The sequence below is a fragment of the Spinacia oleracea genome, chromosome 1, assembly GCF_020520425.1.
Source record: "Spinacia oleracea cultivar Varoflay chromosome 1, BTI_SOV_V1, whole genome shotgun sequence".
Classification (NCBI taxonomy): Eukaryota; Viridiplantae; Streptophyta; class Magnoliopsida; order Caryophyllales; family Amaranthaceae; genus Spinacia; species Spinacia oleracea.
The window spans coordinates 93635518-93707606 of NC_079487.1; the positions used below are offsets into that span (position 1 = coordinate 93635518).

Consider the following 72089-nt stretch of genomic DNA (forward strand, 5'->3'; position numbering starts at 1 on the left):
GGTGATGACAAATGTCACTCATTGGTCACCTCTCCATTAATATAAATAATTAAATTTAACTAAAAATTACAACATCAAATATTTTACCTCCCTATAATCTCACGCAAATAGTACATAGATTCCCGAATATAGGGTTGTGAATCGTAATATCAAATGGTTTATTGCTTTTTACCAAATATTTCTTCTGTTTCAAAAAAATTGCAACACTTTGATTAGTACGTTTGCCAATATAAAAATTTTGACCATAATTATCCCTAATTATCTTTTTCTAAAAAATCTTAAAATTTTAACATTATGAATGTATATAATGAAATCTATTCAACGACATTTTACTTGATAACATTTGCTTTTAATAAATTAGTAAAAAATATAGTTAAAGTTGGTGTATCAATAATAGTAAAATTAAAAGTGTTACATTTTTTATGAAACAGATGAAGTATAATATTCATAACTAACCCTTATTAAAATTTCTACTACATTGGTTATGAATATAAAATAAATTACTAATAACTTACATGTTATAAAGTTTTGTTTATTTAATTTACTTAATTATTCTAATCAGACAAACAAATTATCAAAAACTCTAGAATCTATCTATCTATGTAATCTATCTATCTATATATCTATATAATATACTAAAAGAGAGGAAATCAATGTGGTGATGACAAATGTCACTCATTGATTGGCCTCTCTTTTAATATATATAAAAAAAATTAAAAATATTAGTCAAAATTTGTTTGTTTTATTTAAGGAAAAAGATGCACAAAGAAAATATTATTGATTGCTATTATAAATCTTTAGATTCTGTTGATAATATAAACATCCTAAAAATATAACGTAAAAATGTAACTTATCAAGATTTTCATTTTTAAAGATTCTTATATGTTATATTTCCTCAAACTACGTACAAATCTCATTACATGGTGCTGACAAGTGTCATTCTTTTATTTGATTATCTTATACTATAATTTTTTTTTACTAAAATAGAGGAAATCAATGTGGTGATGACAAATGTCACTCATTTTTAATATATTACACATTTACACGTATAATTTGCATACATTTGCTTCATCTGAAATCAAAGTAGAGTGTCTGGATTTCTCTGTTTCATACTATAGATCTTGGTATGTATTCTACGTATGTAAAACGATATGCCACTCTATATATGTCAGTGGTTCAATTATATAATGGATTGTACAATCAAAGGGGGTGAATTTAAAATATAAGAGGGGATGTGGTATGAGATTTTAGTATGTTGAAATGGATTTAAAAACCCCTTGGCATGATATTCCATACGTAAAAGGCCCAACTAAATATTAGACTTGAATGAACTTTATTCCAACATGTTCAACCAAATAACAAGATTATTTTTCTCGCCACGAGTGATGGGAAATAATATGCATACTTCTCTTATACTCCCTCCAACGAATCTCTATAAACTTGCATCATCCCTTTTGTACACAAGGTATTAGGAACAAATATTATGTATACCTAACTTCTTTGACAAGGGGTTTATAAATCTGTTGTAGTCGTGATAGATATGATTTAATACACAATAATATTTTTCTAATGGTGTACAATATGTCAAGAAAACAAATACATTTTAATAATGAATTCCGTAGTTTAAATTATACGGAACGAGTAAAGTAAATTTATGATGTGAAATTTTGTATTGTGACGACTGATTAGTAGGTCAATACTAAATCATTAAATTTTAAATCAATCACCTCTATTTCATATATTTTTGTAACTATAGATTGAGAAGTTAATATCATCACTCTTAATATTTAGATTAGTATAAGATTAGTATGTGAACTTTATAAACCGTGTATCGCACGGGTATTATACTAGTTTATATTTCTGATACGAACCATATTTCCATTTCCGATAATATTTATAATTCTGATAATGTTTCAGATACGAATCATATTTCCGTTTCTGGCAATATCTTTGTCTCTGGCAATATTATCGATTTTTCCTTTTGATGGTTTGTTTAGCTCCCACTGAAACCAACATTCATTATTTTCGAGTATCCATGTATTAGAGTATTTACTGAATATTATATTCACCTAAATACTTGATCCGTTCATGCACTATTTGTGTGACCCTACGGGTTCAGTCAAGAGTTAGTTGTGGCATTAATAATATTAATTCCACTTGACATGAAGCGGCGTCTAGCTAGGCATTTAGATCACTTGATCTCACTGAATAATTAACTTGTTTAATTAATCTGGACCGCATTTATTAGATTTCGTATTAAATGAATTAAATGTAAACTTGGAGCAAGTACATATTTCCTTCATTATTGGACCTTTGTAAATTAGATATAATTCATTTAAAAAAAGTTAATATCGTATGCATAAAATGATCGGTTTTTTCATGAAATGCCCCTGAGGTTTGCAAAAACGCACCAAATACCCTCGCGTCTTTTGAATCACATAATATACCCCTATTTTTGCCTAAGTTTGCACCAAATACCCCTAAGCCGACCTTCCGTTAGTCCTCCGTTAAGTCATGTTTATAATTCATCAAATGCACCTATTTATAAACGTATTACACAATATACACCTACTTGTAAACTTATTTGCACGAAATACCCAAACTGCTTTTAAACGGCAGAATTTGATTCAAATGGCTAGTCCAGTAAGTTTTATACTATCAAAAGAAAGAAAGTTGCGTAACAACCATGTTTAATACAAGTGGTCTGCAAAGTAGCTTCTACCAGTAACATTTTGAATTCTAAGCAAAGCTACAAACAAAATGAATTCACTAGTAATTCGGCCTGCTGTGCTAGGATAAAGAGTAGCAGGAGATTGTGTATTCCAAGTTGGAAAATCGAACTCACTGCTGCTGCTAGAAGAGTAAATATTTTCATAATTTGATGCAGCATTACTTAATTGGTACTGAGCATATTCCTCTGTCAAAGTATCCCCAGAAATGAAGAGCAAAAGTAACATAGCCAGTGACATATCGGCTCACCATCACCTTATAAAAATTCTAGAACTGCATATTGATTTTAAGGCCAAAATTCTAGAGCTGTATATTGACCACCAATCCACCAGAGCCACCAGCATGTTACAACAAAAACATCAGACCACTCGTTATTGAAGCTTGGGTTCCTGTTATCAAGATTAGATATCAACCAATCTCTAAATGTACCCCCCAACCTCATATCTTTGTCACTCCAATTCAGCTTCCGCCACACTAAGCGTGCAGCAGGACAAAATGAATCTCAGGTTGCACCCTTGCAAACTTTGCAATCAATCTCAATAGTTGCACCCTTGCAGACTTGCAATCAATCTCAGGAGAAAAAACCAAATCCATCCCTAGAACAGATATAGAATTCAAATTCTGGCAATTTTGTAAAGCAAAAGCAAACCCAGTTTGAGTCACGAAATTGCAATTGTTTACTATAATCTCCTCCAAATTTAAGCATTTCTCAGAAATATTAATAAGAGATTTATCAGAAATGAAGTAATTACTAGACAAATTAACTTTTCTGAGATGAGGGAGCTTCGAAGCAATCAAATCAACGCCTTCATCAGTGATCCCTAAAGCAGCACCACCACCACCAGAAACACCAGTAACACAGTAATCATCCTTTGGATTACTTACATCCAACTCCTCCAAATTTGTGATGAACTGGGAAATAACCCCCAAATCGGAATCAGTAACAATTGAAAAATTGTGCAACTTGAGCGATTTAATCGACTTGAGAGATGAATTGGGAAATTGTTGAATCGAATTCGAAGGGAAATCGGTGTGATTAGATAGGCCAAGGAAAGTGAAATGAATTGAAGAATTGAAGTGGGTTCGCCATGGAAATCGGAAAGGGAGATATGTTTGAGGTTAGGGAATCGAAGGAAGAGTTTGGAGAGAAGTTTGAGATTTTTTTTTTTTTTTGATTTTAGGTCGAAAAATATATATTAAGGGCAAAATGGTAAACTGCAGCTAACGGAGGACTAACGTCCGTTAACTCCAAGTGCATCTCATGAACAGTATGAAAAAATAGGGGTATATTATGTGATTCAAAAAACGCGAGGGTATTTGGTGCGTTTTTGCAAACCTCACGAGCATTTCATGAAAAAACCGTAAAATGATTTATTACGGGGGCGTTTGATTTCAAAACCAAACCAAACCAACCAAAAAATACAGTTTGTATTTTTTTTTCCAAACCAAATCGTAAGTTTGAAAACTGTAAAAACCAAACAAAACCACTAAATATGGTTTGGTACGGTTCAGACTTCACACCAAGCTCTCGACATCCTACTCGTAATTTTAGGCAGCAGATACAACGTGGAGCGTGTATATATACATGTACGTTGAAATCATCTCATTTTCATTAGATGTTCAATGAATGTTCATCAGGAATCAGGGTGCACAATGAGCACTGCGCACCCGGGTGTATAATCCAAATTGCGTATTTTGCCCTTATCTTAATATAGTTCGTACTAACTTACATTTTCCTTCAATTTTTTTTTTGTCACATACAACTCAGTAAAGTTGTCACTTTACAAATTACCACCTCAAACTTTTAGTTTGTAAATTACAACCTCAAACTTAATTCCGCACTTTAAATTACAACCCCGTGTCATATTCCGGCGAAAACAATCGGAGTACAATGTCATAAATATATTTAAAACTAATTAAATACGGAGTACTATATACGTTCTTGAAAGTTATTTACTCTTTCCGTTTTAGTATGTTCCCAAATGTTCTTTACACTATATTGTATTCCATTTTTGGCATATAAATTTATACTTACACTCTCATTTTTTCCACAATATAAACTTAATTACAATATTTTATGGCAAATTTGTCAAAAACAACCTTTTATAACCCGGATTTTGCGAGAAACAATCTTTTAAAAGAAATTGCGAAGAATTTTAAACTAAAAGAATTTTGCGAAAAATAACTAAAACCTGTTTTCAGGCGTTGACTGAGAAGTTTCGGCCATTGACTCGCCATGCGCATGGCACATGTTATTATTTTTTCCTATTCACATCCAAGTTCCCTCCAAATTCTCATATATAGGCAAATAAAGTCACTTTCAATTAAAAGAAAATATTTTTTTTAAAAAATAGTTAAAGTTCAACCTCGATGCAAAAGAGATCGTTCATAAACAGCTTTAGGGATCTTAGAATACATATGCCGGAAAACCTTCACCGGACTCGGAGAATACCATCTTTTTCCTTTCGAACCTCTCACATCATTCTTGGCAACTACGACATAAAGGGAAATAAGGGTGTGCTTAGCAAAAATGGCGAGTCAATGGCCGAAATTGTGAAGCCAACGTTAGAAAATAGGTTTGAGTTGTTCTTTGCAAAAGAAATTTAGTTTAAGGTCCTTCGCAAAAAAATAATTTAAAAGGTTGTTTCTCGCAAAATACGGGATATAAATGTTTGTTTTTGACAAATTTTCCATATTTTATTATGGGAGTCTAAACTAACTTTGTCTCTCACAATACCTTAATTTTAACTTTTATCCACTTACATTGTTGGACAATTTATAACCGATTTTTTTCCACTTGTTATCCCCCATCATATGCTCACCAAACTTTCTTAATTACGGCGCAAATAGTGAGCATAAAGATAATTTAGAAACCGATATGGTAAAACCCTTAAAAAACCAATAATACCATTAGGGATGGCAATCACATCCGAATCCGAATCGGGTCCGACTTGATCCGAATTTGATTAAAAAAGTTAGAATCCGAATCCGAACGGTTGGCGGGTCGGATTCGGAGTCTGTGGAGACTCTGACCCGAATCCGACCCGAGTCCGAATCAGAGTTTTATCCGACCCAAAATTGTTTCAATCTGTGTTATTTTTCATATATATCTTCTTTTTTCAGGAAAGTTTCCAATTTAATCTAATATATTTAATTAAAACGGGTATATTTGTAATTTATTAATATATTAGAAACTCATTAGATTTTGGAAAATGAAAAATATGACTTCTAATTTATTTTAGAATTAAAAAAAATACAAGTTTCATGTAAGTGAAGCTAACGCATAAGATCAGAGAGTCATTAAAATACGACCAATAAAAAAAAGAGATTTCAAACTTACTTTACAATTAAAAAATATAGGTGCTATGTAAGTAAAACTAACAAATTAGAACGAATAGTTAAATAAATGAATATTATCTTTTTCTATAGTTGATTTAATATGCGCTACGTACGTGGGATCGTCTAGTCACAAAATAATAAAGAGTTCCGGATAAGATATACCCCGTACTATGATATACTACCTTCGTTCCTTAAAGTTATTTATGTTTACTATTTGCACGAACTCTAATACAATATTTAACTACTAATATATCTAATTCCGTGTATGAAAAAATTATAAAAAGTTGATATTTAGAAAATACATTCTAAGATCTATCTAACAAAATCTTACATGATAACGTTTTGATATATATAATAGTGAGAATTTACGGTTAAATTTTTCATATTTTGGGTACGTATTCCAAGGCATGAAAAACTTTCAGTAACGGATGTAATATTAATGTTTTTTTACTAATTCATTTATACTTCATTTTTTTTTTTTCAAAAGAAATATCATATGCCACGTTTAAGCTCAATCTCTTTTGGTATATTAAAAATCTATCCTCTAACTAAAACTAACGAACGTTCATGTATTATGGAATTTGATCGAGTTTTGTGATCATATAAGGGTTTTTCATTTTGTTCTTCCATATATATATATATATATATATATATATATATATATATATATATATATATATATATATATATATATATATATATATATATATATATATATATATATATATATATATATATATATATATATATATATATATATATATATATATATCAACATTTTATAACCTTTTATTGTTGTTATTAGTACCCATTCAGTGACTTTGGGTACTATCGGGTCGGATGAATTAATTTATTGCATTTCACTAAGCTAATTATGATTATTTTTCTTTGTTGGTACTTCGGTGATCAAACATGATGTAACTATTCGATGTGCCATTGCCATTATGTTGAGCAATATTATATTAAATACTCCCTCCGTCCCTTAATACTCGAAGCGGTTTGATCGGTGCGAAGTTTAAGACACTTGAATTGACTTATTAATTTAATGGGTGTTAATTGATAGTGGGGTATTTTTTTTTAATATAGTTACTGGAAAATGTGTAAGGGATGGGGAGTGGTGAGTGAGGGGTGTGCATTTTTAAATGATCTTTTGTAGGGAATAGAGGTGTAGGTGGGTTAATTAGTAGATAAGTGTGAGAAATAATATAATATTGATAAAAGTTCCATTAATAGAAGCGGTGCAAGTATTAAGGGACGATCCGAAAAGGAAAGCGATGCGAATATTAAGGGACGGAGGGAGTATTTCTGTACTTAAAACTCAATGTGAGTAGCTATTGTAATATAAAACAATGATTGCAATAGCAATCTTCTCATCACTCTATATTTTTTTTTCATTTGTTGCTTATCCACCGGATTGATGAATAAAATAATATAAATTTCATAACCAAAATTATTGGGAAAATGACCAAAAGTAACCAAAAGTAGTTATTTGGTAATACATGATATATAACATGGGGGTGTTACGTAGGTTTCGTTCTATTCGACTTAGGCTCTGTTCTCTAGATTTATTTTGACTTATTTCAGACAAAATATGTTTAGATAAGCTCAATTAAGTTCATATAAGTTCAATTAAGTTCAAATAATATAAGTTCAGAAAAAAAATAAGTTTTTTTTTCAGACATTTTAACACACAAATAAATTTATTTCAGTCAAAATAAGTTTCTTCAGATAAAATAAGTTCAGATAAGTTCAGTTAAGTTCAGATAAGTTCAGATACTATAAGTTCAGACAAAATAAGTCGAATATAAATGAGCCTTATTTTGTCTGAACTTGTTATGTTCGTCTTATTTTCACTTATTTCAGGAAAAAGAAGTTCTGATAAGACAATTTCAAGAAAAATAAGGGTTGACCAAGTGCAATTTATAACTAAAATAAGATTTTATAAGTTATAATAAGTTCAATTAAGTTCAGATAAGATACGTTTAGAAAAAATAAGTGAAAATCAGGTGAGTATAATGCACCCTTACATTATCGTACTTATTTGTGTGTGGAAATGTCTGCAAAAAACTTACTTTTTCCATTTCGTATGTTACGTCTGTCGTTTGACATGTTATTTATGTCATCCAGCGTACGCTTGCGTTCTATGTCGCGCGCTTTTTATTTTGTATTCTGTGTTTCGCCCCGAGAGTACCATTTGCACGGTACTCTCGGATGTATAATTCAGTAATTGATTGTAAGACTATAGATTACATAGATTAGTAGTTTGCACAAATTATATAGATTAGTAGTTTGCACAAATTACACAGATCAGTAGTTCTATTTGAATTTGAAAGACATTTTGTTGGTTATTTTATTATTGCATAAGAACATAGGCTAGTAATTTTAAAGGCAATTTGTGGTCACAAATTAATGTGCTTGTACTTTATTTTATTAATTTACTCCCGTTTCATAAGTTAGGATCATAATAGTTTCATGCCCGCAACGATTTTGGATCCTCTAGAGTTCTAAAATAAATCTACAATGTAGAGTTTGAACATCTCAATCATTGAATGAAAAATCAATGGTTCATATATTATCTTTCCAAAATCCCCCCTACTTTTTCTCATCAATATGAGCCATTGATTATAAAATATATGGTTTAGATACAACTCTACCTTGTAGAGTTTTATTAAAACTCTAGAGGATCCGGACTCGCAAAATAGACGCCCCAGGCTAGTAGGCCACAAGCCACAAGCCACAAGCCACAAGCCAAGTAGCCAACCAAAGCGTGGGGGAAGATAAAATTCATCTTTCTCCCCACTCTGCCGACCAAGTTTGGGGTTTAGGGTTTTTTTGCTCTCTACACCATTTTTTAGGGTTTAACGAAATACACACTTCCTCTCTCTCTTTGTCAGAAAGCTAAGGTAAAGTAATCGGGGAAGATGCGGAAACTAAAATTTCATGAAGGTAAACTGTTGAAGAAAGTAAACATCTTAGAATGGAAAAGAGAAGGAGGTCACCGAGAATCCAGTGTTATGCAGCGTTACCATATCACCGACCGCGATGATTACAAAAAGTATTAATCTTTCTCCTCCCTTTACACTTAATTTCATTTTTGGGTTGTAATTTTTGATGGGTTACTCTCAATTCTTGTTCAATTTGCTGATTTTCTCTCAATTTGCGTGTGTCGAAAAACAGGTATAATAGCTTATGTAGGATGGCGCAAAAATTGGTTAGCATATTGAAGCAGATGGATCACAAAGACCCTGCTCGAATTGAGATGACTGATAATCTGTTGGAAAAGCTGTGAGATTTCCTTTCTTTTTGTTCTCTGAATCATGTTGTCTTCGAATTTGAATATTCTATAATCTGATTTGAATAGTTGTTAAATCATGATACAATTTTTGGTTTGTTCTTTTTTTTGGGGATAAGGATAGGTCATGCCTTTTAATTTTCACTGCACTATTGAATTGGGTAGTTGTTGATTGTGGAATCATACTACATCATTTTCCGGGGGATGTGGGTTGGTGGTGATTGTAGTTCAAAAATTGGGTGGTGTTGTCACAACCGGAGTCTGTTAATGTCCAGTAAATGGGTTTTTCCTTGTTTGGATTAATGTTAATTTTGGGAATTAGAATGACGAGTAAGGAAGTCTTCTTTTGCTCAATATGAGAAACATAATACTGTAATCAACTTCCAAGTGCTTACCTACTTTAGCATATAGTGCGGAGTTGTTTCTAGGTTGAAACTTGAAGTTAATCAAATATGATAGAGGTAATTTGATATCAAAAGGTCTTGCGCGCACAAGGTGTACAATAAATTTATTGTACACCAAGATAACTTTTATGCAGTTTTTCGTAACTTTAACCTATTTTTCTGTAACTTTTATATTATAAAATTAAAAAGTTGATAGATAAACATTTTAAAGGGGTAAATGATTAATTTATACATTATTAGTGATTTTGAAGAAATATTTTTTATTGAAATGAAAAATTTTATCATTAAAAATTAGATAACTTTTACATATATAAACGTAACTTTTAAGTATTTTGAATCAACTTTTACTTCGGTGTACAATATTTATTATACACCCATTGTAAATAAGAATTTGTGATTTGATATTTGTGGAGTTGGGGGATTCTTTTGTTGTTAGAAACTAGTTATGGTATTTGTCACTGATTGGGAGTTTCATGACGATTGAATATTGTCATCATGCCTCTTGATTGGAGTTAGTTTCAAGGATTGAAATGGAGGCGGCTAAGTCTTGTTTTGCTTATTGATTGAGAAAAATAATCCATTAAATTATTGGTGCCACTAGCAGTGTGTTCTATGTTTTTTAGCTGATAACATGTGGGGTCCGAGCCAGGGTACATATGTTAGTCTGTTAGATAGAGCCTCAGTCAGATATCTTCCCTAGGCAACCCTTCTCCCGTCCGCCTATGCTTGGTGAGAGTTGACCAGGGATTATTGTTGGGTAGATGGGTTATTACTCCTCTGTGCTACCCCTCAATTTTCACTAGCAACACATACAATATGGCGTTTGTAGATTGAACATTCTGACATCGTTGTAGTATTCAGATGGCATTACTTAAAAGAGCATCGGTGCTACCATAAGTTATGCTAATAAGCGTGTAGGTTAGTTATTCTTCTGTAGCTTCAGTGTTAATTAGCTTGTTGCATGATCATTTTGACAAAATGTAATGTAAAGATATGGTATTCAATACTCCGTGATAGGGTACAACCGTACAACCCAACTAGACCTGAAGAAATTGACCTAATCCAGAACCATATTTGGATGACTGGATTTTGACCTGAAATGTAATGGACTAAACCTGAAAGTTAATATGACTGAAATTGATCTGCTTTCCGTCATAAACTATTGTACACCAAACTCTAATTGACTCGATCAGACCTGAATTGGATGAATGACTTTCACGATTGTTAGCTACCTGTAAACCCAATTAAACTGGCCTTAGAGGCTAGAAGACAATGGCTACATGAGTACATGGATACCGTGCTAGCATGATTCAAAATCAACTAATTTACTATTCTTTGGCGGTCTTGTATTATTTTTCTACATGGACAGGGGAAGCACTATCCGTCATTCGTGGCTTTTTAGGTATGCAAAATTAATCCTTTAGTGAATAGTGGTTATCACATTTGAATTATGGCCCTTGACACAATGTCTTATTCAGTTAAACTTGATCTAATGAAAGGGAAATCGTACTGATTGTCTGCTGCTTGTGGTGCTGCCATGTAGTGTTTGATGATGTTAATATCGTGTGCAAGGGCTAGTGTGCTACCATGTACCGGGCAGATGCCTGGCATCAAAATATAAATTTTTTCTCATTATGGTTCATATTTGTTCGAGCCTTGTACTGCAAAAGTGGAGGAAGACATATTGGTAGAGTTGTATATACCAAAATTTGAAGTTGATTATCAAGAAATGTCTTCTTCTTATGACGCTGATAATGATGCATTTTGAAGTAAGTAATTGGTCTCACATATCATGGGTGTTTGTTGCAGATATAATATGGGAGTAATACCGAACCGGAAAAGCTTGGCTGTTTGTGAACGGTTGAGTGTGTCATCTTTTTGCAGGTTAGTAACCTTTACTCTGCATACCTGCCAAGGCTGTCACTGGTTCCATGGCTTTCCTTACACTTATCCTTGCTTTATTTTCATGACTATCAGTTTGAATACCCTGCCCCAAGGAAACAAAAATTAACTCTAAGACCATGTTTTGTAAAATAAAAAGTGACGCAACCCTAAAACTGGCAGGAAAGTAAACAAATGTGAGCATGGCAGATGGATATTGGTCTAATGGCATTGCATGTATTGATCCTAAAGTTCCTCTTTTTGTTTGCAGACGGCGGCTTTCGTATATATTGGTGCATTTGAAGTTTGCAGAGTACTTGAAAGAAGCTGTGACATACATTGAACAGGGACACATCCGAGTCGGTACCGAGACTGTGACAGACCCAGCATTCCTTGTAACTAGGAATATGGAAGATTTTGTGACTTGGGAAGATTCATCCAAGATTAAGAAGAAAGTACTACAATATAACGACAAATTGGATGACTATGATCTTATGCAATGAACAAGAGTCACGATTCAAGGCTGTACTTCCTATTCTTCGTGGATTTCTTAATTTTGAGGCTCTTTTTTCACATTAAACTATGTATGAAATTGCTGTACTAGTAGTTAGTACATCCAAACCCGAATTGTTAGACAGAAGCCGGTTTGGATTGGAACTGAATTTTGTAAAACAGTGGACCTTGGTCGGTTTGAAAAAATACTGATCTAGATCAGATATTTCTTGAATATTTTGGCTTGAATGTGTCAGTCGTTTTTCATGCCTCCTTTTCTCCTTGTGTTTTTAACATATTGTTAACTCTAAGTTGGATTGATTTAAATGGACAATGCAGTACAAGATTTAGAAGTCCCCGAGTACAAGAGTTAAGCTAAGGTATTAACAACCTATCTCGGGGTCGAACTACGAGATTTTCTGTTTAAATGCCATTCAATGCTATTTATAGTTGAAAATTGAAGTTCAAATTGCTGTTTGATGCCACCAGGCAAGCTTTCCCTTTGGGAAAATCTGGTCATGGTTATATGCCAGTAACAGCCAGATGAATTGTGCGCCTACTTCCTCCGATGTAGTGGCGGCGAAAGCGAACGTCGTTTGTGTCATTCATGACAGGGTACTATCCTGGATATTCAGTAGTTCATATAAAAGCTTAGTTCATATAAGTGTCGGAAAATGCACTGAAGACAATTAGTTACAGTATTAAGAATAATGCTCAGTTCAATATAAGATTATACGCAAATGAAAAAGATATCCAGTAGTTCATATTAAAGCTTAGTTCAACGTATAAGATATCTTTACTAGCGGGTTGGTTACATCTACAACCAAAATGGAAACCGAGCATTTTGTGGTTCAAAAATGTCGAATCTTGTCTTAACACTGACATATTATGACTCTTTGGAGTAAGTTCCTTGGCTTGGACAATACATTTAGTTCATGTCGCTATTACAATCAAGAACATAATGACGATAATGTATTGGCAAGAATGTCAGACCATAAAGAAGCTATTACATCCCAGTTAAGTTGGGCCAGTCTCTTTTAGGGTTTCATACCTTGGGTCTTTATGTTCATAATGATGTCATGCTTGCTTTTAGTACTCCGGAAAATCAAATTTTGATCGAACCTATATTTTCTCAATGGATACAATATGCTCATGGGTAAACTTCATATGGGTTTGATATATGTACAGAATTTTGAAATTCTCTCTTCGATCCCACTTCATTTCTCCAAATCTCTAATAAGTTCCTTTTCCGTTATCCTCAACATGTGGACCGACATTCAATGCGGGTCAAAGTATATGGTTGTCTGCCTGGTTAAATGCAGTTAATGAGAATAATAGTTCCCTATTCTTAACGACCTGAAGACTTTTTGGTTCATCGTGGTATTGCTCTAGGTTTATATACAACTGCATTGATCCAGTAAAAGATGCTTTAAATGCACGTGGTTCAAAGTTAATACCAGCTAAAAAGGATTCCAGTTATAGTTTGATAGGATGTTGTACACCAGTCAAAAATAAAATCCTAACGAATCATACTAACAATGTAGTAGAGTAAGTATGGTCGAATCCACAGAGAGATGGCTATTTAAATCTAGCTTTCAAGGTATGGTGAAACTAACAATGTCACAAAAATTAGGATTGAAGGTTTGAACTAAAATAAATAGGAAAACAATTTAAAAGATCTAGGGCAGTGGTTCACCATGTTTATAGTTCAAAATCAATCAAAACATAATCAACAATTCAAGTATTCAAATTATCTAAAGCACGAGTTAATCCTATGGTCGGGTCTTAATACTCTCAATTCAACATATGCAGTACGGTCGCTAACATAATCAAAATGGCTAGTTGTAGGTAAGCCTCTAAAAGTCGATCTTTCGATCCTAAACCATATTAGCATGATTTAATCAAACAATTGATCAGATTGCAAAGATTAACAATATAAACCTAATCAACTAGAAATATCAATGAATAATCAAACCATCAACAATAATAATAAACATGGATTTCCAAACCCTAGAAAGCAAACTACTCAATCATGAAATAAACAATGAAAATCAAGTCTAAGAATGAAAACATAATTAAAAGCGATAAATAAAATAAAGAGAAAATTCAATAATACCTCAAATAGTTACATTAATGGAGTATGAAGAAAAACTAGGGTTCATGAAAGGAGAAGAGAGAAAAGAATAAGAATTAACGTCTATTCTGAATTCTAGGAAAATAAAGCATGAGGGAAATAAATTAATTCCCTTAAAGTATTTATATGCTTCATAAATTCTAAAATAAATAAACAAATAAATAAATAAATAATAGAAGTCGTCAGTGATTGGTCGATGGACGATGACGTGGCAATGAAATCCAAGTACGAGCAAGCCATCCAAGAGGCGCACAAGGGAGTAGCGCAACGGGACATCCCTCGCTGGTGGGCTGCTTTGCGCGACGAAGACTGCTGCACGACGAAGCATGGTGGGCGGAAAATCCAGCGCGCAAGGCAGAATCAGCATAATTTGTGGTCAGCCCGCTGGGAGGGCGATGGTTTTCGCGCATTTGATAGTCGAGTCAGCTTTGTTTATGTCATAACTCTCGTTCTACAATTCCCCTAGGGACGTGTGACCTATCGTAGGAAAGCTCTTTAAGCCTACTTTCTAGCCCAATCAAAATCGTCTCATTCCGACATGTAGAACTTGATATATCATCAAAAAAGTGAACGCTTGTCCGTTTTGATGCTTAGAAAAATGACGTTTAGCTTCGTTGTTGACTCAAAATTATTCCCAGAGACATGTAATGATCATCGAATGATCATCCCATCCTTTCATCATCCAAATCAACTCTAAAACACTCTGAAAGCATCCAAATGACCGTAAAATCACCGGAAATATTAAAGAAAACACAAACGAGGCGTAATAGAGTACGATAACGACAACTTATGCAAATGTGACCCTAAATGCAACTAATATGAGACGAATGCCTAGAATGCAACCTAAATGCGCCTAAAATACCCTATACAAATATGATTCATCAGGTCTAGGACGAGACAATACTTATAATATTTCGGCTTGGGACGCATTTTATTTGGCGTTCTAAATGTTAAATACCATTGCGTGGGTTACCTTTTATTGGTATAAGAAGCACATCACCATATGACAGGGTAATGTTTCACAATTTAATAAATCTTCCGCTTATTTGATGGGATGGTTAAGAGATTATCTATAGTTAAACTCTTCACAACTTATCAATGAATATAATCCATTTGGTATGAATAGTTAACGGTTTTAGGCCTTGATATTCTTATTTGGACATCTTGTTTCGGATACGGGATTATGTTATTAATTTCGCGGCGTTGATATTGGCCGGAGTTGAGTTTTAGCACGGGCCCATGATTACACACCTTTGGCTAATTTGATTCAATGGAAAGATAAACCGGTAGCTCTTTCCATTGTACTAGTAAGATCGGTTGGATTAACCCATTTCTTTGTAGGTAATGTATATTCACATATGTGGCTTTCTTGATTGCCTCTACATCGACCTAAATAATTTTTGTGTTGTTTTCACGATAATCTCATTTCTAGTGATGTAGAAGGGAGCCGCTTATACACTTTTACATCTAGGATCCGATTTGAATCATTGATACTAATAGGGACTGAACCATTATGGCAAGAAAAAGTTTGATTCAGCGGGAGAAGAAGAGAAAAAAATTTGGAACAGAAATTTCATTTCATTCGTCGATCCTCATAACAAGAAATACGAAAGTAACTCAGTGATAAATGGAAAATTCACAAAAAGTAACAATCTCCACCACGTAATAGTGCACCTACGCGTCTTCATCGACGTTGTTTATTGAACCGGAAGATCGACATTGTTTATTGAGCTTACTATCAAGAATTTGAGTTATCTGAACATACTTCGTGAACATGTTTGTTGCTTTGATAAAGTTGGTAAAGAAAAAAAGGTTGAAACATGGTTACTTATAATGCCCAAGAAAATTGAGACTTCTTTGATTGCAGGATGAAATATTCAAATGCAGGTTATTCAATTCACCAAAAATCGACATGGACACCTTGTCATAATCATAACAAAGCCCAGAAAAGAAAAATACTCAACACTTGAATTGTACATCAAGATTACAATCTGGCGAAGCATACAATTTACTTCAGGTCTTCCCTGCTACATTTATAGCCGCCTGCACAAACTCTTGACAGCTTTTAAACCCACCAGATAACACATCAGCCAAGGCACCGATAACATCGAATGCTTCCTGCAAGTCCCCAGCAGAAGTCATGTCATCTAACCATGATAAAAGCTCCTTTGAGAAACCGACCATCTCCTTCATATTTAATAGTTTCTCCTTCATTACTACTTCCCAAACCTCCAAGCCGTTCTCATCATCCCCTTCCACTTGTTTTGATGTTCCTTCCCCGTCAGAAGATACTTCAGCAGTGGCCTTTCTGGGTTTGAAGAACTGATGGAGTTGTTCTATTAGACCCGTGTAGACAAGCATAGGTTGGATGATGGGCAGTAGATCATCGCTCGTACTCGTGCTTGATAGTTCAGATTTCGTGGAACCTGATCCCCTGGACAAAGATCTGCTGTGCGCATGTTGCATGTATGCATGGTGAATCCCTCGCTGGATGAAGGCACGGCGGTGCAGGAGCCAAGAATCATATGACTCGGTGAGGAGGGAGCTCACCATCATAAATTGTACAGTCTCTTCTGTTCCACCAGAAGAAGGCTGCAACAGAGGCGAGGGTGAAGGTCGGGAATCCGAGGATGAGGTGAGATATGATGAGATTGCCCTCGCCATTGAACGACGCTGAGAACCACTGCTTTGATCTAGCAGGTGACGAGCCATCTGGATCATATAAGGCAGGAATTTGGAGTTGCTCTCTTTCCCACCACCTTTGCTGTCGGAACTGAAAGATGCTCCTGTGGCAAAACGGGCCAGCATCTGTGTAGACATCAGTAGAATGGTCAACAGGGCTACACTTACAAGAACAGGACAAAAGTATATAATGCTGTGGCCATCAAACTCCAAGTTAGAAATAAAGGTTCTTGTCAAACCCATATACAAGAATATCAAAAAAGTATAGAAGTATAATACGAACTACTTTCTAGTGTGGGTCCTGTCCAGGTACTCTGATCTCAATGATTCTAGGAGGCAAAGACGCATCCATCGTGCAAAAGAAGATTTAATAAGTAAAGCATAGTCCAATTTCTAATCTTAGAGCGCCAGATATATCACATTCAACTATGCATCTCCAAAAGCAAGTAGTGATCCTGAGTTGATAACATGAAATTACGTGCCAAAATTTTAGTCCTATTGGTATAATTTCTTATTCAGTTATTCTCAAGCCAAACTATTGAAAACTGAATCATCACAAAAGTAATCCAGCTATTGGGCAATACGTTACTATTTTGGAAAAGCCACCAGGGCCCACCACAAATAAACCAAGAAGCTAGAGGTTGAAAAAGTGGTCGTACCAGAACAATGTCATACATCAACAACCGAAGGCGACTCCCATCAGCGCGTCCCAGAGCATTGAGATTATCCCAGTACTGGTCAACATAGCGGACGTACTGGCCCAAGGGAACAGCAGGACCTCTAATAGGAAACAAGGCATTACATAGAGTCTCATTGTTCCTGAGAGTAGCCCCTTCCCACTCTTTCTTGGGATTCTTCAGAGCAGCATCTGCTCTTTTAGCCTCCTGATGACACTGAAAATGGATGATATTGAAATGACTCACTGTTGTGTAGACACATTCTCCTCTAGCACTTCCTGAAGTACCAACACCTAGGTTTACCCGCTTACTGTAGGAGTAAACTCCCAGCAGATCATTGGGCCTCAAACTGTAACCCTCTCTGCATACCATGCAAGCTAATCCATCTTCTTCCTCCTCAACATCTTCTAAACCTTCAAGATTTGGCCGTGAAACAACTATACGCTCCCCACCATCAGAAGACAGTTCCTGATGCATTCCCAGTCCCTGCATAAGCAGCAAGTAGTCAAAGTTAGATACATATATAGCTTTGATAAAGAAACAAGCAAATTAAAATGTGTCATAATTCATCTATCAGAACATTACCTGTAGCAGCTCTTCCCTTTTCCTAAGAGCACGACGCCTCATCTCATCCTTTGTGGCATGCCGTAACTTGAGAATTTTCTCCCCTAAGAATCCATCTCCATTCCCCTCCTTGTCAGACAGTGTGTCCAGCAAATTTTCAGCTCTTGCCCCAATCTCGTTCTCTCCTGATACTCCTTCCAATGCATGGAGCAAAGGTAAGATGCCTCCCACATCAATACAATTCTGGGTGGTCAAGTGCCCCATTGATAATCCTCTCAGCATAGATAAGATTAGTGGAACAGATGGAAGTTTCAAACCCAGTAACCACTCAGCCATAGATTTATACCCAGGATGCCCAGCTACAGCAAATATCTCTCTAAGATGCCGAACTGCAACCCCAGTAATCCCCCTCTCCAATACAATGTCCTTCAACCGCTCCCCACAAGAGCTTGTTTTGAGAGACTCGGATACTCTGACAAAGTTTTCCACTGCAAACCTTTGATTTACAGCTTGCTGCGCAATACCCTCATCCTTTGGATTGTCCTCATGATGCTTTTGCAGCCTGTCAAATTCAGTCCAGTTCTGCAGACATGGATCAAAATGCTGGACAAGAGCTTCCATGGCTGCAGGTTCACCATAAGTTAAGTAAGGTAATATTCTAGCCACCATCTCAGTGTTCCTTTGTTGTTTACTTGATTTCTTCAGACCAGAGGTATGAGATAATCGTTCCAAGAACATTAGAACAATCTTCTTGGCCTGTTCACCAGCACCAGTTTCCTCACTAGTGACGGTAAGACCACCCTGGGTAATGCTTATATTATCACTCTCATTAGCTTCCAAGGTCAGTGCCTCAACAATCACAAGAATGCCTTCAGCAGCCTCCATAGCATCAACAGAGAAAGCACGTCTTGCTGTTTCAAGAAGTAGACCTAAAGCCCCCAACTTTAACAAGGCTCGTCTATTCTCCTGTATCTTACAGCAATACATCAGTAGATTGAGCACCACAATCAGCTGCTCGTGGTTGGACTTCAAATCATCTCGTAAGCGCTGTAAATTTAAACAAGTCTAACGCCTTTTAATATGCATGACAGTAAGGAAAAACAAGTTGGTAGAAGAGAAAACACCTGATTTGCTGACAGTTAAATAACAAAAATTAAAGCCACTATGATAGCTGCGTAACCTGAGCAGATGCATAAACCCTAATATTTGTTTGAAGCAACAATGTCTGCTCAAGTCAGTCATCTAGTGACAACAAACTCCAATGTAGGTTCCAGCACACACACAAACTACCATACATAATTACATATGGTGAACAAGAATGTAAATATACAGCGAACTTATAGATTCATAGCTTCCCTAATATTCACAGCACCAATAATCCAACAATTCAGTTAGGGATTTATGGTCAACATATCAGAAGAGTTACATATTTGATTGATAGTAAGTCAAATACCAAGTTCTTTGTAATTAGTTCCCTTATGTTTACTCAATTGTCTTGTTAGGCAATGTATATACAACGCACTTATAGATTTATAGCTTCACTAATATTCACAGCACCAATAATCCAACAATTCAGCTGGGGAGTTATGGTCTACATATCAGAAGAGTTACATATTTGATTGGATAGTAAGTCATATACCAAGTTCTTTGCAATTAGTTTCCTTATGTTTACTCAATCGTCTTGTTAGGTTGTATATCAATCCCATATGAGTCTCAAAGAAACTCTACATAAAGATACTCAATGACAACCCAAAGACAAGAAGAAAAAAAATGAGCTGTCGAAAAATCATTTCAAAAAGAACAAAACCTACCTTAATCATATCCAATATGATTTCTAGCCCACCATACTCCCTAACTGCACCTGCTATTGCAAACTCAACCTCCGGATCTTGAGATTCCTCTCTATCTTCATCCAGCTCTTTAATCATGGGTTCTGTGGCTTCACCATCCAATCCCTACCATTGTTTCAAAAAGAAAAGGGAATTACTTGTTAAGATTTCTTCCATATACAGATACAAATCTCAGAACAGCCAAAAAGTAAAACCACTGTAATTTCGAAGCATACTTCTCGAGTCACTCTAGGTCATCACATGATAAGGTGAGAACAAGGCATTCATAGTGTTCACAGACACAACATGTCAAACAGACAGTTTACCAAGTGTGTCAGAAGAATCTATCAAGTTCTTATGTTCAATACAATAGAAATCATGCTTGATTTTTTTAGTAAAAAGGTGCAAGGACAAGTCCATTAATAGCACATGGAATAAATAAAATAAATAAAGACACACGAGTATAAAAAGCCATATTAGCATACAAGCATAAAGGTTAGCACACCCTTTTGCCAAATCTATATAAAAATTGTCAACGGCGGCATATTATTATAAAGAAAACTCAATTGCAAAATTTCGATTATTTTTTCTTTCTCCTCAGTTTGTGAAATAAAAAATATAATCATTATTGAAAAAACGTAAAATGGCCAAAACCCAATTGATAAGAGTAAAAAAAAGCTCAAACCACATATTTCTAGAGTACCCCAGTTCTTTGTATTTCCCCACCCTTCTCTTTTTTCTTACTCTCCACTTTTAACTTTACTCTTTTTTCATTAAAATAAATAATTTCTCCTCCCACAGAAAGCTTGTCACATAGCCTTCAATTGTCGGGAAAGAAATTGAAGACTGAAGAGATAAAAAGACGATGAAGCTAAGGCCTTCAGAGCCTCGCATAATCTTGTCATAGAGCCATAGACCATAATAGTTCTGAGGATTCCAGGTAACGCGCCGGGATAGGATGAGCCAACAGGAGAAAAGAGAGGGTAAACTCAGTGGGGAAGGCAAAGAGAAAGAATGGTTTAGCAAAAGTCAAACGGTTTTTCTTTCTGCATTTTCTGAGTTAAAAATGTGCGCCTCAACACCATCGCCACTTTCCTCAGAAATATCAACTTACGCTTCCAAAAGCTGATACATATCCAACTGGGGGATGCCGTCTGTGCCAGTAACGATCTGGGAGCAGGATGAGCTAACGGTAGAGAAGAGAGAGGGTAGTTAAGAGGAAAGACAGAGAGGAAGACTGCTTCAGAAAAATCCACGGTTGTTTTTCTTTCCAGCTTTTTGGGTAAAAAAGGAGTGTCTCGACACCACCTCCTTTTTGAAATGCCTCACAAATGCCTTTACACGTTTCAAAAAGCCTGAGATGTTTCTAAACTGTAACTAAGGGATATGCATCTTGGGAACATTTCATTTGTGCTGCCCGGCGCTTCTGGACACTTTGCTATGAATTAACATAAATGGGCAACAGAAATTAAGGAAGATGAAGATGATTTGATTAACGAAATGGAATTTACAGAAAATGCATTGATATTCAAGTTTTCAAGAGGCTCAACAGAACTCTCATCGATAATCAACATGATTCCCTCTACCAAATCTTCTCTATTTATAGATCTTCTCCCTGAACTAATTTCCTAGCTTATTCCTTAAGATACACATACTAACTTATAAGGATCATTCCTAAAGCTCCCCTTCTCTCCTATATCATTTCATTAGACATTTCCAACTGCTGACACCTTAAAGTGTTATATGCTTCCGTGCAGGTGCTTCAAAAAAGCTCACTTCTTTTTTCTGTTTTCTCCTCCATTTTCAAAGCAAAAGTTCAGATTTCTTGACTAAAGTCCAACTCCAGTGATTCACCAATTGTGGTCTGCAAATTATCTCCTTATTTCATTATTTTCTTGTTCACTTGAACAAATCATGCACCCTGCTCCTATTGGTTTTGTTTCACAAGAGACAAAGGAGAATATGAATAACATAGGGTGCATTTTATCACTCTGTGGGCATGAAGAGAGGAGGAGAGGATAAGGAGCGTAGAAGAAATTGAGGATTGTTTATTACAGTAATATTTTATTTTATGAAAACCACAACAATTGGGCTTTAAGGGCAAAAAGTGGATGAAAAGTAAAATAAACAAAAAAAATGATCATTTCATACCAGTATATCGACACTGACAATTTTAATACAATCTGGCAAACCGGTGTTAATTGTCAGAATAAAATTAATTTCTTTAGTAGTTTCACAAAAGACTAGCAGCAGAGCATTAGTCGCACACCCACTTGTTATCTTTCCATGTTTCTCATGAGGATTTTGAATTAGTTTAATCTGTTCAAAAATAGCTGCAAGACACAGTTAAACCAATCTGCATAAATTTAACTGACTAAAGGAGGTGGAGCTAACCTGGAGACGGTATGTCACAATCATTGGAGGACAATCCCTTGTTGAAGCAGTAGCACCAGCGGGTAGCATGGCAGCAGCAGCTACAGTATTTGAAGATTGAATATTCGCCTTCTTCCACACTTGCTCATACACTTGCTCAACACTCAGATCTAGAGATATGATATTCCCAGCGACTAGCAATTCCATTCCATAATCATCTTCTACAAGTCCTACCATATCCAACTGATTGCAGATTTTATTTTTCACATCACGCATTAAAGGACCAACCTCAGCACTGGAATAAGGATTTTTGGTCATGGAACCCCTGATAAATTCTTCCTGAGTGTGAGCCTTGTTAAGAATCAACAAGTACACAGACTCTGGTTTTGATGGACAAATTAAATTGCAAAGCTGCTCCAAGATAAACTGCATACGATACATATCAGGGGAAGACATCATATCAGTAAGTTGATTACATGGGTTACAGAAATAATGCTATGAGGGGTTTTAGGGAGGTGGATATTCCTTACCAAAGAAGTTTGCCCTTTCTTCTCATCTCCGTGAATTTGCAAACCACAGATACAAGCACGTATGAACTGTCGCTTATTCTCACTGCTTTCTTGCAGAAGGCTGTCCAAGAGATCTTTCAACAGACGATTGCAATCACTAATTAGCTTCGTCTTCTGTACTACTAATCCCCGAATAACAATCAGGGCTTCCAGAACTTCGGAGAGCAAGTCGTCTCGCATAAATCTGACATGGAGAAAAAAAAAAAAAACTAAAGGATCAACAAAGCAAGTTATTAGGTGAATTTCAAAAGATCGTAAGGTTTTTTTAGCGACCTTGCTCTGATGTTTGGTATCTCCAAAAATTTTCCAAGAAGCTCTATTAATTTGTGAAGTATAAACCCTTGTGAAATGTCGATATGTAGGCTCCTCTCCAGGGATTCAATATTATTGACTTCTTGGGTAATCAACTTGCATATAGTACTTAAACATCCCCTGGCAGTAAGGAATAAGCGAGCATCTTCCGTCTCTATCATCTTGAAGAGCAAGTCAAAATATTCGACAGCATTTTCAGCAGCAGAGAGAGTCAAGGGCAACCATGCCATTAACAAGTTCAACAAGCGGTAACGTCTGGTTGAACTCTGAGCACAGAGCAGGTTAACCAACATACACATCTCTGATCTTATTGACTGCGAACAAGCACTTAATATAAGTCCTGAGACCCATGACCCCAGTTCAAATGATGACAAATTACTCCGAGAACAAGCACGGCGCTTCCATCTCAGCCCATACTTCAAAGCTAAGAAATCAGCTCTTTGGGGTCTTGACTTGTGGCTGGCACCTCTGGATGCCTGTGAAACTTTGCACTGTCTCCTGACAAAATCAAGATATGATGCTCCCCTTTCCCATTCTGAATAACTCAACAATTGAATGTCCTGAGTCTTTTGCATACCATTCCAGTTTCTCTCCACCAACTCCGATGTAGACTTGCTCCCATTGACAGGAGCACCCAAGGTACCAGGAACATCTGAGCTACTATCATCTTTTGAAGGTTGAAGATGAGAAGATTTTCCAACCGTTTCTTTATCCAGCAAGTCAGGTTTAGGAGGCGTACAAGCCTGAGATACAATCCTCAGGCAAGGAAGAATCACATGCTCTGATATGACTGGGTGATTCGAACCCACTTTTATTGAAGTGAATAGCAACTGGAAAACAACACGTAGCCTCGATTCCCAAAATTCATCACTTGACGAACAAACTTCTGAAAGCAACAGCATTTCTTCTCGGGTGGCCACGGCAATGTCCATTGATCTATGATGTTCAATGCAGTACAAGACTTTCTTCTGGATCAGATTATTCAATTGACTAACAGCATTCATATCACCCTCGGAAAAAGCACAAAGAACAGCTCTTGCTTGCGAGCGAGCTGACTTTGGACCTTGATGAATGTTATTCTCAAACAATTCTGTTAATATGCCCGATGCAACAAGCTGTTTCTTAGAATTGGGATGCTTTGAGAGGAGCTGCAATATCTCAAGACACTGGACAACAAAAGTAGTAGCACAACCATAGCAACTGCTAGGTGACCTGGAAACCACAAATCTCGAAGGTTCTGTAGTGTTAGCATAGTGTTTTTGGTGCAAATAATTCATCAGAACTCGTCGAAGCCCTTGCAGAGTCTGAACACTTTTGCTCACAGAATCAAAGGCTGCCTTGCACTTTTCGCCGTAGAGTACACCAAGAAGTGCGATTTTACGGTTGATCTTACAAGAAGGTCCAGGTAAGGAAACCATCATCTGCTGGACAGAATCCTTTTGCTGTGAGTCTATGTCACTTTCACCAATACTGGACACTATCTTAAGTAATGGTTTTTTGAAGCCCAAAAGTTGTTGATACCTCCTATGAGCATTTTCTGATTCAGATTCTATCGCTGCAAGTCCTCTCTTCATATCTTCATCATCTTCCATGTTATCAAAAGTAAAGCTGGGTTTGGCCATGAAGTGGAACTCAAAACGGCCATATTTGCTGTAGCCACATTCATTACACAGAAATGAGTCTAAATTCTCATAATTGATATTACGACATTGTCTACATTGATATGCATTCTCATGGCAGTTGCTACATATACCGTGCCGATCAGTAACGGGTCGGCTGCATCTTGGGCATTGCAATGGCTCCATTGACGAAGCCTGAAGATTTTCGTAGAAGGAATCAAGTTCAATCATGAAATTGCAAGCAGTAATTGGAATAGGAAAATCTACTTTCAGATCCGTCTGATTAGCTGCAAGGTGGCAGCTTTTGGCACGCTTCCATAAAGACCAATTATTTTTCAACTCCGATAAGTCGGTCACAGGCCTATTATTGTAATACAAGTTCAAAACCTTCACAGATTTGGACTTCCGAGCATCATGCACATTCATTGTAACAGATTGGATGGTGTAGCTGCCCGTACACTTCACTATGATACGGTTGTCTGTGAATTTTGTCTCCGATTTAAGGCTCTCCAGCTTCATCCTGCTGTAGGGCACCTCAGGAGAGCTACAAGAAACACAAGGCTCACTCTCAAGATAATATCCATCAAACTCCACAAGACCACTAAGTGTGTTGTATATACGGGAATTGGGATGATTAGCAAGCAGTTCATTTTGCATATGAAGAGTGTCATAAAAGCACTGGATGACCTCAGAAGTCAAGCATTTATCTAAAAGTTCAGCATTTAACTGCTTTGAGCTGACATCAGGAACCTTGTCAAGCAACCATGTCAGCAATTCTGTATACTCAGCAATGTTTGGTCCATACATCGGCAAACAATTCACTTTCTCCAACAGCACCCTCAACATATTCTCCTTGAACAACTGCTTCCCATGCTGCCAGATGCCATGAAGAACACACTTCGCTTCAGCACGTACAGCACTTGAATTCCACTCCAGGAAGAAGCAATCAATGAACTGCCTCAGGACTTCACCATCTTTGTCAGTGAAGATGTTGACAGCCACTTCCATGTCCAAGCAAGATTTTTCGGCACCGGAATCCAGTCCATCATCTCCTTTCTTTTTCTTCTTCGAATCTTGCGACTGTGCAGAAGATTTATTTAAGCCGACTGCAGCATCCCCAGATTCTGGTTTCTGAGAAGAATTGTTCATATCCTTTCCGGAATAGAAAGCCAAATTCAGGAGTTTAAGCGCCTGAATAACAGACTCCTCTCCGAGATAGAATATCCACTTCAACAAATGAGGCAAAACATCTGCATGCCGCAAACAATACTTTTGCCAGTTTCTAGGACGTGCAGAAGCTACTTCAGCCATGGTGCACAAGCATTTGATTATTTTGACACTTCTCTCATACGGAGCAGGATTCTGAAACCCGCCAGTCTTGTTTACATGTTTGTGCAATCTCTTAAGTTCACTGGAGAACTGCCAGGAGTCACGAACACTGTAATAATGAGACTTGCTTCCACATAAATGCAGAAAGAGTCTTCTAGCATACCTTCTAATAAAAGTTGTCTGAGGATTATTTATATAACTACAAAGAACATCTTGATATCCTTCTAATTTCAAATCTTTGCTGGAAGATATCTTATACACCTTCTCTGTTTTGTCATGCTTTTCAGGACGAACCAGACTGTAGACCAGACGAAAAGTGTTCTCCAGCAGGAGTCTATGGTAGTCAGCAAAAATGTCCACTCGGTGGGCTTTTGCATATGAATCAGAAAAGAACGGGGAAAAATTTCCTGCTGGTAGCTCCCTTCGAACACTTAAAAGAGCCCCGCACCCAGAACCAGGGTGCGAGTTAGATGAACTTTCATGATTACCAGCTGACGACTTGAAAACATGAACCAGCTGCTGCAAAATATCCATGAGATAATTCACAAAAGATTGTTGGCGAAGAATATTACAAGCTCTGAGCAGCTGTGAAGCAAAGTCGTTCTTGTCTTGGTTGCTTGAAGATACTGCAGCAGCAACTGAAGCAGACAATGGATTTGGAGTATAGCTTCTATCAAGTGCATCAGAAGAACCACCAGATTTTGGAACAGAGCCATCGCTCCCAGGCTGGTGCCAATTTCTTAGCATTAAGGTAAAGAACATGAAGACTAGGATTGTAGCTTCACCACATGAAGATCGGCTTCTGGCCACAAACGGTTTCTTAAGATTAATCTCATCAAGGAACCACTTAATCAGTTTCTCCAGATCTAAGCTATCAGGGTTCGAGCTATGTATAAATGGTCCACCAACAGCAGAAGACAGCCGATAGAAAAGTTGCATGACTGGGATAATTCTAACACCAGATGTTGTCTCCATCCAGCCTCTCAACTGTTCTAAGAGCTCAGAAAGAAGCAAGGAATTTACAGCTCGCTTTGATGCAGAGATCGAGACAGGATCCAGAACCGAAGGTGAGAAATCCTCAAGCTCATTTGGTTCTAGGACATGGATAGATGGGGTGGAATTTGGCACATTTGTGCTTAATGAAGTTGGCAAAATTCTTGAATCACTTAAATCATCAGCTGGGAAATGAATTTCGTTGCCTTCTCCTCCTAACGTCTCCGCTTCTATTGGGATTGCCGTCATTGGATGATCTCGGGAATGTGGTGGAGGAAGCCTATCTGAATCTAGCACTTCATAGCATGCTTCACATAAATCAAAATCTGGGCAAATGGTGCAATGCCACCTTCGCCTTAGTATAGGAACAGTGGAGCAACCATCACAACAATATTGTACCGAGGATGTAATAGAATCTTCTTCCATCATGACCTGTGCATTGCCTACAGATGCGGTCACTGCATCAGGATGGGCAGCTGCTGAAGTAGCATTGTCTGCCGCATCATCGGTAGCCAACATTGTTTGCTTTGGGAATGGAACCTGGAGCAATCTTGAAGATATCGCCAGGCTACTCATTGCATGAAGAGAAATATGTGAGTAATTGGAGCTTAAAAATAGAGCCAAGATGACAAAAAGGCAAAAGAAAATCATTTACCTGCTTGCTGTCTGAACAGCCTCATTAGGGGAAAATAATAGTTTCTTTAATAGAAAAACTGCAGCTGAAACAGAATGTCCACGTGGATCCTTCCCGTGTAATGCCAAACATTCCGCGTAACAGTAAATGAGTTCCACAGAAGATATAACAATATTGTTCATGGTTTGTGTGTCTGGCTGCTCTATCTCCAATATTCCCCACAAGACTTGCATAAGCCCATCTACAACTTGAGAACCTGCAATACGAAAATAAATTTCACACTACCAAAGAGCAGGCTGCTACTAAGCTTGAATACAGATAATTTTGTAAGACCATGAAACCCTGAATTCTCAATATCTACAAGCTAAAGTAAAAAAAAGAGATGCACAACTGAAAGTAGTGGTATTGCATGTGTGTAGCATAGTCTGGACCATATATTATAAGAATATTCCATTATTGTTGGCCCTCGCATTATTTGCACAAACATAGTAATACTCCCTCCGGTTTCTTGAAATCTACTCGGTTACTATAGCAACAGGAACCAAGAAAAACTCAAGTGGGAGACCACCCAAGTGGATACTTTTGCTTTAAAGTGGAGAGTTGCAGAGAGTAAGAGAATTATTAAATATTAGTGGATCCCACAAAGTGGGTAAGAAGTGATATAATATGAATAACAGTTTGACATAAATGAAATAAAGTAAAGTGAGTAGAACGTAAGAAAACACCTCAAAACGAAAAGCGAGTAGAATTTCGGAAATAGTTTGGATTATATTATGCCAAAATTCAAAACAAATATCATCAGCTAGACGGAAAACACATGTTGACGGTGTAGAGATTCTTTCTAACAGACTTCAAGGAAAGAATAAACAAAATAAATGACTAAACCTCAATTGAACAAGGATATTGCAGCATACTGTATTACTATAGAACCACCCACATACCATTCATCTCGAGAAAAGCAGCCAAATTTGCCCTCCTATGCAGAGCAATCTTAGATACAGCACGCATCTGAGAAGTGAACTCCTCAATTATCCATGCTGATGTAGAACCACCCACCCCCAACCTTGACAACAGCAAAGCTGCAGATTTAACCACACCAAGAAGTCGCATATTGTCCTTAACCTGAATAAAAATAAATTCAGTAATCAGATCATGCAAGACAAATCTAGTCTGTAAAACCTGCATGTGATGCAACATGAAAACTAAAGACTGGAGCCATGAGAAAGGATAAATACTTGGTAATAGATTTCTCTTTTAGGAAATAGAGACTGCAAGATACGGCATGCAGAAGACTGCAGTAATAGCTCCCGGTCACTTTCAAAAATTGTTTCAAGTAGTTGCTTGCACTTGAGCATGCTTAGTTCTGGTTTCACATCTTCAACTTTAGAGCACCCTAGAGGCTTGCACAGAAAATACAGCCTAGATAGAAGTTTAAGCCCGTCTGCCAGTATTTGTTCCTCAAGAGGTGCAGACTGCAGAGAACGGATCTTTCTTCTAGAACCTGTAGCCCATGAATTACTTCCAAGCACACGGGCTTCCATGTCAAGAACTGCATCCATTTTCTCTTTCCAACCAAACTCATCTTTAGGGCGCCCATAAACCTCCAATGAGTCTATTCTAGGCAGTGCAGAGCCATTGAAAGTTGCCCCAATTGAGACTGTAAACTCTTCATCAGCAAGAAGAGACTCGGCAACAGTAAATGGAATGTCATACCAACACCGCATGCCTTCATCAAATTTTATCATCCTCTGAAAAATGGTCATATCAGAAGGGATGTGATTTGCTGAGGTACTTCCAACATGCATACGGACGCCGACCATTACTATATCAGGGTTCGAATTTGACACTATAATCTGAAATGAGAGGAAAAAGTTGTAATTCATGTACAATAAATTACAAATAACAGGAAGCATGAATAGAAAGAAAAATGAATCTGTAACAAAGATGCTCAAAGGACTACAGCGAAACAAAGTGATATACCTTAAATCCAGAAGGGCTGGGGCTTTCAAGAAACCCGTCCTCGGATGCCAAGCTCTGCTTAGCTCCTTCAGAATCACCATTTCTGACAGCATCACCACCCAGTTTCACATCAGAAGTGATGCACACTGTCTTCTCAAAGAAATCAAGAGGAAATTCAGGATTCACACCGGAGTAGGCTTTATTACTAAGGATGTTTGGACCCAATTTTTTAACTTTCTCAGATGTTGCATTTGACCCATAATCAACTCCAGATAGAACATGTGAAAATATCTGAAGGCTACCATCATCATGTAGGACAAGAGAGTGGAACTTGTCCTTGGATATAGGTTTATAAGCAGTTGCACCAACCACAGGTGAATTTGAACCAACTGCATGTCGTATATTCTGGGCTAAAATCTCCTGAGCCCCCATGGACACTGCAACTGCAGCATTTGATCTCCAACTTGAAAAGCATACAAATAATCCACTACCGGAAACCAATTCTTTCCAATGATGCAACCCAGCAGGTCGTCGCTTGTCGTCTTGCTCATCCTCATACACGGCAGATATATCTGTTAAAGATGTTGCACCAGCGTTTAGCCGACCAATAAATGTACTTCCATCTTGATACGATACAAAGAGTAACTTATAGGTCGATGAAAAGTACAAAGACGACCCTTTGACATGGACATCTTTATCGGGAATCTCAACCTTTTCATTCAGTTGTTTGGTCCCCACATTCACTTCAGTCGACAACTCAACCTTGAACAAACATCCCAGTTCCGATAGCACGATGAGATAGACCTTACCCTGAGATGCCACAGAGAGAACAGCATCTGTGATCATCTGATCCGCCAACGTAAAGTAATGCAAGGGGCTGATATTGTCCTGTGACAGATCATAAATCTTAACAAACCTATTAGTGACCACCATTAGTTGCACTTGAGAACCTGGGACCCAATCAACCCGTCTGATATAAGCGCCCTGAAGAGCCAGTTCAATGGCAAGACGATCGGTCACTTCACCCCGAGGACTGACAGTGAAAACCTGGCAGTCTTCATATCCAGCGACGGCAAGATAATTCTCAACCAAAGGGTTAAAAACAAGATGTACAATTTCAAAGCGAACTACATTCTTGGACAGAGGCTTAACATTAGTTTTGTCTGCCGTAACAGGTGCAACAGTGGCCTGACCAATCAGCTGTCCTACATCAAATATAGCAACTTTGTCACCCTCTCCTACAGCAAGCCTACCACGGCTGCTCACACTAAGTAAGGATTTCATAAGAGAACCACTAGCCAGAAGAGATCGAAGTTCCTTCGCATTGGAGTAATCTGCCTTGATCTTTAGATCTAAGGAACCACTTTTGTAAGCTTTCTTCAACTGCAGAAGGTCAGATCCGAATAACAGTACCTTATCTTCTCCTAAAATCAGATTTTTATCTCTTGAAAGGTTACCATCCCTTTTCCTTGTGATGGAAGGCAGAAGCAAGTTACAAATTTTAAGCACCTGTACCTCGAGGTCAAGTTCTTCATAAAGACAAGGAATCGCACCTTGGATGTCACTGGGGACCGAAAGCCTCACAGAATTATCAGCTTCAATAAAAGCATCTTCATCAGGATCTGAATCACTATCAGGCAATTGATCTCCATCCTCTGTGAAAGGCAGTAATGGTTGGAAATTGCCAGCACCCCTAGCTGGTGCTACATCGCTTCCGGTGAATTTCCTCGGCTTCAAACACTGGCAAGTGCTCCCTCTAACACCTCCAGCTCCACAATCACAGAAGAAACGACTGGAACGCGAGTATACAACACGATGACCACGGTGACACACTTTTGCACAAACAGAGCAACAGCCTTTTGACACCGTTAGATCACAAGTATAACAGAAATACCAATGTTGTTCCATGAAATTGCTGCCACTAGAAGTAAATGTGCAAACTTTGGAAGCAAGGGCTCGTTCACTGCTAGAATCCTCTTCATCATCCTTGTCTATGCTAGCTGCTTCCCCGTCAGATGTTCCATCGTCCTCATCTTCATCTAGAGATGCAGCATCACACTCAAAAGGTATTGAGCTACCATCCTGATTGGCACTAAGAATCAAACTCTCGGAACTTTTTTTGGAACCAGCTGGTCTACTAGCAATAGAACCCAGCACACGACTACTTCCAGAGAAGGATTTCCCAGTGCTTTTAGCTGGCATATCCGGAGAAGATCCAGAATCAGTCAAGATTGTCTCAAAGAAACTCAAAAGATATTTCAGCCCTTGCAGCTGACGTTCATCAACCGCCAGCTTCTCCATCAAAGAGATACTACTCTCAAGCAGTAGTTTCATTGAAGCTTCATCTCTTAAAAGTTGGGTAACAAAACCAAAATAAGATTTTGCAGCATGAATATCATATACTTTAAATGCTGTCTCCAATGAAAGCAGCAAAGCGTTAAACAAATGGCTGTACAATTCTCTAGACAGCGAGTCATCAGGAGATACAAGGCACAGTATGAAGCTCATGGTTGATTCTCTGAGGGTCATTGAGCTTCCTTTAGCACATGTACCTGATGAAAGGCTTCCAGAATCTTCTGCCGGAAAACTTAACAGTCTCTTCTCAAACCACTTGGACAGACAGCTTAAATCTATGCCAACGAATTTCTTTTGTATTCTCTGTTTCACATAAAGGCTCAGGTCCCCCGATAAAACATCATTAAAGAAATTGAGAACCTTTGCATTTACTGATTCGGAGTAACAGCTATCCAGAGAGTCAATCAGAACAAGTAAATCACCTCGCTGTGAACCATAAAGGTCGAGAACATGTTGGGGAACATCTTCAGCACCAAGATAAAATCTGAAAACATCGATCCCCAAAGTATCTCGCCGAAGACTGTCCATGATATCAACAGCTTTGACAACTAGTTGTTCAACCTTAACATGATTGACATTCCCTCTGACATTGATGTCCGAAAGAAATCCTTCGATCTGCTTTATCAGGAACAACAAACTATAATCAGGCCCTTCTGCACCTGTACATCCACGACATACATCTCTACACTTCCCACTCAAGTTCTTTAAAACCCTGTCATATTTAACTGTCATCACCGAGTCAAGAATTTCATGAAGCACGTCAGTCTCCACAGAAATATCTCCCCTTGTGCCTCTGATTTTGAAGATCAGATCAAGAAGGCAGATTATTCCTCTGATACTGAGAATAGAAGAAACCAGAGCCCCACTAGAAGTTCGTGGGTGTGTAGGGAAACCATGGAGCATGCTTTCAGAAGATATAACACCCAGCAAATGTGATCCCCCCTTGTTGATGACATTGTCAATCTTTGGGAGGAGGTCATCAACAGATTCCAGCCCCGCATGAACAAGACCATTCTTCACCAAGATCTCATCCTTCATACACTCGTCAAATTCAGTATGTTTGAGAAGCAAAAGAGGAGAAAAAATCTGCGCATGTGACTGGTTTTCACTAATGGTGAACAAGAAGGCTCTCTGGTATGTTCTGATATATTTTGCCAATAATGAAGACAAGCTTTTCAGTATAACTGGGACTTTATTAGTCTTCAAAATCATGGAGATGGACCCTTCGGCAAGAGAAACAAACTCCGCATCAAACGCATTTTCTGTCCAAACAAAGTTGGCCCCAGGGACAGAATTCTTAACACAGTAGCTCCCAAAACCTGTATGAAGGAAAGAGAGAACCAGGGAAAGCCACTGTCCATTTCTCATCATGTCCCAACCAAACTCATGAATGTCAGCAGGCATCGAAACAGAACATAGGTGTTGAAGAAACTTAATGACAATATCCACAACGTCCACATGGCTTTTCACAAGGTCACAGTGTCCCAGCAACAAATGGCTAAAAAGAATAAATTGTTCAACATTTGATGGATCAAGGTTGCAGTTGGCGCTCCAGGCAGAAGACATATGGTTCGGTGACAACCCAGCAGCAGGTATATCCCAGCAAAGCAGAAACATGTACCTCTCAAGAACCAAATCCTCAATGGTTGCAGCCTTCTTACCCTTCCATAGCTCCAAAATTGGTGAAAAGACAGTGTATATATCATTCCAACTCAAAGACGAATTTACATTGGCTGCATCAGAGCTAAACAGCCTCACAGGCACAGATTCAAAATCAACAAGGTGATTAAGCAGGTTGCCAAGGAGAGGCTCTTCTTTAATAAACAAACTCATAACATTATCGACTACTACTGAGGACCATGATGTCACAGGATCATTGAGGTGGAGATGATGGGATCCAACAAGTCGTGCTGCATTCAGCTTTGATCTGAAATCCCTGAGCAGCGATGTTGGACAAGCACGCATATTCAACATCATATGCCGAAAAATTACAATCAACCGTGAAACTACCAAAGCCCAGCATGACAGCTGTGTACTGCTCGATACCTGTAAACTGGAAGCTAAGGTCTTTATATTAGAGAAGATAAGCTCAGCTAGTGCCACCTTTTCACTTTCAGAAGACAGATGGAATGTCAAAAGAATAATCTCCATGTGAAAGACATTAGGAAGAGAAATAAGAAGCTCACTAAGTATGGAGCAATTAGAACGCACATCTTTTTCTTTCTCAACAATAAAATTCACAAACTGCTGACACACCTTTTTCCTTAAATTGCTGCCAGCTGAACCCACTCTACAGACTAAAGTCTGAGCTAGCAAGACAAGGGTTTGATCATTGTATACATAAGAACCATTTTCAACCTTTAGAATTTGAAGGACAAGGTGCTCCTCCAGAAGATCAGAGAAAGCATGACGCTTGAGCAGACCGTGCAACATCTCGAAGCATATCTCTTGAATATGTTCTATCCTCCTCTGCTCCTGTACAACAGTAGTACCATCAAACCCCTCAGAGTAACAAATTTGACAGCCAAGCATTAACAGAAGAGAATCGATATGATTTCTGTTCAGCTTCTTGCAAGCATCCTCGTAAACAGGAGCACACCATTCTGGAGAAAATATGCAGGACTTGAGGAAGACGGATAGGTCTGCAGCAGCTTCTATTATCGTGTTATAGAACCCAGTGAGAGGATTAACAGAAGGTGCTTGCTCATACCCATCATTTGATCCCACAGAGCGACCACCCTCAGAAAAGAGATCCCCAAAGAGTGCTTCATCGTCATGGCAACCAGTGTTCTCCATATCACAGATGGAACTAGATTTTGCACCAGAACAAGATTTCTCAAGTTTCGGTTGCAATTTCACTCCCTCGGTGTGCAAGAGATAGAGAAGATGCAACAGATTATCTACCCAGTGAATTGATTTAGGAAATATTATTTCCAAAAGTTCCTCGGCTGTGTAACTCTTAACCAATATGATATTTTCAGAACGAACATGACAAACACATCTGGCCTTAGGATCAGCAATATCAAATGAGAGGTCTGCACCCAAATCCTTCTCCACTTGCTTCTCATCTCCTTGATTTTTAATATCTCCAATGAGTTTGACAAAATATAGAACACACCGAGGAAAGTATACCAAAGGGGGCTTCAAATTATTGGCTGACTTGTTATACCTCCATACACTCGAATCCAAAAGATCGAGTATAGAAGCCATTAGACATGCCCTAACATTTTGAAAGACACTCCTACCACAGCTAAGTAGTTGTACCAAATGTAGAAACTCTTGAAGAATATTCAGTACAACACCTTCATAGTAATTCTCAGAAGCTATATTGCTACTTATGAAGTCAAGACTTGGTCTAAACAAGCTAGGAAGCATGTCAGCAAAAACAGAAATACTCTGCAGCAATTCAGAGTTCACTTCGACATAAGGGACGCTCCTTGCAAGATTTCTGAGTAACTTCAGAATATTCAATGAAAGAGATATTTTCCGGCAAAAGCTCAACTCTGCCGTCTTAACATCAAATGCTTCTGGGAGCTGTACAAGTTGTTTACAGAACATAATGAGCCGGTGAATGCATCCTAAGCGAAGAACAGACCAATGCTGTGATGAAGACACTATCTTGTTGAAATCCTGGGAAAATGTAGAATCTGTAGGTGATTGTGTGACATTATCAAGTTGCATATCTGAAGCCAATGTCATAACAAGCTGATCAACAGGTTGTTCTCCTTCATACAGAACAATTGAAACAATAACATTAGGAATGCTTAACACTTATAGGAACTTAGAAATATAGAATCCATGTAGAAATATAGAATGCATATAAAAATATAGAGTGCAACAGCAACATAAAAATCCAAAAGAAGCATACCTTGTAAGTTCCACTGTCTGTGCTTTTCAAGCAGAGAACCTTCCTCTTTAAAGGAGATAAGAGGCAAGCCATCCATAAGGGAACTTGTTAAGCTGGACTGAGACAAATCAGATTCATTATCCATCTGACCCAGTAATCCAATTTCCAGCAGCTTTACGGCGAGATTCTGGGACTCGTGTAGAAAAAAAATATCAGGCAATTGTACACAGAATTTAGAACAGAATCTCAACAGAAAATTAACAACAGAAATCAGCAAATTATAAGAATGGAACATGACTACATGAGAAAGAAATGCTATTGGCGCTTGGCTTTTCAGATTTAGGTTAATAATGACTTGTGTTCAGAGCCCTAGTTTCACCTTGATGATTAATGGTGTGCCGACTGGGTTTCTTCAGTCCAAGTGGGGGCTTAGGCAAAGAGACCCAATGCCTCCCTTGCGTTTTTTTGGTGTGTATGGAGTACCTCAGTAGGATTATGGCTTACATAGGTGCTCAAAAAGAGTTCAAGTACCATTCTAGGTCCAAGACTCTAAATCCGAATCATCTTTTTTTTGCTGACGACCTGGTCCTGTTTTATAAGGGAGATTCTACTTCTATAAATATGATTCTTCGAGGGCATTACCTTTTTCCGACACCTCTGGTCTCTGTGCTAATAAGAATAAGTCAGAAGTTTACACTTGTGACATGAGTCAGAATGAAGTTGCTGGAATTTCCGATATCTCTGGTTTCAATGTGGGTACTCTCCTTTTCAAGTATTTGGGATAGCCTGTTAGTGCAAAGATATTACCTGCAGCTGATTCTGAAAAATTGGTGGAAAAAATGATGGCTGAGATTGAAGTTTGGATCTCTAGGCACCTTCCTTTTGATGGAAGGTTACAACTTATTAAGTCGGTGTTGATGAGTATCAATGTGTACTAGACTCAAACTTTTATTTTGCCTAAGTCACAAGAACACTAATGCTATGTGCAGATCTTCGTATGGTCTGGGAATCATAACACTTCGAAGCCTGGTATGTGACGTGGGATAATCTATTTAAGCCTAAGAAATTTGGTGGTTTAGGTAATCGGAATGTGATGCTTTGGAATAGAGCAGCCTTGGGTAAACAAGTAAGGGACATTGCGAGAATGAATGGCAATTGGCCTGACTCGATCCAAAGAAAAAAATCTGATCTGAAACCGAAAAAATGAAAACTCAATTTGAACCCTGTAGGAGGTAGAGTTTATTTAAGATCCGACAATCCAACCTGAATCCAATTGCTACTGCCATTTCATAAACTAATGGATTAAAACTACTTCCTCCGTTCATAAATACTCGCAACTTTTGTCACTTTCACGCATGCCAATGCACAATTTAGATCGTCAACATCTTAAATTCTCTTCAAATAAAAATTATAAAAAATTGATATTTTGGAAATACGTATTGTGACGAATCTAACGAGATCTCACATGACTATGTTTCTTTTGACATATAAATCACCAATAATAGTCAAAGTGAAATATGTGAATAGTGTAAAAATATCAAACGTTGCGAGTATTTATGAACAGAGGAAGTACATCATATAGTATAATTGTTTTTGTTTTTTTAAAATTCAGATTTTTGTGATACTATCATACCAAGTGATAATATAGTCCGAATCCGAATCAATCCGAGGCAAAATAATCCGATATAGGACCAACAAATAATACCCGAGTTCGTATCAGACTTAAAAAAATCCATGTCCGAACATAGATGGGTCGAATATGAAGTTTGTATAATCCGATTCGAACCGCTGCGATCCCCAATTACAAGGAAAGTTGACAACTTATAGGTGAGATGGGTCAGTGGAATTTACATCTAAGGAAAAGATTGGAAAGACTACCAAGCTCCAACTAGCGTTGGGCTCAGAAGTGTGTTTGTAAGGTAAGCATGATTTGAACTTGGCTTTACCAGGTAACGGGTGGAGATCAGGGCTTAAATACAACAAAAGCAACATAATCTGAACTAATGACCGGGGACAAAGATTGTAAATTTGCAATAGTGTAAAATGGTGTGATGCAGATTTTCTTCACCGAAACAAAGTTTCAGGTTGTGGTTGGCTATGCTTGGGAGGTTGAGGCAAGACAAAGGTTGCACCACCTTCAGGTAGCAACCCTCATCTATGTACTATTTGCGATAAGGAGGTGGAATCTCACAAGCACCTTTTTTTTACAACTGTGAATACAACAAGATAAATAATTCACCAAATAAAAGGTTGGTTGCATATTAGTGTCGAGACAACCAACTTCTATGTTCTTCTTCGATGGATAAACAAGAGAATTAAAAGGTCTCAATTCTGGAAACACGTAGTTACTTCTGTAGTTAGTGCCACTTTGTATGGGATTTGTTGTGCTAGCAATGAAGCCTTATGGGAGTTTAAGGTAGCTAGTTGGAACTCGGTACGAAAAAGGTTCTAAGGAATCGTGAGATCCAGGCTAAGAAGTATAATGAGTAAGAAGGTCCCTCATCTCGATAGGGAATGGTTTGAATCTTTGTAAAATGAGTGTTGATAGGAGGGGACAATTGTGTGGTTGATAAGGATGAGCCTACTGAAACTCCTGTTGCAGTGGACACGAGGAAGAGATCCAAGAAGAGTGTTGAAGGTGAAGCACGGGTATCTTTTGGCTTTGGGTTTGCTACCTTCTCCACTTCCTCTTCTCTCACAATGGAAGGAATGCTGCAAGAACTCAAGCAATCATTTTCAGCAATTTTGGCGGGGCAAGAACAACTGTGCAGGAGTGTCAAAGAACTTGAAGATATTGATGTTCTCCTTCGTGGTGAGATGGAAGCTCACAGGCAGCAGATGACAGAGAGCCACCAGCTGATTCTCAAGCACATTGAGCAAGCAGCATTTGAGGACATTATAGATGGTGAGAGGTGATGAAGAAGTTCCTGATTATCCAACCCCTACTCCCAATCATTTTGCTAAACACTACCCACTAGAACAATCTTTTTTTTTTTTGCTATGGTTGTATAATTTGGGCGAACGATACTTTTTTTGGCTTGCTATATGAGGAACATTAGCTAATGTTTCTTCTTCTACACACTGTCTTGCCTGACTATGCATGGCTAGATAACTCTTTCTTACAGGAACATATTTTGATTGACTATGACTTTGTAAGTATGGTGCTGTGTTTGGATAATCTACTCCTGAGTTTTTATTGATGACAAAAGGGGGAAGAGACAAGGCAAACGGTAACAGAAAGCAAGCTACTCTGTAAGCAAGCTACTCTGTAAGCAAGATGGTATGGACTCAAGTTACCTCTATCGTTCTTTTTATCTTTTTTCACTTGGTTTATCTTTCCATTTTGTTCATGCTTCATACATTTTTTTTTTTGGTTGTTTTTGTTGATGATGTGTCTCCCTAATATGCATAGATTTGTCACCAAAAAGGGGGAATATTGTTGCCCCTTAGGTTTGGATGATGACATACAAACTATACTGATAGTCTACTAAGTTTATGTGCAAAGACGACTAAGAAGTCTGGAGCAGGAGTTGAAGATAGTCAAGCAAAGAAGACTTGAAAGACCCACAAATAATCAAGCTCGACCGAGTTTCTTTGGAGGAACTGTGAAAAGTTCCTATAAAGAGTTCCTATGAAGAGTTCTGTTGAGACAAAGCTTCATGTGGAAAGATCTAAAGACTAAAACTAGAGTTATTTTTAGGATTAATGCAAGTGCTTAGAAAGAAGACTGTTCAGAACTGTTTGGGATGTGATCTCATGGGTATTAAGTTGATGAAAACATATATCTTAAAGTGTTTTTCATATAATCATTTGTTAGAGTAAATGATCAGTTTTGAAGAAATCCAACTTATTAGGATTTTATTAATAATAGGATTGTTTTACAAAATCTGTCTAAATATCCCACTATTTTCTCTTGGTTGCGTTTTTACAAAGCAGAATTATTTTGTGAAAATATCAAACCACGTTCTAATTACTTAGCTGCTAAATCAGTTGAGAAAATCAAGGCTTACTTGGTCTACAGCCCATGAGTTTCTCATACGAACCAGTCATGTGTACGTGCCTTATTTTTAGGCTAAGTGGCTGTGAAAGTGGAGGAGATTAGTTGGGGACAGAGGAAGACTGTGGCCTATAATAAGGAAGGACTTTAAGCATTAGAAAATCACCTGACTGAATTAAGCAATCTTTCTGGGAGAAAACCAAAGTTCTTTATACTCCCAAAAAGTCGGATCCTCTAAGTGATCCTCTAAGTGTTATTGAGAGTTCCTGTTCCTTATCTTTTCTTTCTTAAACTAGTGTTTGAATCAATCCAATATTGTAATCCATTCTTTTGTCTAAGGGTTGAGTGACTGTGAGTGGAGAGAAGACTTCTAAGTTGAAGTCTGCGAGAGCCGAGATCAGTTGTCTTTTTTTTTTTTTTTTGGCAGTAGTTAAAACAAGTACAAGCCTAAGGAAAACGCAGCTCTTATTTCCTTTCTGCAGTTGAAGTCTGCGAGATCAGTTGTTTCGGAAGCAACTGTTAGGAACTCATGTTGTGATAATCTGTAGTGCAGTTGTTGTAACAGAGTTGTTGCATATTCAATGAAAGAGTTTTTAAGTAAATCCCTAGAGGGTCGAGGTTTTATTTTGAAGAGTTTCCTCGCTAAAATTCTCTTGCACTTATCCAAGTTCTTGTAGCTTTAGTTTTAATTCTGCAAAAATTAGCTACAAGTTCCCACTTCCCACACTACAATTCACCCCCCTCTTCTAGTGTTCATCCGAGTAAACATATAAATATGTTCTCCAACCTAAAGCGGGCACTAAGAACTAAGAACCTGTATTGGAAATGATAATAAGAAAGCATACTATTATGCATTGCTAGGAATCATGAAGAACATTCAAATAGCATAAAACCAAATACATGTAGTAGACTTTTGGGCAATGTCTTCAATAATTTAGTTTTTCAATGATTCCCACTCCACATAACAAGCTATATTCTTTGAACAACCTAAAGAAACACCACTCCACATAACAAGCCAAAACACATATTCCCAAAAGCAAACACAGTCCTTAGAACCTCCTTGTACATCTCAAAACCGCCTTACCTTACCAATCGAGTCATCATACATTGTTGATAAGCGCAAAATATTCACATGTTTTGCCAAAAATTCTCAGTTTTAATACTTCCTCCGCTTTAAAATAGTTTCTAACACTTTGCTTTTTACACTATTCACATACCCCCTTAGTTCATTTTTCATGATCTATACTTGAGAAAAAACATGTTAATGTGGGATCTTGTTAGATTGTTTTTAATGTTTATTTTCCGAAAATCAATTTTTTATAATTATCACTTATCGATAATTAAAGATATTAATTGTACAAGTTATGCAATTGCAAACATGAAAAGAAAAGTGTTGCTAGTAAAAGAAACGGAGGAAGTACATTATTGTTACTATCACGCTTCAATGTAAAATACAACACATAATTATGACATACTACAGTAACCTTCTTTTAAGCAAAACAAACTGATTTGTTCATGAAACCCTTTGGATGTTTCTTTAATGGTTGTTATGATACGAACATTCATGAAAAACCACAAATCTTAACCGGCTGTGCACAAGGCAGAAGACATCCGAGTGTTCCTAGATCAATACTGATGTGTTCTTCCTGCTGTTCTAATATTGCTTGCGTGAATAAAAAGAACCGCTATCAACCTCCGAAATTTCAAAAATCTTTAATAAAAGGATTAAAAAATAATTGTTGCCTGCTTCTGTACATAGCTCAGAAACTCTAATCATCAATTAGTATGCACATCTCTATCATAACAGTGCTGTTCTCCACATTTACACCAAAACACAGTATCATCACCAATTGCATAAGCTTAAACGTGACAGAAAATTAAAAATCACAACTAACATTTGAGCTCAAAATTAGCAATACAGCACATTTTACTGACCTGCAAGCTCAAGTCGTCACTGTTAATCTTCGATTTCTCCAAGCAGCACAGAGCGAACTCCATCGATTCATGCAAAGTAGCAACAACCAGAGGCTCGACATGCTCAACTGCTCAAAATTCCACACAAAACAGCAAAAAAATCAAAAAAAAATCCTAAAAAAGAAAAATCAAGTGATCAACTTAATGAAGGAAATACCTGAGAGAGATCGATTGGCGGAAGCAATTAAAACAGCGAGAGAACAAATAGATTGAATCTGAGAATGGCTCCAAGATTGAAGACCTAACTTCTTCGAATTCGCATCAAAATCGTCGTGTTTTTCGTCATCGATCGCTTCGACACCGTAATTAAGGATGGAGTAGAAGTGATGCAACCCTAATTTGAGTGAACCGGAAGTTCGAAGTCTTAACGAGAGATCGCCTTGAGGAGGCGATACAGCTTCAACGAGTTTAGCGAGTTCTTCCGCCATTGTTGCGCCTTCAATCAGCGACCGGATGACAAAGAATTGTCGATCAATTCATTGAAGTAGAGAGAAGTAGGAGAGAGAACGAGAGATTTGTGGTTGTTTGTGGAATGGTGTGAGAAAGAAAATTGAAGGAGAGATAGAGGGGGAAGGGAGGGAGAATTTAGAGGAGGTTTAAGGAGGTGGAAAATTATTTATAGTAGGATGTGGCTTTTTCGGAGGCACTTGGAAATGGAGAAAAGGAGGTGGTAGAAATGGGACTTTTCTTTTTGCCTTGGACAAGTTTTCTGGTTTCAATGGTATATTTGAAGTTCTTGATAACCGACTTAACTTTGATAATGGAAATGTGATTTTATATACTTAGTCTTCTTTCTATTCGGCTTATTTAGTCTGAACTTATAAAAGAACAGATTTGATAAGCTGCAATCTTCCTGAACATATCTAAATTTACTTGAACTATCTGAACTTATTTCATCTGAGAAAAACTTATTTTGACTGAAATAAATTTATTTTTGTGTTAAAATGTCTAAAAAAAACTTTTTTTTTTCTGAACTTGTATTATCTGAACTTAACTGAACTTATCTGAAATAAGTCGAACAGAATAGGGCATTCTTATGTTCCTTAACTATGCCCTGCTTCGTTATTATTATGGATGACAGGTGGTATAATTTTGCGGATTGCGCAACGTACCTGCTCCAATTGGAGCATAAATGAATATGATTTTGGTGGGTAGTAGGATAATGTGGACATTAAAAGTCATATCCGGCATGAGTTGTAGATAGGTGACAGATATGAACCCAAACTCTCTTCATATAAGCCTATTCGCTACATATCTTCATGTCCGCTCGATACTTACTTTATACCAACATTTTTTAACAATTTAATCAAAAAAATACTTTCACGCGGATACATGAGAGTATATGTGGATATTAGGTGCAGATACATGAGAGTATATGTGGATATTAGGTGGATATAAGCGAGTAATGAATATCCACTTGGGTGGTGGAGTGGATGTGGATTGGGCGGGTATGGTTATTGATTTTGTGCCCGACATGGCTGGTGGGTAGGTGGTGTCGTGGTGAATATGATTTTTTTTTGGTGATGGTATGTGTTAGGGATTATCCGCATTCACTAGACATATCAAATATCGACCCGATCCGAAAACCGACTCGAACCCAACTCGAAAATACCGGGTCTTGAACAAGATTTTGTGACCAGTAACCCGATTTTATCCGAACCCGAGCAACCCGAAAAGTAATGGTCGAAACCCGACCTAACCTGTTTTTGACCCGAAAGATTGAAAATCATTGTATTTAACCATTTATAGTAATAAAGGAGATTGTGAGAAATTTTAAGCACAGTAAACACGTTGTTGTTACTATTGTTGGGTGTAATATGATTTTAATTTGAATTATACGCCATTTTATGTTGAATTTGACCAAGTATAAAATTGTGTAGAAAAATGAGTTAATTTGTGCTCATATTTTGTATATTTATAACCTAATTAAACTAATGAAAATATAATACGCGTTTTAAAATCACTAAATCTGTCGGGTCGACCAGAACTCAAAAGTTATGGGTCTTGAACAAGCATTTGTAAACCCGAATCCGAAAGTGACTGACCCGAATTACCCCAAACCCGAAAATAATTTTTTAGAATCCGACCCGACCGACCCGTTTGACAAATCTAGCACCCGCCCTCCCCGTTTTTCATCCCTAGTTCTTTTTTTTAAAGTAAAATCAATTTATTAATAAAAAATCATACGACATCTAAAATATAAATCGAAATTAACAAATACATAACAAATTGAATCAAAAATAGGTATTCCTTCATCAAAACTACCATCGTTGAGAAGATCTTGCACTGTGGGATATCTCTCGCACATATCGTTGGAATATACAACCTTTTCGGAGAGATGATCTAACGATTTGTTGTAGCCGCGAGGATATTTCCATCTGATTCATCTAAGTCAATTTGATAATTTGATAATTGTTTCGAACTCGTATAATTGTTTACAACGAACCAAATTCACTAATATACTCCACCAAAACTATACTAAACCCAAAATACTCAACTAATCTCACCATAGGGAACTTACTACACTCAAACGATGTAGTTTTATTGAATTTGAAGACAAGAACATAAATAACTAAACCAAATTAAAGGTCGGAAAATTTGTGAACCCTAGAGAGAAAAAAGGAGGAGAACGGCTAGGGTTTATTATCTATGAAACGTACTTTTTTCATCCCTAGTTATTATTTCCAATTTCCGTTTTTAGTTTTATTGATATGTTTTCCTATGCCTCTTTCGTTATCATTTGTAGTTTTCATTTGCAAAATCGACAAAAAGCAATTTGCAGTTTTTGTGATATCTTTCTAATCAACATACTCCGTAATTATTATAGGTACGACTAATTTTAACTTATTGAGCTTTCTAAATCACCTGAACTCCAATTTCATAAACAATTAAAATTGACTATGGCACTGAAAGATAAGCGGAATTGGTGTCTTGCTATTGCTGGAGTTGTTTATCAGGTGTGACGAGCTAGAACTTAGCTATTTGGGAACATTATGTCCCATCCATTTCTAGTACTATTAAATGTATTCAGCTTACAGTTAACAATAGATGTCTTTTTGTTTTAGGGAAGAAAGTGAACACCAGAGAGAAAGATTGGTTGACCTCTATCTAATATGTGTTTGTCTGTTTAGCTCGACCTGCTGAGCTTTTGGTTTTGTCAGTTTAAGGTAGATTGTACTTTCTAGAAGGTTGCTTGTGACTTGTTGTTTTGTTATATAAATAAATTCTCTTTTGCTTGGCAAAAGAAAAAAAAATCATGAGTTCAATCACTGATACCAACATTTTTTTTATTGATTTAAAGTTATAGGTTGATGAATTGGAGTGATGGTTAAACCTTTACCATCAACAAAAGCAAGATCATGAGTTCGAGCACTGATACTGTTTTGGACAAATTCTACCTAGGGTCGAATTCGTCGGAGGGAGGGGGTGCTAACAATCCGAATAAGCAAGACAATATGAAGATGATGAGAACAAGGATAGGAAACTCTTACGGAAAGGGGGAGAGGGGTAGTATATTATTATGAAGTGTGAATAGAATACATAAAATGAGCCTACAATTCCTATTTATACACGAATCCTTGTTTGTAATATAAATCAAGCATTAATTCAAGGAGTAATTGAGTGTAACTCCCATATCATTCAATGCTTGTAACCGTCCCTTGATTTCAGCATTGCTTTCATGTTTGTAACCGTTCCTTTACTTTAGCCATTTCCCTTGATCAATTCCCATATCCTTTATTGTCTTAATGGATATCATATGACCTTTTGAATGGTCCACCTTGCCACGTCACGAGGAAGGTATTTTCCCGCCCAAACAATTATCCCCAAACTCATTTTCGAATTCTTCCGAGAAGCTCAAAGGAGAAAATGGGTTTAATCTTCAAAAAGGAAGGAAAATAACTTCCCGACTTCTTACCACTCGGCAAGATGTAATGATGACAATAAAAATGCCAACTGATCTTGAGAAAATGACAACATTAACAGGTAAACGATTAGCGTTATTATAAAAATAAATAAAAGATATGGGGTGACGAGACTGAGTCGTCCATAGTTGGCGTTTTTGTAGGGGACGACAAGTCGTCCCGCTAGAGATTGACGAGATGAAGTCGTCGGTTGATGCTGTAAATCTGACTGATGACATATCTGCTGAAAATGTCGAGTTGAAGGCGTCGTTGGACAAGGTCAAGAAGAAAAATTGGGAGTGTGCCGGTTATTACATGTGGAAGACCAGGACCGACTTGATGAAGGAATTCATGGATGGGAAGCATAATATGGTTGGACCCCTCAAGCTGATATCAACGACTTTCGTCGAGCATTCCCTGATGAGTATGTCCCCCCTAGTTCCGAGGATGACGATGATGATGTTGAGGTAGGCACAACTGCCACAAGTCCCAACACCAACGTCAAGACGGTACCAGGTGATAGTGAACAAACAGAGAATGTCGACTTCTGTTCAGCCTGAGTTGGGTGAAGGATTTTTTTGGATGGAAAGCAGGATGGTTAGGACTCCAAAGGAAGACATTGCCTAATTCAACACTGCATACCCCGAGGAGTATGTCCCCCCTGGTGCCGAGAGTGACGAGGAAGACGTTGAGGAGGGCGCAACCAGTCCCAACGCCGAAGTCGAGTTGGCACCAGGCAATGTCGAGCAAAGGGAGAATGCAAGCCCGGAAGATCCTCTGGAGTAGTCCCCCCACTACTACAAAATTGGTATAAATCAACACTAATATAGAACCGGTTATGTTAGAAATAAGGTTTCTTAGATGAAGAAAGCTCGTATTATAGAAATCCGGTTTCTTAGGTAATTACAAGGAGACCAAATATCGCAGAAAATAGGTCTCTTTGTAAACGGCAAGCAAAGAAACCGAAATTTTGTGAAAAGGTGGTTTCTCCTTTATGGACACGTCTCATCCCACTTCCCTTTTTTACTTTTTTTTTATAAAAATTGATGAAACAAACCTAACTCCTAACCGTATACTACGTATTCTCCCTCTCTCAAGAAATACACTTCAAGAAATGATACCAATAAATGAAGGGTTTGACCATGGTTATTGCAACAGAGAACATATTCATTCTTGAAGAAAGATTTTTGAGATATATGTCACATCGTATTTTAGTGAAAGGTAAGATTCTTTTAAAAAAATTATGTTCTTTTGCTAATTGATTAGGAGAAATGTCATTGATATTTTATTCGATTAGAATTCATGAGAATATTTGAGATGATCTCTAATTTTACTATATCGTCGGCGCAATTTTAATACTATACCTTCTTCTCTGTATTTTATTTTTTGATTTATATTTTACAAAACTTACTGCTTATTCCATTACTTTTTGTTGTTCTGGGAATTGCAGATCTGGAGTGTTGACGAAAAATAAAGGCTTATTCCAGATGCGGAGAATAGAGCTGCATCAAGGCCCACATATTTGATCGGAGGTTTCCGCTTCTTGAACAATTATAAATTTAATCTCAAGTTATTTAGAGAAATCTCCTTTACTCGGTACAACAAGTTATAAAATCTGGTAATGATTCTCTTTATGTTTTGTTTATCTCTTAGAGTTATTGGATTTTCTAGAAGGCATTTTCATTTATAATATTATTTTTGATTCATTAGGTGTTTGGTTCAAAAAGTCTCAAAAAGTCTAATCAAAACAACTGTGAGGAGATCTCGCCATGAACATTTGAAGCATTCATGGTCAAGAAGAATAAATTAATTTATTAGTTTTGTGGGTGATTTTGTAATATTCAACGTTTATACTATTAATATTCAAGTTTTTGTTGTAATTTCTTATGCTACTTTGTATTGATTATCAATGGGCTTACAAGGCGAATGTAGTATCACAATGATATTGTTCTTGAATATTTCGTGTGAGATTCGTTTTTTTTTTAAATTGAAGAATCAAAGAAACCAGATATCATAAATATTAGGTCTCTTAGGGACTGTCAAAGAAACCATTCTTCTAAAAACGTCGGTACGCTAGGCTGTATGTACAATGCATTAGATTCCACCAAAGTGACTGGTGTAGTCTGTTAACTGGTCACCTTTTTCTATCTAAGAAACCGCGGCGAAAATTCGGTTTCTTATGCTAAGAGACCTACTACCTAGGCACTGGAAAAAATATGGTCTCTTAGGCCTATTTTACCTGGTTTCCTAGCCCTTTTTTGTAGTAGTGCCCCCTGATAAAATTTTAAATATAAGTGTTTGTAGGTACTGCTAAGAATACTTTGGTTTGGTTTTGGACGACCCGTAGGTGGTCAGAAAACATTATGGTTGTGTTTTGCCTTGAGGGAGACAATCTGGTTTTGGCTTGTTTTTAGGGAACAACTCTGTTGAAATATTTTGTGGACTTCAGGTATTGATTGTGTGTGGCATATGTGGGTTTTGGTGTGTTTGCTTGCTACGTTTGTTGCTGGTTTGTTGTCTTTTTTGCAGGTTTCTCGACACTTGACCTTGTTTTGACGACTTCAGCTCGACGGATGCTGTGTTGTCAAACAGATGTGTTAACTTGAAAAATGTAAGGTGTGGGAAATATGATCCTATATTTCTGTAGAGATGCAAACTGTAAGATGTACAATGTAACTTATAGTTTGTAATATGTAATGTGTAAGTCGTTTCCCAGGCATTTTGTATTGGCCAACGTTTCCCAGGCATTTTGTATTGGCCAACGTTTCCTAGGCATTTTGTATTGGCCAACGTTTCCCATGCATTTTGTATTGGCCAACGTTTCCCAGGCATTTTGTATGGCCCAACTTGTAAGATGTAAATCGTAATGTGTAAGATGTAACGTTGTAAATGTAAATTGTAAATTGTAAATTGTAAATGTAAGTGTAACTTTGTAATTGTAATTGTAAATTTTTTCCCATGGTTCAACAGGTTTTGTGTAATGTATGTATACGCCTTGAAGTTGTTCCAGTATGGATCGTTAAGATTTTTTGTTCTGCAAGATGAGGTAGAGGCGTCAAAGTTGACCGTTGGGTGTGTCAACGGTCCTCCGATGCTTAAGTCAATAATGGTAAGAAAATGGACAAATAAGAAAAGAGAGGATCGAGTTGTTCAGTTACTTAGCTGGTTTGGGAATCGTCTAGCGTGGGTGTTATCCTCTGCGTAGTCATTGCGACGGGTTTGTGTTGTCCCCCGTCTCGGAGTCGTCGATTTTATTCCAGCAACAGTGACATGTTCATCTCTGCAAGTGGGGTGTTTGCAAAAATGAAAACATACTTGTACACAATGAATTAGAGACTACAAATGATACAACTTTAAGTGTGTCGCGTTCCAGCTTCTCGGTATTGGTTTTCCATCTCTTTTGCCAGTTCGTATGCACCATGACCTGTTCTTCTTTCGACACGGTAAGGGATTTCCCATGTTGGAGCCAGCTTTCCATGTCGCGGATCTTTGGTGTTGGGGAAGACTTTCCTTAACACCTAGTCGCCTTGCTGGAAGACTTAACTCGTGCATTCTTGTTGTAACTTCTTGTAATATTTCGTTGGTATGACGCCATTCTATCCTTGGCAGCTTCCCGTGCTGTTAGAATCTCGACTTCAGGTGGGATCGCGGCTTCACATCCGAACAGTAATGAAAATAGAGTGTGGTTGGTTGTTGTTTTGGGTGTCGTCTTGTCAGACCATAGTATCATGTGTTGGTTGGTGTTTGAGCCAATGGATATATGGGTCTCTCCATGATGTGGGAGTTGGTGACTGACTTGTGAAAGGTTGTTCATTGATTGAGAAGGTCTCTTTTGTGATGGTTGGCTGCATGAGGTGTACAATAGAAAAAATGGGTTAGTTTGGTCGGGTTGATATTAGGTTTGCTAGTGCGTCGGCTTGGGTGTTTTGGTTTCTTGGGATTTGTTGGAGGTTGCATGAGTCGAATTTTTGACAAGTGCTTTAACTATCTCGAGGTAGGCTTGCATCTTGGAGTCCTTTGATGCATAAAAACCGTTAATTTTAACTAATAATCAAAAATTAATCATAGCGTACCTCGAGTCGTCGAATGTGCATGTCGTGTGCCAGCGTCAATCCCAAGATCAGAGCTTCGTTCTCTGCTTCTTTGTTAGTGGCTTTAAACTCACAGCAAATAGATTGTACTGTCAAGTCCCCTTGCGGCGAATTTAACACAAGTCCTAGCCTTGTCCCCTGTATGTTGGAAGATCCATCAGTGAACAAAGTCCATGTTGGTGGGGTAGTGGCGTCTGACAACATGTTGACTTCATGGTCGATTTCATGTTGCATACTTGGGCTGAAGTCAGCCATAAAATCTGTAAGACCCTGATGTCGTAACATCCTAGTTGTATTCCCCATTTGGACATCCTGCCAGATAATTCAGGATTCTGAAGGAAATAATGCCCTTGGTCCAAGTATGCATTCTATGTTAAGTCTAATAAATGCGGTTCAGTATTAATTAACAAGTTAATAATTCAGTGAGATCAAGTGAGCTGAATGCCTAGCTAGAGGCCGCTTCAGTTCAAGTGGAATTAATGATATTAATCCACAGCTTACTCTTGACTGAACCCGTAGGGTCACACAAATAGTACGTAAACGGATCAAGTATTTAATGGCATTAAATACTCCATCTATGAATATTCGGAACCGACGGATCTTGGTTTCAGTGGGAGCTAAGATCGTCACAGGCAAGAAATGAATACTCCGGAAACGATGATATTGCCGGAAACGGAAATATGGATCGTATCGGAAATGTAAATATTATCCAAGTCGTAGATGTTGCCGGAAACGGAAACATGGTACGTATCGGAAAATATTATCGGAAATGGAAATATTGCCAGAATCGGAAATATTGCCGGAAACGGAAATATTGTCAGAATCGGAAATATTACCGGAATCGGAAAATAATTCCGGAAACGGAAATATTAAATATTTGTTCGAAACGGAAATTAATTCCGGAATCGGAAATATTAAATATTGTTCGTATCGGAAATGAATTCCGGAATCGGAAAATTTAATCGGAAGCGCATCGTACGAATAAGCATCGGACGAGGCCTGCCGGACGAGGCCCAGCACGAAGCCAGGCCATCGCCCAGCAAGCCAAGCGCGCCGCACAAACAGCCACGCCAGGCCCAGCGCAAGGCCAGGCCCAGCAGGCTGCGCAGCGCGCACAGCGCGCACAGCACGCGCAGCGCGCAGCACGCGCAGCGCGCAGCGCGCGCGGGCGCTGCGTGGGCTGCTGCTCGCGCGCACGCATGGGGCCCATCGTGGCAGCCGTGCGTGTGTGTGCAAGTGTTTGTGTTCGTGCACGTTTCCTAAAACATGCAGAGTTCGGTTAATGATTAAATTCCTAATTCTATTTGATAAATTAATTAAAATTAGAGTTCTTGTAGGATTCTAGGTATAATTAATTTGTATCTGAATAGGATTTCGATTCCCTTTCCATACCCCTATAAATATGAGGCTAGGGCTCACAATTTATAACAAGTTTCAAAGTATTCAAAAAGTGAGTTTTTGAGAGAAAACTAAAACACACATCTTGCTCATAAGAGTGCCGAAATTTTCTAGTACCTTAAGGGCGATTCTAGTTGGTCAATCTTAAGGCGGATCCGGACGTGCTGTGGACTATCTACGGAGGGACGACACTTGGAGTCCTAAAGACTTGTTCTTGTTCGGTTCGGGCGCAGCTAGGGAGGGCACGCAACAAAGAGTATGCTTCTAAATTATGCTATATGATTATGTGTAAATAATATGTTGTCCTGGGTTAATGGTTGTTTCCGCATGATCTATGTAATGTCATATGTATCATAACCTAACAGTGGTATCAGAGCCCCTTATTATTTTCATAATCTAAATTGCATGAACATGGTTAAATATTACAAATTTGCAAGAATTAAAAGGGGTGATTAATTTTCGTAATTGTTAATTAATTGCAAATTGCGTTTATTTAATTATACGTACGCAGTTTTTCGGCAGTTTCTTCGTTACTCATCCGAATTGAGTGATTTTTGTGTCAATTCCGCATGTAAAAGGCATTCTAAAATTTTGACAAAAATAGTTTTTTTCTGCCGAACCCAGAATTCTCAAATTCGAAGCCCAACTATGACTTTTCGAAGGTTTTAGTTTTTCGAATGCAAAATTTCGTAAATTTAAGATGTTAAATTAAATATTTGCGATTCTTGTTGATAAATCTTGAATTTTTGATTGACCTACTGCATATGTTTAACAAGTTTGAATGCCTAGTCTTGTTAATTATGCAATCTAATTTGTAATTATGATTAATTTGTTGAAAATTAGAATAATTTTGAATTAATTTGATTTTCATAATTAATTGTAATTTAATTAGAAACCTATGATTAAAAACCACCATAAAAATTGTAAATTTATGATAAATTTTAAATTTTTATGACCTAGACTTGAATCCATAACAATCGGAAATCAATTGGATAATAAATTTTCGATTTTTCGCCCTAAAATTATGAAATTAATATTATTTATTAATTTGTCATTAATTTTAAATATAAATTTTAAATTTTTATGCGATTCGTTCATAAAACTTGCACGCACGAAGCAATGGACGCTTCGTGTTACCCTTAAGGGGTGTTGTATAATGCGGGCATGCGACGACGAGCAAGGGAGCTCGTCGCCCGTGCGGCACGAATGCAATGAGCAAGGGCGTAGTGCACGAGCACAAGGCAGCAGCCCTGCCTTGTTTCGTGTGCCACGAGCAATGGACGAATGGGCATGGGCGAAGGGCGAGCCAAGGCAGTCGCGTGTGGGCAGCAAGCGAGCTGCGCCACAACGCGCGCTGCCTCGCACAAGAGCGCGCAGCCTCGCGCGCAGCGAGCGCAAGCTCGCGTGCCACGAGCGCTGCGCCCAGCATTGCTCGCGCGCACAGCGAGCGATGTCGCCCGCCCAGCGAGCGATGTCGCGCGCCCAGCGAGCGATGGCTCGCGCACCAAGCGAGCGATGTCGCGCGCCCAGCGAGCGATGTCGCGCGCGCACTGCGAGCGATAGCTCGCGTGCGATGAGCGCTGGCGCGCGCAGCGAGCACCAGTGCGTGCGGAGGCTTGCGATGGAGATGCAGCAGCTATGCGACGAGCGCATGGGCTGCGCACACATGGCCAGCGATGGCTGTGTGCGTGCGGCCCATGGGCGTGCAATGCGTAGGGTGTTTGCGTTACGATTAGATCGTTTTGAATGTTTAATTTGAAAATTTCAGTTCACGTAATTTTAATTAATTTTAAAATTAATAATTTAAATTATTTTCTTGGATTTTAATTTTTAATATTGTAATTATAATAAATGTTATTTATTCTAATTATTTTACTAAAATTAAAATCATGAATTAATTTAAATACGACTGAAATTAAATTAAACTTTTTGGATTCAATTATAAATTGATATGAGCTTTAAATTTTAATTAAATTTGTATGTTTCCGGTTGGACTAGAAATACATTTTTATGTTTAAAATTAGTAAATCATATAAATTTATTGGTTTAAGTGGGAGCGTTTTTTAGTCATAAGCTCTTGATTAGGTCTACAAATCCTTAAGGTTAAAACAACTTGATTAGAATTAATAAGGACTGAATAATTGGTAGATTATTGGTGCCCTTGATTAATTGCTGCAAATGTTTACGTGATGCATAATGTGTTTTACTAACCAGCTAAGTGGGCCATTCATGATAATGAATGGGTGAATGGTATATATTGTATATGTACTGTTTTGCAGGTTATGAAGTGACTAGTATGGCCCAAATAGGATAGAAAATATGGTCTGCGTACCATTAATTTGAATGTAATTGGTCTAAAGTACCAAAGTTATTTTTCAATTCAAATATGGTCTGCGTACCATCAAATAGTTGTAATTAGTTATAACTTATCCTATTTGAAGAAAATGGTGCCTCCCACGGAGATTTTCAAGACGGACTTTGAAGTCAAAGCTTCAAGATGAAGTCGGGCCATACTAGATCACATTTATCTTATGCATGCTTTAAGTTATTTATTGTTTTAAATATGTCTTAAAATGCATGAGATCAAAAGCTTGATTATGTTGCATGATTAAGGATTTTAGTTCACTTAAAATCTAACCAACATAGTAAGAGCCTTAAGTTCCAAACTTAAAAATTGAGTTAAAAGGTGCCATGCCAAAATATACACTTGCTTGGATATCCTTTACATCAATCTAGTAATAGTTTTCGCTCAGCGAGGTGTTACTTATTGGTCCTAAAGGGGAAAGGTACACAAATAATTGTGAGTACATGTTAGTTTTGGTGAAACTCAACGATATAAGTAAGGAGTCCTTTTATGTCGTGGCAAATTTGATAGGTTTACCTAATAACTTCTTAGACGTACCTATCAACCAAGAATAGTTTCTAGACTATTAGCAAAAGGCTTTTGCTTACCTAAGATGTTCTAGGATTAAGTCGATAAACTGTGCTTAGTTCTTCAATGATTTTAGGATCTTGGAATCATTTTATTCACACCTGCCAGAACACATAACTTGAATAAAATGCTTAATAAACATTGAATTATGCATGTATGCTAGAATTTAAGTTTATTAAGAGAAACTGTGAATGGTTAATTATTTGTTTATTCTTTTCAATTGTAGTTTTAATATGGCAAACAACAATTCATTCAACATTCGATCAATTCTCGAAAAGGAGAAGTTGAACGGGAAAAACTTCCTTGACTGGCAAAGGAACTTGCAAATAGTTCTTATGCAGGAAGAAAAGGAGTATGTCCTAGATGAGGCGATGCCCGAAGCTGCAGGCGACGGGGTCACTCAGGCAGCCCTCAATCGTTGGATTGATGCCAACAAGGATGTGAAATGTCTAATGCTCGCCACCATGAGTGCGGATCTGCAGAAAACGTTCATCAACTCAGATGCTTTCACAATCATCAGTGAGTTGAAGAACATGTTCCAAGATCTGGCTCGAGTCGAAAGATTCGAGACTCATAGGCAAATTCTTGAGACCAAACTTAAGAAAGGCGAGCCCGTAAGTCCACATGTTCTCAAAATGATTGGACTCATTGAGAATATGAGTCGGCTGGATCAGCAATTTTCTCAGGAAATGGCTATAGACACCATCCTCCATTCTCTTCATAGCGGGTATGATCAGTTCAAACTGAACTACAGTATGAATAGTCTGGACAAAACGCTCACTGAGCTTCACGGTATGCTGAAGACCGCTGAAAAGACGCTCAAAAGTGATAAGCAGGATGTGCTTATGGTGCGTGGGGGCAAGTTCAAGAAATCTGGAAAGAAGAGGAATGCTAAGAAAGGTGGCAACAAGGCCAGCCCAACTAAGCAAACTGGCGCCAAATCTGCAAAGAGGAAGGTCAGTCAACCCACTTCTGAATCCGAATGCTTCTACTGCAAGAAGAAGGGGCATTGGAAGAGAGATTGCTTGAAGCTAAAGGAAGATCAGAAGAACGGAACAGTCGTTCCATCTTCAGGTATTTTCGTTATAGACTGTATACTTGCTAATTCAACTTCTTGGGTATTAGATACAGGTTGTGGCTCACACTTATGTTCCAATCCACAGGGACTAAGAAGAAGTAGAAAGTTATGCAAGGGTGAAGTCGACCTACGAGTGGGAAATGGAGCACGGATTGCTGCATTAGCCGTAGGAACTTACTATTTGTCGTTGCCCTCCGGGCTAGTTTTGGAACTAGAAGAATGTTTCCATGTTCCAAGTCTTACTAAAAACATCATTTCAGTTTCTTGCTTAGATGCTAAGGGATTTTCCTTTTTAATAAAAGACAATAGTTGTTCGTTTTATTTTAAAGAGATGTTTTATGGATCTGCTAGATTAGTCAATGGACTTTATTTATTAGATCACAACAAACAAGTATATAACATAAATACCAAAAAGGCCAAAAAGGATGATTCAGATCTCACCTATTTGTGGCATTGTCGATTAGGCCATATAAACTTGAAACGCTTAGAAAGACTTCAAAGGGAAGGAATTCTAGAACCATTTGACTTAGAGGATTATGGTAAATGCGAATCATGTTTACTTGGCAAAATGACAAAGCAACCTTTCTCTAAAGTTGGAGAAAGAGCAAATGAACTATTGGGTTTAATCCATACAGATGTATGTGGACCAATGAGTACAAATGCTAGAGGTGGTTTCAGCTACTTTATCACTTTCACTGATGACTTCAGTAGGTATGGTTATGTCTACCTAATGAAGCATAAGTCTGAATCCTTTGACAAATTCAAGGAATTTCAGAGTGAAGTAGAGAATCAATTAGGCAAGAAGATTAAGGCACTGCGGTCTGATAGAGGCGGTGAATATCTGAGCTATGAATTTGATGACCATCTGAAAGAATGTGGAATTCTATCAGAATTGACTCCTCCTGGAACACCACAATGGAACGGTGTGTCGGAACGGAGGAACAGAACCTTGCTAGACATGGTCAGGTCAATGATGGGTCAGGCCGAACTTCCATTAGAATTTTGGGGACATGCACTAAATACAGCTGCACTCACTATAAATAGAGCTCCGTCTAAAGCTGTCGAAAAGACTCCATACGAATTATGGTTTGGAAAGCCTCCAAATGTGTCTTTTCTTAAGATTTGGGGATGTGAAGTATACGTCAAACGATTTCAGACAAACTTCATCCAAAATCTGACAAATGTATCCTTGTGGGCTATCCAAAGGAAACAAAGGGGTATTACTTCTACAATACATCTGAGAACAAAGTGTTTGTTGCTCGAGATGGTGTCTTTTTGGAGAAGGATCACATTTCCAAAATGACAAGTGGGAGAAAAGTAGACCTCGAAGAAATTCGAGTCGAACAACAAACTCTAGAGAATGCTCAAGATGACATTCAGGATGAAACTCAGAGATCTTTAGAAGAATCTGGTGAGAATCATGGTCAATCTAGAAATGTTACCCCGCGTAGATCGCAAAGATATAGATCTCAACTGGAAAGGTACTTAGGTATTTTGACGAACGAGAGCTATGACGTTCTATTACTTGAAAGTGATGAACCTGCGACTTACAAGCAAGCTATGACGAGCCCTAGCTCCAAGCAGTGGCAAGAAGCCATGCAATCTGAATTAGACTCCATGTCTGAAAACCAAGTATGGGATTTGGTCGATTTGCCAGATGGCTACCAAGCCATTGGAAGCAAATGGGTTTTCAAACTGAAAAAGGACAAGGATGGGAAACTTGAAGTTTTCAAAGCTAGATTGGTCGCAAAAGGTTACAGGCAAGTCCACGGTGTGGATTACGATGAAACCTTTTCACCAGTTGCAATGCTAAAGTCTATTCGAATAATGTTAGCAATCGCTGCATATTACGATTACGAAATATGGCAGATGGATGTCAAAACTGCTTTCTTAAACGGCGTTTTAACAGAAACTGTGTTTATGACACAGCCTGAAGGTTTTGAGGATCCAAAGAATGCTAAAAAGGTATGCAAGCTAAAGAAGTCAATCTACGGATTGAAGCAGGCATCCAGGAGCTGGAATATACGTTTTGATGAAGCAGTCAGTGACTTTGGTTTCATCAAGAACGCAGACGAATCTTGTGTATACAAGAAGGTCAGTGGGAGCAAAATTGCTTTCCTAGTATTATATGTCGACGACATATTGCTTATCGGAAATGACATTCCTATGTTGAACTCTGTCAAGATTTGGCTTGGGAAATGTTTTTCGATGAAGGATCTAGGAGAAGCACAGTACATATTGGGCATCAAGATTTACAGAGATAGATCTAAAAAGATGATTGGACTTAGTCAAAGCACTTATATCAATAAGGTGCTTGATAGGTTCAAGATGGCGGACTCCAAGCGAGGCTACCTACCCATGTCTCATGGAATGACTCTAAGCAAGACTCAGTGCCCAAAAACACTTGATGAGCGTAGACGAATGAATGGGATTCCATATGCATCATTGATTGGTTCAATAATGTATGCTGTGATATGTACACGCCCGGATGTTGCGTACGCACTCAGTGCTACGAGCAGATACCAGTCAGACCCAAGAGAGGCGCATTGGACTGCTGCCAAGAATATTCTGAAGTACCTGAAAAGGCACAAAGATGACTTCCTGGTCTATGGTGGAGATGATGAATTAATTGTTAAAGGCTATACGGACGCAAGTTTCCAAACCGACAAAGATGATTTCAGATCACAGTCTGGGTTTGTCTTCTGCCTCAACGGAGGAGCAGTAAGCTGGAAAAGTGCTAAGCAAAGCACCATTGCGGATTCTACAACTGAAGCGGAGTACATTGCTGCTAGGGCTGAGCAAAACTATTTGAAAATCCGAAAATCCGAAAATCCGATCCGTATTTAATCCGATTTTTTGGATATCCGATTCGAAAAATGATTTCGGATCAGATATCCGATCCGAAAAATCGGATATCGGATACCCATTCGGATATGGAATTCAACATTTTTGGATATCCGATATCCGAAGAAATATCCGAAATATAGGATTTTTAAATATGGAGTATGAAATATGGGTTTTAAACTCTTAATTATCACCGGCCCACTACTCCACTAGCCCATTTTATTTCACGCAGTCACGCACATCGGCACATATTCAGCTACTCTCGCCCATTTTCTAATTACCCACATGTTCTTCCTTTTCTCTCTCCTCAAACCCCAAACCTAATCATCTTCTTTTTCCTCTACTTTCCTACTTTTAATGTGCTTTCTCATTTCATATGCCGATCAGACAAATTCTATATAGAATACAAATGTTAATCTGTTTTAGAGAGGTTATGTTGACCAAGGTGAAGCCACAACCTTTAAATTAAAATTAAAATAAGGCAATATGAAGATTATGAACTACCGAGTTCTTATTTTCTATAGATCTAGTTTTTCTTTTTTCTCATATATTTTGTTGTAAATTTTTGCGAATAAACTTTACTAGTTACACAGTACTAGTTACGTTTTTTTTTATATCTTTTAGATCTGGTATAATCTACTTGTTTTCTATCTCTAGATCTGGTATTTTGTTTTTTGTATACCATAAACTATCTAAATTTCTAGTCATTTAAAGATTTTGTTAATTCTGTGTTTTTCTTCTTCTCCTTTGTTTGTTTAGCCCATATGAAACAGTGAGATACTGAAGTTTGGATATCGGATATCCGTTATACCCGATCCGAGAACTTTCGGATATCGGATATCAGATATCCGAAAATTTTCGGATCAGATACGGATATGAAATATTAATTTTTTTGGATACGGATATCCGATTCGAAGTTGGATTTCGGATCGGATATCCGATCCGTGCTCAGCCCTAATTGCTGCACATGAAGCAGCAAAGGAAGCTATATGGCTAAGGAAGTTCATAGGAGAACTTGGTGTAGTCCCCTCCATTAAAGGACCAATAGCCCTGTATTGTGATAATAACGGAGCTATTGCACAGGCAAAAGAGCCTAGACACCACCAGAGAGTCAAGCATGTACTTCGTAGATTTCACCTTCTACGAGAGTTCGTTGAAAGAAAAGAAGTCGAGATAAGCAAAATTGGAACTGATGACAACATATCAGATCCATTAACTAAACCTCTGCCGCAGGCGAAGCACAACTCGCACACTGCAGCTATGGGAATCAAGCATATTGGAGAATGGCTTTGATGTCTCTGTTTAATGTTTTAAAGTTTTAGAGTTTAAATCTTTGTAAAACATTATTGGTTAATCATTCACAATAAATTAAATGAATTCATTTTTCCATTTAATTTGTGGTTTATTAAATGATGAGTCCCTTCAATTTGACGATATATTCAAGATAGACTGTCAGGACCAGTCCTGTGACTAAGAAATGTCTATCAAGTGAACTTGAATGTCAAAGGTTGAAAATGGTCCCTAGTCGGAGTTTTCTATAAAATTGGACGCATAGAAAACGTTAGACGATTAGAATGCAAGATGACTAGTAGTTCTGTTTCTTGAACTATGTGGACATGACAATGTCATAATCATTTGCATAGATACTTACTTTGGGAAGACTAGTATCGGACAAGACCTATGAAACTTTACTGTAAGAGATGAAAATCTGTCATAAGTAAATTTCATTAAATTATTAGACACTAAATCCTCAATACCTGAGTGATTTGAGATTACTTGTTTGAGAACTGGTTGCTTTGACGTTGACCAACCGTCGCACCGTAAAAGGAGGCTATAAAGGCAACGCTCAGGTAATCACCTATCAAACGAAGTCTAATCTCAAGATCGCAAGATTGGGATTGTCCTCCCATAAATCGGGATGAGATGCTTAAAAGTTGTACAAGGCCACTCGGAGAGCTAGAAACTGTGAAATGCATGGCTGTGCTCGGATGAATCATAGGCTATGATTATCTGTTTATTTGATCAGTTGAACTCTGAAACCGAGGAACACCTCTGGACGTAATAAGGATGACAACTCTTACCTTATGTTCAAGAGCAAGCATCGAGCGACAAAGGAATTAGGAAATGCACACTTGTCCCTAAGGACAAGTGGGAGACTGAAGGAAATAATGCCCTTGGTCCAAGTATGCATTCTATGTTAAGTCTAATAAATGCGGTTCAGTATTAATTAACAAGTTAATAATTCAGTGAGATCAAGTGAGCTGAATGCCTAGCTAGAGGCCGCTTCAGTTCAAGTGGAATTAATGATATTAATCCACAGCTTACTCTTGACTGAACCCGTAGGGTCACACAAATAGTACGTAAACGGATCAAGTATTTAATGGCATTAAATACTCCATCTATGAATATTCGGAACCGACGGATCTTGGTTTCAGTGGGAGCTAAGATCGTCACAGGCAAGAAATGAATACTCCGGAAACGATGATATTGTCGGAAACGGAAATATGGATCGTATCGGAAATGTAAATATTATCCAAGTCGTAGATGTTGCCGGAAACGGAAACATGGTACGTATCGGAAAATATTATCGGAAATGGAAATATTGCCGGAAACGGAAATATTGTCAGAATCGGAAATATTACCGGAATCAGAAAATAATTCCGGAAACGGAAATATTAAATATTTGTTCGAAACGGAAATTAATTCCGGAATCGGAAATATTAAATATTGTTCGTATCGGAAATGAATTCCGGAATCGGAAAATTTAATCGGAAGCGCATCGTACGAATAAGCATCGGACGAGGCCTGCCGGACGAGGCCCAGCACGAAGCCAGGCCATCGCCCAGCAAGCCAAGCGCGCCGCACAAACAGCCACGCCAGGCCCAGCGCAAGGCCAGGCCCAGCAGGCTGCGCAGCACGCGCAGCGCGCAGCGCGCGCGGGCGCTGCGTGGGCTGCTGCTCGCGCGCACGCATGGGGCCCATCGTGGCAGCCGTGCGTGTGTGTGCAAGTGTTTGTGTTCGTGCACGTTTCCTAAAACATGCAGAGTTCGGTTAATGATTAAATTCCTAATTCTATTTGATAAATTAATTAAAATTAGAGTTCTTGTAGGATTCTAGGTTTAATTAATTTGTATCTGAATAGGATTTCGATTCCCTTTCCATACCCCTATAAATATGAGGCTAGGGCTCACAATTTATAACAAGTTTCAAAGTATTCAAAAAGTGAGTTTTTGAGAGAAAACTAAAACACACATCTTGCTCATAAGAGTGCCGAAATTTTCTAGTACCTTAAGGGCGATTCTAGTTGGTCAATCTTAAGGCGGATCCGGACGTGCTGTGGACTATCTACGGAGGGACGACACTTGGAGTCCTAAAGACTTGTTCTTGTTCGGTTCGGGCGCAGCTAGGGAGGGCACGCAACAAAGAGTATGCATCTAAATTATGCTATATGATTATGTGTAAATAATATGTTGTCCTGGGTTAATGGTTGTTTCCGCATGATCTATGTAATGTCATATGTATCATAACCTAACAGATTCCTCATGACTGACTTCATGGGATAGTTAGTTCACACAATAATAGGACGACATTCAAAATATAGACGTAATTTAGCAGATGATACAACCAATGCAAGTACAACTTTTTCGAGATGTGAGTACCTTGTTTCGTAGCTAAGTAATGACTTACTGACGTAGTAGACCGGTAGTTGCTTACTTTTGTTGATCTTGACAAGTTTTTGATGTAATCCAAGCTGGTGTTGTCATCGTTAACATTGTCTTAAATCATCATCGACAATGTCGTCGGACGTCATCGACTGTCGGCGGACGTCATCAACATTATACCTGCAATCAAAGTCTTGTGTGCGATATTATCACGAAAAATAAATTATATAATTGCATTGCTAGTTGTAGCATATAAATAAGACTATGATCAATATTTAAGATCATGAGTATGAGTAAAGTATACTATCTCGTCCCCCTTGTGGCAACTTCAAGAAAGTATTTGAGTTGGAGTTAGCCACAAATATGATGTCGTATGCCGATATCTGATGTCGAGTATTTGCATCACCATGATGAATTGTCCCTATATCCTTGACGTTCGGGTTGTGTTGTTTTCATGGTCGTTGACGTCTTCGTGTCGTTGTTAGTGAACCACACTGTCATGATCGTCTTTTAAAACTTTCTTTTGCAGAGACGTTACTAATTGATGTTGAGCCAACACTGCCTCGACATGGAGTTGGCATCAGGAGACGACTTATGGGTGTCGCAACATTAACCCTTCTGACGACATCATTTGGTTTGGGATCTGGGACAAAAAACAATAACAACATGGTCTTTGCATACCTCGTTTGCTTAGTCATTTGAAAAGGTGAACCTGTTCACAACAGCACTAAGGTGAGTTGTTAAAATAACATGACTAAGAGTGGAGGCTAACTCTATTATCCGTCGAGGAACATCATTGTCTGTTAAGAATCTCCAAGCGTCAATGTCTCGTGATTTGAAGTGGTGTTTTCCACGTTCCTTCATTTCCGGTACGTCGCTCACTTGGTGGATGATGATGTCATGACTGTCACCTGCCACAAATTCAATGGAACCAAGCGAAACAATTAGTTAAATTTGATAGTAGGGAAATCCATTACCCATTTTCTATCTCGTCAAGGATTGACGTCTTCATGAAGACGATCTAGTCGGTCTGCATAGATATGACAACACTTCACGTGAAGGAAATAATGCCCTTGGTCCAAGTATGCATTCAATGTTAAGTCTAATAAATGCGGTTCAGTATTAATTAACAAGTTAATAATTCAGTGAGATCAAGTGAGCTAAATGCCTAGCTAGAGGCCGCTTCAGTTCAAGTGGAATTAATGATATTAATCCACAGCTTACTCTTGACTGAACCCGTAGGGTCACACAAATAGTACGTAAACGGATCAAGTATTTAATGGCATTAAATACTCCATCTATGGATATTCGGAATCGACGGATCTTGGTTTCAGTGGGAGCTGAGATCGTCACAGGCAAGAAATGAATACTCCGGAAACGATGATATTGCCGGAAACGGAAATATGGATCGTATCGGAAATATAAATATTATCCAAGTCGTAGATGTTGCCGGAAACGGAAACATGGTACGTATCGGAAAATATTATCGGAAATGGAAATATTGCCGGAATCGGAAATATTGCCGGAAACGGAAATATTGTCAGAATCGGAAATATTATCGGAATCGGAAAATAATTCCGGAAACGGAAATATTAAATATTTGTTCGAAACGGAAATTAATTCCGGAATCGGAAATATTAAATATTGTTCGTATCGGAAATGAATTCCGGAATCGAGAATTTAATCGGAAGCGTATCGTACGAATTAGCATCGGACGAGGCCTGCCAGACGAAGGCCCAGCACGAAGCCGGGCCATCGCCCAGAAAGCCAAGCGCAACAACCACACGCCAAAGCATACGACCAGGCCCAGCGCAAAAGCCAGGCCCAGCCGAAGCTTGGGCGCGCGCGCGGGGCTGCGACGAGTGGGCTGGCGCTGTGCGTGGGCCGCAAGGCCTGCGTGCGGTGCTAGCGTATTACGCGAAGTGTGTTACTCGAATCCTAAGGCTACCGGGATTCGTCATATGATTAAATCTAATCCTAAAAGATTTAGTTTATTTAATTAGAGTCCTAGTAGGATTATAATTAAATAAATTAGTATCCTAATAGGATTCCAAATCCTTTTCCATAACTCTATCAATAGGTGCCTATGGTCACATATTTACAGAGAGTTTTCAAGTATTCAAAGTGAGTTTTTGAGAGAAAAATTCAGTCACACAATTGCCCAAAAGTGCCGAAAATAATAGTACCTTAAGGGCGATTCTAGTTGGTCAATCTTAAGGCGGATCCGGACGTGCTGTGGACTATCTACGGAGGGACGACACTTGGAGTCCTAAAGACTTGTTCTTGTTCGGTTCGGGCGCAGCTAGGGAAGGCACGCAACAAAGAGTATGCATCTAAACTATGCTAAATGATTATGTGTAAATAATATGTTTTCCTGGCTTAATGGTTTTTTCCGCATGATTTATGAATTGTCATATGTATCATAACCTTACAGTGGTATCACGAGCCTCTTATTATTTTCATAATCTAAATTGCATGAACATGGTTAAATATTACAAATTTGCAAGAATTAAAAGGGGTGATTAATTTTCGTAATTGTTAATTAATTGCAAATTGCGTTTATTTAATTATACGTACGCAGTTTTTCGGCAGTTTCTTCGTTACAAATCCAAATTGAGTGATTTTTCTGCCGAACCCAGAATTCTCAAATTCGAAGCCTAACTATGACTTTTCGGAGGTTTTAGTTTTTCGAATGCAAAATTTCGTAAATTTAAGATGTTAAATTAAATATTTGCGATTCTTGTTGATAAATCTTGAATTTTTGATTGACCTACTGTATATGTTTAACAAGTTTGAATGCCTAGCCTTGTTAATTATGCAATCTAATTTGTAATTATGATTAATTTGTTGAAAATTAGAATAATTTAGAATTAATTTGATTTTCATAATTAATTATAATTTAATTAGATACCTATGATTAAAAACCACCATAAAAATTGTAAATTTATGATAAATTTTAAATTTTTATGACCTAGACTTGAATCCATGTTAATCGGAAATCAATTGAATAATAAATTTTCGATTTTTCGCCCTAAAATTATGAAATTAATATTATTTATTAATTTGTCATTAATTTTAAATATAAATTTTTTAAATTTTATGCGATTCGTTCATATAACTTGCACGCACAAAGCAATGGACGCTACGTGTTACCCTTAAGGGGTGTTGTATAGTGCGGGCATGTGACGACGAGCAAGGGAGCTCGTCGCCCATGCGGCACGAATGCAATGAGCAAGGCCATGGTGCACGAGCACAAGGTAGCAGCCCTGTCTTGTGTCGTGGGCTATGGGCATGGGCGAAAGCAAGGCACGACAGTCGCGTGTGGGCAGCAAGCGAGCTGCGCCACAGCGCGCACTGCCTCGCGCAAAGCGTGCGGAGCCTCGCGCGCAGCGAGCGCAAGCTCGCGTGCCACGAGTGCTCCGCCCAGCGTCGATGCCTCGCGCAGCGAGCGATGGCTCGCAGGATCGAGCGCTGGCAAGCGCGCGCAGCGAGCGCTGGCTCGCATGCAGCGAGCGCAGCGAGCGATGGCTCGCGTGCATCGAGCGCTGGCGCGCGCGCACCGAGCACCAGCTCGCATGAGGCCTTGCGAAGGAAAGCAGCAGCAGCTATGCGACGCAGCGCATGGGCTGCGCGCACATGGCCAGCGATGGCTGTGTGCGTGTGGCCCATGGGCGTACGTTGCGTGGGGTTGTTGCGTTGCGATTAGATCGTTTTGAAATTTTAATTTGAAATTTTCAGTTTACGTAATTTTAATTAATTATTAAAATTAATAATTTAAATTATTTCCTTGGATTTTAATTTTGAATATTGTAATTATAATAAATTTTATTTATTCTAATTATTTTACTAAAATCAAAATCATGAATTAATTTAAATACGACTGAAATTAAATTAAACTTTTGGATTCAATTATAAATTTATATGAGCTTTCAATTTTAATTAAATTTGTATGTTTCCGGTTAGACTAGAAATACATTTTTATGTTTAAAATTAGTAAAGCATATGAATTTATTGGTTTAAGTGGGAGCCCTTTTAGTCATAAACTCTTGATTAGGTCTACAAATCCTTAAGGTTAAAACAATTTGATTAGAATTAATAAGGACTGAATAATTGGTAGATTATTGGTGCCCTTGATTAATTTCTGCAAATATTTACGTGATGCATAATGTGTTCTACTAACCAGCTATGTGGGCCATTCATGATAATGAATGGGTGAATGGTATATATTGTATATATACTGTTTTGCAGGTTATGAAGTGACTAGTATGGCCCAAATAGGGTAGAAAATATGGTCTGCGTACCATTAATTTGAATGTAATTGGTCTAAAGTACCAAAGTTGTTTTTCAATTCAAATATGGTCTGCGTACCATCAAATAGTTGTAATTAGTTTTAATTATAGCTTATCCTATTTGAAGAAAATGGTGCCTCCCACAGAGATTTTCAAGACGGACTTTGAAGTTAAAGCTTCAAGATGAAGTCGGGCCATACTAGATCACATTTATCTTATGCATGTTTTAAGTTATTTATTACTTTTAAATATGTCTTAAAATGCATGAGATCAAAAGCTTGATTATGTTGCATGATTAAGGATTTTAGTTCACTTAAAATCTAACCAACATAGTAAGAGCCTTAAGTTCCAAACTTAAAAAAAAAATTGAGTTAAAAGGTGCCATGCCAAAATATACACTTGCTTGGATATCCTTTACATCAATCTAGTAATAGTTTTCGCTCAGCGAGGTGTTACTTATTGGTCCTAAAGGGGCAAGGTACACAAATAATTGTGAGTACATGTTAGTTTTGGTGAAACTCAACGATATAAGTAAGGAGTCCTTTTATGTCGTGGCAAAATCGATAGGTTTACCTAATAAGTTCTTAGACGTACCTATCAACCAAGAATAGTTTCTAGACTATTAGCAAAAGGCTTTTGCTTACCTAAGATGTTTTAGGATTAAGTCGACAAACTGTGCTTAGTTCTTCAATGATTTTAGGATCTTGGAATCATTTTATTCACACCTGCCGGAACACATAATTCGAATAAAATGCTAATGACTTGTTTAAATTGCATGATTGCTTTCATTTTCAAGTTATTATTCATGATAAATGTTTAGACTTTGCATGCTTCAATGAATGTTTTAATTATTGTTTATAATTAAATATCTTGCACTGCGGTAAATCCTTTTAGAAAGGTAAAAGTAAATTTCCTCGATTGGTAATGAATCCAAGAACGATTCACGGAAATGAGAGAAAGTGAGCAATTTAAAATGTACGTTTCTTATATCGACTTTTATGGTTGTTTTCGAGTATCAAAGTCGAATGGCAAACCGATTGGTGCTTGTGAATTCAAAATACAATGTAGTTTTGAGATCATAAAGCATTGAGTTTAAACGCTCAGCTTTACCAATGGTTAACAACCTAAAATCTTTTTTCCATTTAATTCTCGAATGAGTCTAGTCCCTAGACATTCGAATAGATCGATACTTAGAGAACTTTAGAAGCTTCTGGTAAGATCATCTAGTTGAAACAAAATATTCAACATAAATTAAAATGGTAAAGAACCTTGTTGGTGACATTGGACATGTCTAACAAAGTATAAAAGTCAACACTATAGAATTCAATTCTTAAGACTATAAGAAAGGATACAAGAAATAGGAAAACAAGGAACAAATGAAAGGAATTTACGATTCCGTTTCTACCTATAAGTTTATGTTTAAAGAGAAGTGACCTAGCAATCAAACTTCCTTGGTATCATATACCGCTTGAGGTTCTTACTTCGGTAATAACTCAGACAATGGAAGCTAGGATACACTAATGACCTACAAAGTGGGAAATGAAGCATGGCAATGCTACATTAGTTGTAGGGTCATCTAGTTTGTTTTAAGTCCTTTCAAAGGCTGGAACTTAATGGCTATTTTGTTCCATAATCAGCATACCTAAATTTCTGTTTCAAACACAGAAAGACTCACATTCAGAAGAACAAAAACAATGTTTGTTTGTTTATTTGAATGGAATGGTCAATTACAGGTTGAGTCAACATGCTTGATTAAAACAAACAACTCTTTAAAGAACTTTACTAGGTTCAAATCAACCCCTTGATTTGAGTTCCACTAATCTTTGGCATTGTTGCTTAGACCATATCAACAAGTTAACATTCAAAAGCTCTATTTTGATGGACTTTTGAAAGTTGATTGATTTCTAGATCATTTTAAGACAACCAGTCTTACTTGTTGAAAGTAACAAAAGATATGAACTATTGTTAGAACGCCTAGACAATAGAGTTCAAAGCTAAAGAAAGATTTTATGACTTTATTATTTCACATGGATTTGAGTGAATATAGGTTTATTTACTCAAATGTGATATAAGTTGAATATGTTTGGCTAGTTCAAAGATTCAGAAGTATAAAATCCACTTGGCAAGAAATCATAAAGATCTAGGTTAGATCATGTTGATGATTACTTGAGACCAAATATGATCATCAATGATTGTGTGTTGTAATTTCACAATCTAGGTCCATAAGATATGGCATATCTTAGTTGGAATAATCGAAGTCAATTAGTACTTGATTCGATTAATGATGAATCATAAAGACTTTTCCTATAATTTCTAAAACAAAATGCTCAACTACCACCAAACTAAACCAAATTCGTCAAAGCTATTGAAAAGTAATTTCAGAATAACTTTTCATAAAATATATCTAGAGAGTTGCAAAACTCAGTGGGAGCTTAGTGCTTGTCATTCGACAAACTAAGGCCCAAGTATAGATATATGTTTCATTATGATTTATTCAAATGAGACACAAGGGTATTGTTTCTACCACGAATTTTTGAGAACATAATGTTTGTTTGCTCGAAATGATGTCCTTTTGGAGATTCGTTTCCAAAATGACAAGTGGGAGAAAATAGACCTCGAAAGTCTTCGAGGCGAACAACAAACATAAACGGACATTCCGGAGGTTTTTCGAAGTGCTTCAGAAAAACCGAACTTATTCTTTAAGGACTTTAGAAGTGGCTTTAAAGAATAGACATCTCTTAGAAGACTTTACAAGTGCTTCAAAGAGAATAGAATATTCAAAGGACTCTCAAAGTGCCTGTTGATATTCTATCGTTTGATGTTCTATACCCAAGTACGCATAGAGTTCAAGTCACTGGAACTATGAGATTCTTCTATTAGATAGTAAAGAAACATAGTGTTCTGGTCAATGAAACTATGAGATTCTTCTATTAGATAGTGAAGAAACCTACAACTTGTAGTCAAACTATTATCATGTAAGTTTGTGACTTGTAAGAAAGCTATGACGAAACCTAGATTCCCTAAAATGGTTAGAGGCCATATATAGACTCAAATGTTTTAAATGGTTAGAGGCCATAAAACATACTCAATGTTTTGATGACAAAATTGAAATTTTGTTGATTTGCAAGAATAGGTTCACACCTATTGGTTGCAAGTTTGTTTTAAGGATAAAAACCATCAAACATAAAATTGTGTTCACACACAAAACGAGATTAGTTGCTAAAGGTTACAAGCAAATTCATGGTGTGACTTGTGTTGAAACCTCATGCATAATCGTAATGCTCAAGTCTATAATTCAAGCAATGATTGCATATTGGTACATATAGCAATTGGATGACAAAACGTATTCCTCAATCAAATGTTGGAATAAACTATGTACATGGTATGTCATAGGATTTGTGGATCCAAATAAATGCTTGAAAGAGAAAGCTAGCTTATAAAATCTAAGTACAGATTTAAGCAAGCAATTGGGAATTGGAATTATATTTTAATGAAGCTAATAAGTATTTTTAGTTTCATAAAATATACATGATTCTTATAGATATATAAGAAGTTTAGTGGGAGTACATAAAAACTTAATTGGTCCTGTGTGTATCACACACATATCTCTCTATTGTAAAATAACATTCAAATGCTAATGACTTAGATTTGAAATTATTCATCAATGACGGACCAAGGCGAAACTTAGTACATACTGGGTACTAAGATCTATTTACAAAGATCTTAGAATATTGTTTTGGATTAAGTAATGGCATTTGCTAAATCAAACACGAAATACTCCATTGGAGATATTCGACCCATGTGAATAAATCTAAGTAAAGAATGTTTGAACTATGTATAAGCATTTACTAAAGTTAAACATCAAAGGATCTAAGTGAGATTCTTAACCTATATTATATGTTAAAGAATTTAGCTGGATTCAGTATCTACTGAAATTGAATGAGCTAAAGTTACATGAATAGAATTCAATTGGGAATTATTCTGCAATAGAATTTATCATGTATGATATAATATGAGGATCGCCAAAAACGTATCGTATGACTTTAGGCATGACGAACATATACCAATCTCTATTGATCTAAGTGAAGATCAACTAGATTGAGATCAAGAACACTTATGGTACTTGAAAAGGTACATAGAAATAGTTCTTGATTCAAGGAAATAAAGATATGCTAAATATTGATGCTACACGCATAAACACTGGCAAAGGATCAAGCAAGGCCCTTTGGAGTTAACCATTGACAAAGACGAGCTAAAGAGCATCGTGTTTTGAAATGGCAACATGGATTGAAGACCATGAGTTGTTGCGTGGGAAATTAAAATAATTTCTATGTTCTAAGATATAGTTGGAGAGTCTTCCACATATCTGTGAACTGCTTGGATAAGTAGATCCAAACAAAGCATCACTAGCAACCTATACAGTTGAAGTAAAAGTAATTATTGCCTAAGAAGCAATAAAACAGAGTTGTTTATATGAGATCTTCATTGAACTTGGGAAGATCACATGTCTGTTGACTTAATGGTTCTTCATTGCAAAATGCGTAGAACCACTAATGTAGCGAGAAAGACTAGATCACAAAATAAACATACTCAAAAGATCTTATCATCTATCTCGAAGAACATTCGATGAAAAGGATATTAAGATTGGCAAAGCATGATAACTAAACCTATGCAACAAGTGAGAAGCAACACTTACATTGTAGCACTGGAAATCAAGCATAGCTTTGAAATTCCATGAACTGTTTTAGAAGATGGGTTTGAGGCTCATGGTTGTAAAACATTGGGGTTGAACATTTATCATATATGAAATGCATTTTCATATTCCATTTAATCTTGGTTTAGTATTAAATGATGAGTCCCTTCAATTTGACGATATATTCAAGATAGACTGTCAAGACCAGTCCTGTGACTAAGAAATGTCTATCAAGTGAACTTGAATGTCAAAGGTTGAAAATGGTCCCTAGTCGGAGTTTTCTATAAAATTGGACGCATAGAAAACGTTAGACGATTAGAATGCAAGATGACTAGTAGTTCTGTTTCTTGAACTATGTGGACATGGCAATGTCATAATCATTTGCATAGATACTTACTTTGGGAAGACTAGTATCGGACAAGACCTATGAAACTTTACTGTAAGAGATGAAAATCTGTCATAAGTAAATTTCATTAAAATTATTAGACACTAAATCCTCAATACCTGAGTGATTTGAGATTACTTGTTTGAGAACTGGTTGCTTTGACGTTGACCAACCGTCGCACCGTAAAAGGAGGCTATAAAGGCAACGCTCAGGTAATCACCTATCAAACGAAGTCTAATCTCAAGATCGCAAGATTGGGATTGTCCTCCCATAAATCGGGATGAGATGCTTAAAAGTTGTACAAGGCCACTCAGAGAGCTAGAAACTGTGAAATGCATGGCCGTGCTCGGATGAATCATAGGCTATGATTATCTGTCTATTTGATCAGTTGAACTTTGAAACCGAGGAACACCTCTGGACATAATAAGGATGACAACTCTTACCTTATGTTCAAGAGCAAGCATCGAGCGACAAAGGAATTAGGAAATGCACACTTGTCCCTAAGGACAAGTGGGAGACTGAAGGAAATAATGCCCTTGGTCCAAGTATGCATTCAATGTTAAGTCTAATAAATGCGGTTCAGTATTAATTAACAAGTTAATAATTCAGTGAGATCAAGTGAGCTGAATGCCTAGCTAGAGGCCGCTTCAGTTCAAGTGGAATTAATGATATTAATCCACAGCTTACTCTTGACTGAACCCGTAGGGTCACACAAATAGTACGTAAACGGAACAAGTATTTAATGGCATTAAATACTCCATCTATGGATATTCGGAATCGACGGATCTTGGTTTCAGTGGGAGCTGAGATCGTCACAGGCAAGAAATGAA

The 72089-nt window shown here is 37.6% G+C and overlaps 2 protein-coding genes across 2 annotated transcripts; one reads left to right on the forward strand and one right to left on the reverse strand.

The window, feature by feature from the left end:
- Positions 1–8836: 8836 nt before the first annotated feature.
- Positions 8837–12373, forward strand: LOC110799504 (uncharacterized). Its single transcript, XM_022004769.2, has 4 exons — positions 8837–9124; positions 9247–9354; positions 11575–11649; positions 11918–12373. Exons 1-4 carry the CDS (start codon positions 8991–8993, stop codon positions 12147–12149), a joined length of 549 nt encoding a protein of 182 aa, XP_021860461.1. The 5' UTR covers positions 8837–8990; the 3' UTR covers positions 12150–12373.
- Positions 12374–16096: 3723 nt separating this feature from the next.
- LOC110799505 (auxin transport protein BIG) lies at positions 16097–42702 on the reverse strand. The gene is made up of 14 exons (XM_022004770.2): positions 42143–42702; positions 41947–42053; positions 36036–36201; positions 29834–35892; positions 29089–29706; positions 28795–28975; positions 27875–28109; positions 23240–27787; positions 22928–23150; positions 22419–22823; positions 20007–20150; positions 18217–19242; positions 17614–18117; positions 16097–17080 (listed from the first exon to the last, which is right to left on the reverse strand). Exons 1-14 carry the CDS (start codon positions 42411–42413, stop codon positions 16286–16288), a joined length of 15282 nt encoding a protein of 5093 aa, XP_021860462.2. The 5' UTR covers positions 42414–42702; the 3' UTR covers positions 16097–16285.
- Positions 42703–72089: the final 29387 nt, after the last annotated feature.

What these genes read in the sequence shown, in the direction of transcription:
- LOC110799504 (XM_022004769.2), top strand. Translation starts at nt 8,991, where the DNA reads ATGCGGAAACTAAAATTTCATGAAGGTAAACTGTTGAAGAAAGTAAAC. An exon ending in GACCGCGATGATTACAAAAA is followed by an intron (nt 9,125 to 9,246) that starts GTATTAATCTTT and finishes GTCGAAAAACAG; the next exon opens with GTATAATAGCTTATGTAGGA. An exon ending in GATAATCTGTTGGAAAAGCT is followed by an intron (nt 9,355 to 11,574) that starts GTGAGATTTCCT and finishes TGTTTGTTGCAG; the next exon opens with ATATAATATGGGAGTAATAC.
- LOC110799505 (XM_022004770.2), bottom strand. Translation starts at nt 42,413, where the DNA reads ATGGCGGAAGAACTCGCTAAACTCGTTGAAGCTGTATCGCCTCCTCAA. An exon ending in GTGACGACTTGAGCTTGCAG is followed by an intron (nt 36,202 to 41,946) that starts GTCAGTAAAATG and finishes CACGAGTCCCAG; the next exon opens with AATCTCGCCGTAAAGCTGCT. An exon ending in CCAGCCCTTCTGGATTTAAG is followed by an intron (nt 29,707 to 29,833) that starts GTATATCACTTT and finishes CTCTCATTTCAG; the next exon opens with ATTATAGTGTCAAATTCGAA.